This window comes from Numenius arquata, chromosome 11 (assembly GCF_964106895.1).
Source record: "Numenius arquata chromosome 11, bNumArq3.hap1.1, whole genome shotgun sequence".
Taxonomy (NCBI): Eukaryota; Metazoa; Chordata; class Aves; order Charadriiformes; family Scolopacidae; genus Numenius; species Numenius arquata.
Genome location: NC_133586.1, coordinates 43,671,990 through 43,742,975, shown reverse-complemented (window position 1 = coordinate 43,742,975; position 70,986 = coordinate 43,671,990). Strand labels below are relative to the sequence as shown.

The 70,986-nt window shown below is 45.7% G+C and overlaps 1 protein-coding gene across 2 annotated transcripts; it reads left to right on the top strand.

Moving 5' to 3' along the window:
- The first annotated feature begins 11,485 nt into the window (after nucleotides 1-11,485).
- P4HA2 (prolyl 4-hydroxylase subunit alpha 2) lies at nucleotides 11,486-39,636 on the top strand. Of its 2 annotated transcripts, none has more exons than XM_074155658.1 (16): nucleotides 11,486-11,561; nucleotides 12,908-13,010; nucleotides 20,201-20,300; nucleotides 21,893-21,989; nucleotides 22,586-22,737; nucleotides 24,261-24,398; nucleotides 25,635-25,874; nucleotides 27,472-27,683; nucleotides 28,461-28,637; nucleotides 32,456-32,526; nucleotides 32,742-32,841; nucleotides 33,409-33,462; nucleotides 35,804-35,869; nucleotides 37,994-38,062; nucleotides 38,282-38,378; nucleotides 39,103-39,636. In XM_074155658.1, exons 3-16 carry the CDS (start codon nucleotides 20,219-20,221, stop codon nucleotides 39,171-39,173), a joined length of 1,626 nt encoding a protein of 541 aa, XP_074011759.1. In that variant the 5' UTR covers nucleotides 11,486-11,561; nucleotides 12,908-13,010; nucleotides 20,201-20,218; the 3' UTR covers nucleotides 39,174-39,636. The 2 variants fall into 2 exon arrangements, with proteins under 2 accessions (XP_074011759.1, XP_074011760.1); XM_074155659.1 differs by lacking the exon at nucleotides 35,804-35,869 and adding an exon at nucleotides 35,676-35,735 and having other exon boundaries at nucleotides 39,103-39,630.
- Nucleotides 39,637-70,986: the final 31,350 nt, after the last annotated feature.

Genomic DNA, 70,986 nt, shown 5'->3' with positions numbered 1-70,986 from the left:
ACCTGACCCAAGCTGCCACCAGGATTATTTCATACCATGAACGTCACAGTCAATGTAAATTAGGAAGTTTGCTGAGGAGTCCTGTCTCTCTCTCTCCCTTGATGGCTGCCATCCTGAGAACTCCTTGCCCTGGTGTCGGAGCCCTGAGCCCTTCCCTTCCTCCCAAAGCCGTGGTGCTCGCAGTGTCCCACACTGGCTGTCCCTGCTGGGTGAATGGGCTGGGGATAGTCCTTGGGTATTTTATATTGGTATTGGGATCAGTATTGGTTCTTTAGTGTTATTAATGTTAATTATCTGGTCTTATTCTACTAAAACTGTTTATATTTCAACTCTTGGGTTTCCTTGTTTTTTCCAAGGTGTCATCGGGTGATAGAATAATTGCCCAAATGGCAATAAACTGTGGTGGGTTCTTCAAACTGTAATACACAGCCACCCCAAAAACAAGGCCAGGAGGGCTCGGGGTGCTGCCACGGTGGCTCCGAGCCCTCAGCCAGTGATGGCTCCATCCGGCCCCGGGGGTAGACACAGCCCACAGTGCCCGGCTCTGCGGAGCTGGGACCAGCCTGGCCACAGGGAGAGGAGCTGGTGCTCATCTCATGGTCAGAAGAGCGGCAGGGATGTGGGGTAAAGTCCAGGCAGAAATATGATGAACTTTGGTGTCAATGCACTTCGCCTTCCTTGAGAAAGCGTCTCTAAGACCATGCACAGAAACAGTCCTGCTGTGTCTCAGTGGCTTTTTCACCCAGCAAAGCCTGTGATGCAACTCCTGATGCAGGGTCAGGCGCAGAGCAGCTAACACAGGCTTCCCCATCACCTGATTTCCCACCCAGCAAGCCACTGTTCCAATTTAAGTAAATTCCTTTAGAAACAGGCTTTTTCAGGCCACAGAGTTTCTGTAGATCTCTCGGGTGCGGTGCCAAAGGGGAGCTCATTCTTTCCTGGCTCATTCTTTCCCGGTGACAAAAGCTGCATTTAGCAGGAGCCATGGCAGCGGCTGGTGCCACCCGGACACTGCTCTGCCCGTGCCAGGGATTCACAGAGGCCGTCACAAACCACCTGCCCTTCGTGGCCAGCTCGGGCTCCTGCACTGGCAGCCCGTCCGGAGATTTCCCTTTCAGCTGAATCAGATTAATCCGAAATAATTCTGTGAAGATCAGGAGCGTAACCGTGGCATTACCCACCCCGGGTGACTGAGAGCCTATTGATCCCACTAATTCTGTGTTTCGCCACCGAGCTGCTGAGCCAATCACTGCTCTGTATTTGGGAACGTTTCATGTTTTTAAGGACAAGGTCAGGATCCTCGGGTTTTGCAGGACATACTTCCATTCCTGTACTTCAAAAGAAGCACGGCACACATCCTAAATACAGAAATACACATCATTTTCCAGTTGGGTTATAACAGAACCATTAAATCTACTTTATGAATTTTGTGCCAGGGTTACTTTGTTAGTACCCAAACTATGTACGGTAGGAGCTGGTATCGTGTTAAATATTATTTGTGTGATGATAGGGAAATATATTGTGCATCCACATGTTGGCAAAAAAGTAAATTTATATTTAAGTGTGATGGGAGGCAATGAGTCCTTGCATATTAGCCAGTTCTGCTTCCTCAGGTAGCCAAGACTCTCCCCTTTGAGGATAATGACTGTTCTACCATGGCTGTGCAGAGCCAGTAAAACTACCAGGGGGGAACAGATTTGTTCTGAGCGCCTACAGCAAGAGAAATGTTCATTATTTCAATGTTTGGTTTCAGCTGTGGGAGTTTTTAGGCTGGAAATGGATGCGAGGGAACGTAGGGCTAGAGAAGGTATCCAGTCCCTCACCCTGCTCCGGGGGGTGGAAGATCGGGCTGATAAGGGATCAGGATGATCAGGGATGGGGTTGATCCCGCTCTTCCCTGAAGACATCAGCCCGAACTGCTCCAAAAGCCGGCTGGCGAATTACTCGTCCCGGCTGCGGAGCTGCTCGCAGGAGCTGCACCCCCTGCAGCTCGAGAGTAAAATAATAATTTCAAGCTTCATTCTTTTCTGCCGCAAATTAAACCTGGTGCCGTTTATCCCCACCCTGCCTTGCTGGGGGAGCCCCCCCAGCCCCTTCGCTCCCCTCCTTCGCCCGGCTGTGTCGCAGCCCCCACAAGGCCACCCGAGTCCGTGTCCCCCCCCGCCGCGTCCCGGACCCGCCGCCGCCCCGCGTCCCGGGCTCGGCGTGCTCCCTCCCGGCCGCTGCGGGAATGGCAGCCCGGCCACAAAGGCCACCAGCATCCTGACCTGTATCAGCCATAGCGTGGCCAGCAGGACCGGGGCAGTGATGGTCCCACAGTACTTGGCACCGGGGAGGCCCCACCTCGAGGGCTGTGTCCAGTTTTGGGCCCCTCACACCAGGAAAGACATTGAGATGCTGGAGCGTGTCCAGGGAAGGGCAACGGAGCTGGTGAGGGGTCTGGAGAACAAGTCTTGTGAGGAGCGGCTGAGGGAGCTGGGGGTGTTCAGCCTGGAGGGGTTGAGGGGAGACCTCGCTCTCTGCAACTCCCTGAAAGGAGGGTGTAGCCGGGGGGGGTCAGTCTCTTCTCCCAAGGAACAGGCGATGGGACAAGAGGAAACGGCCTCAAGTTGCACCAGTGGAGGTTTAGGATGGATATTAGGAAAAGTTTCTTCATCAAAAGAGTTGTGAAGCCTTGGAAGAGACTGCCCAGGGCAGTGGTGGAGTCACCATCCCTGGAGGTATTTAAAAGCCAGGCAGATGTCATGCTGAGGGACATGGGTCAGTGGTGGGTTTGTCAGTGTTGGGTTGATGGTTGGACACCGTGATCTGAAAGGTCACTTCCAACCTGGACAATTCTATGATTCTATGACCTTGTGATTCTATCATTTCCCTGCTCCCGGGACCGACGGGCATCGCAGCTCCCCAAGGGCGGCTGCTCAGAGACGCGCTGTGGCTCATCTGAGGTCATTAATTGTAACAGAGAACAAACCTTACTTGGGATCTAATGAATCAGTCAGAGGACGTGGCCCGCCGGAGGGGAAAGGGAGGGCAACTGGGACCAGTGGGAGGTAGGGTGGTTCTCCAGCGCGTGTAGTGTCCTGTACCAGCGTGGGTATATTTTTCGGTAACCATGGTTATGGTGAGAGCTAATGGGTCCCCAGAAGAATGTGGAGCTGAGCTGGTTGTGGCCCTGGGGGTGAAGATTAGTGCCAGTTTTTGCTGAGATGCAGTTCAGTGAGGTACAACTAACGAGGATCTAATAGAGTATTAGGAACCATGTTTAATTCTGCACCATGAAACAAGAGGTGTTTTGCCCCCCCTGGGAGAGGGCTGGTTGGCTGCCTTGGCCAGAAGCCAGGGCCTGGGGGGAAGCATGGCTCTAACACCTTCCTTTACAGGAGGAAATCCAGCCAGAGCCCTCGCAAGCAGTCACATTTCAAAGCCATTTCCCCAGGGTCCTGTGGAGACCTGAGTGGCAGCAGGGGCCAACGCTACACTGGTCTTAGAAACCACAACATCACCTTGAGATGGCTCCGTGAAATACACGGAGGTCACACTGGTCCTCCATGGACCACACATGGAGGAAATACACAGGTCACACTGCCACGGTGAGGCACGAGAAGTCTCTTTGCCCACCCAAATGGCTCTACGGGAACTTCCCAATAGCCCAAGAGTGTCCTTAAATTTCCTGCTGCAAAACAAAGCCAAAACGTGGTGTGGGAGCCAGGAGCTGGGCTCCTGTGGCCAAATGGCTCTACGGTGGTCCCTGGGCTGCCCTTCACTGTCGGCACCAGGGTGTAAAACCACAGTGGCAAAGCCACATCCCTAAAGACAACCGAGCACAAATACTAGCTTCACCCAGGTTGATTCATTTAATTTTTGGCTCCTCAAAATCATTCCAGGGCCAGCACTTTAGGCCACAATACCAGGGTCTGATCCGCAGCGAATTCAAAATAGCTCCGTCTCTTGGGGCTTGAAACTTTGCTGATTAAAGAAGAATCATTTTCCTGAAATCGTTGGGGGTTTACAGTTTGTACTCGCTGAAGATTTGACTGTAGAACTAAAATTATTTTTCTTGTGATAATTTTCCTCTGTCACACCCATACGTGCAATGTAAGCCAGATTCAGCAGACTGGAAAAGTGAATGAAGATCTATTTTGTGGTATTTTAATGTGTTTCTTGAACTAGAAATGAGAAAACAAAATTTAATTTTCTTTTGAATTTCCACCCAGCTCTAGAGAAAGTAAAAAAACCAAGGGACATTTTGTATGTTTGCAGCAGATATTGTTCCTTAGCCTCTTGACTGTATGAATACATGTTTTCCAGACATATTATTTTTCTGCATTAATCACGGAGCTTTAAATCTTCATTAACTATAATGCCTCAGCTCAGTAATTGCTAAATAGGGCTGAAGTAAAGACATACATAATGAAGAGCAGAGGAGGAAATAAAACCACACAGTTATATCATCGCAATTATATCAGGAGTTATGAAAATGCCTATATAGAACCCTTGAATCTGGGGCTGAAATTGTTAAATGTGTATATTCTTTACAGATGTGGAATTACATTTCTTGCAGTTTAAATCCTTTGCCTGTCTAATTTTTTCTTCCTTTTTTCGTTCAAGATTTTACACTACGAGGGGAGAACACAGCCCATCCTGGTTTAAGCTCTCTGGTTTATTCCAATGTGCTTAGACAACGAGGAGCTGAGCGGTGTCCCCAGCGTCCACCAGTCGTTACGGGAGAGGTCCCCGACTCCTGGATTACACCAAGGATGAGCCACCTCGTGTGTCCCACCACGGGCAGAGTAGGGAGAAGTGTCTGCGCTGAAATAACCCCAGTGAGTGCATGGTGTGGATTCCCATATGGAATGGGAGCATGGACATATGGGGCAGACGGGCTTTTCCCATCCAGCAGCTGAAGTGAAAGGAATTCTCTGCCTTGTTTAACATCTTTACAGGAACGTCCACGCTCAGGCATTCACTGTTTACTTACGCTGAGTATACAGCGCTCACACTGTGCTCCTTCTTCTGCCTGGGAAGGAATAAAGACCTACTGTTCAACTCAGGCAAATATTTTTAAAATCGAGTGATGTGCCAGAAAGGATTTCTGGAACTCCAGAAGTTAACAATTCCATTTTGCTGGGCAGAGGAAGGATCAGGACTCGGGCTGCCAGGGTTGTCCTGCTTCAACATGGAAATGGGAATGCAGAAGAAATCCGTTGCAGGAGCAGCTCCCGGTCAGACAGAAGGGGAGAGACCTTCTGGAGAGGTGACTGACTCTGGCACCTTCTGGCCTGGGAGGCTGCGAATGAGCCACAAATGATAGGGAACGCACATGAAGGGATGTCACGCGTGAGAATGATGAGAGGCTGAAGGACTAAGTGCTCTGCAGATGGAGGAAAGACACGTTCCCTTTGCTGGCTCATCGCTGGCAGCCCCAGATGTCGGGGGTGAACATCACTCTGCCAGAGTGGAACTTACACCCGTGATCAATCAAATTAAGGAAGGATGCTGTCATCCTCCCTAGGATTTTAATTCTGAGAGCTGAGATTGCAGAACCTCAGCACAAAGCTAACGAGTCATCTGTGTGAGCACTTTTCCTCAGCTGGGTTTCCCTTCTAAGGTGTCCGTAAAATATGTTGTGAGTGAAGAAGGGATGTGACAAGCCCAGAGAGGCTGATGCAGAATGAGCGAGGATACGGAGCTGATAGCACTGGAGCAGTGAAACCACTGAGCCCACCAGCAGCATGTGCCTGGGCTGCTCTCCTTAGTGCGAAAAAAGAGACGCTGTGACCTCATTTATGGAATCTCTTCCGAAGACAGATATCTTAGTTCCATGTAGCACCCCACACACACGCGGGATGAGCTTTGCCCTGAAGATGGTAACTGCCTAAAGCACACTCACTGCAAATTATCCTCCCTCTGGAGAGAAAGGTTTCATATGGATCTGACTTCAGCCTGGTTCAATATGTGTTTTTTTTTAAGGTCTGGCTTTTCATCCACTAATTAGTAGCCTAAATAAAATACAGGTTGAGATTTTGAGTTTGGTTTGTTGGGTTTTTTTCCATGGACTTGTAATGTCTTTTACCCACATTTCTTAACTACATCTTTCCTTGAACCTAAAAGGAATAATGTGACCGGCTGGCCTTTCCTATTTCTGGATTTGATTTATGACGGAGTCTGCGAGAGGATGACTCATGGAGCCTGCCTCGCGTCGGCCGCTCAGTCTCGTACCAAATCTGTGTTAAAATCCAGGGCGTGCAGGGAGGAAGGTCTCCACGGCGCGGGATGACCCAAGTCCTCTCCCACCCTCCCTCTTGGACTTTATTCTGAGTCAAAACGTGCTTTTCCCCCACAAACCTCTCTCTGTCAAACGCGTTGCAAAAATAAATCCCTTGCAGTTTGCTTCCCGAGCTTCAGCTGGGGTGGTCTGGCTGCCTTATTTCAAAGCCTTTGTTTCTTCAATGGTGAAAATTACTGCTGTGGGGTGAACACAGGGGTCAGACAGGCAAGGCTCGGCAGCCACCCAGGTACACTCCCCAACGCTTACGCCCCAGGCTGTGGTGACACGGGAAGATGGGAACGTGCCCTTCTGCCGCAGCCGGGGCTGCTGCTGAACTTTGCGGCAGCTATCGGCACCTTCCCCAGGGCTCCGGCGACTTGCGATATTTTCTCCTTAGCTCAAAGAGGGAGCAGAGGGTGATTCATCGTTGCTGTAGCCAAGTTTACAAAAGAGCTTAGTCATCTGCTGAGGAGGGGGCCGAACTTTGATTAAAAAGCATAAAACGTGGATAAGATTTTAAAAATGTTTCAGATTGGACAGTGCCTCCTATGCACGTAAATGATTGGGGCTGCAGTTGCTCAGCGCTTTCGCAGAGCTGCCCGCCTTAAGACAGAGGGGAGATTTATAGATATTAGGAAGAACTTCTTTGCTGTGAGGGTGGTGAGAGCCTGGCCCAGGTTGCCCAGAGAAGCTGTGGCTGCCCCATCCCTGGAGGGGTTCAAGGCCAGGTTGGAGGGGGCTTGGAGCAACCTGGTCTGGTGGGAGGTGTCCCTGCCCAGGGCAGGGGGTGCCACTGGCGGGGCTTTAAGATCCCTTCTAACCCAAACCATTCCATCATTCCATGATTAAATGCCCACAGACAGAATTGGGAGCAGAATATCAGAGCATCACTTATAAAAGCTGCCTCACTCCCTCCAAGCCCCTCCAACGCTTAGCAAGGGCTACAATTTGCATCCCTACATCCCCTGGTTCTTTTGGGCAACCCTGGACAATCTGGAAATTCTAATTAAAATATGGGCAGTGTCATTTTAAATAAGAAGGAGAGAACATGTGTCTTTCTCCCTCCCTGCAGTTAGACACCTCTAATTCTATATGGGTGCACTCAGGCAGTTTAAAATAAGCCAGTCAGGCAATTACTAGCTATTCCTATGTTTGCAGAAGTTTAAATGACCTTGTGAACGTGCAGCTGGGCACGGCTCAGAGCGCTGCCAGCGAGGCTCGGCTCTACCATAATTACATTAAACAGGAACACGAGCTGTCGGATTCCTCCCCGGGGCTCGTCTTCCCGACGGATCCAGCTTTAGTTTCCCCAAACCTGGCGCAGAGACAGCTGGAGCTACCGTTCTGCGTGACAGACCTCTTCCATCTGCACGCTGGTGGTTTATCTCACATTAGCTCTCCTCTAACTTATCTGCAGCAGAGTTTAACACATAAATCCCATCCTTTCCTTTCTCTCGGTTGCACTTTGGTGTCCTCAAGGGGTGCAATCTTGAATAACACCGTCTGCAGCGGGATGTTTGGGCTGTTTGTGGATGTGCAGGAACCTGGCGTAGCTTTCCATTGCTGCTGTACACAGTGTATCATTCAAAGAGGAAATTGTACCCCAGTTTGTTCCCAGTGAGGTGGGTCTGTCCGACCACATAGCCTTTTTCCCGCATTTGGCCAACCTTGCATCTTACTGACACCTCTTCCTGGTGATGGACCATTTTTCTCTAATGCTCAGGGGGGTTGATTCGGGATGGTTTCCTGACGAATCCTCAGGAATATTTCTAGCAGCAGTTGCTCCATGATTTTACTGTCAGCTGGGTACCAGAGAGTGACTGAGAAACACCAGTGCTGAGCCCACAGCGCAGGAGACTCCTCCGAGAACTGCGCCCACCCTCTCCCTCATGCCAGAACCATAGAATTGTCTGGGTTGGAAGGGACCTTTAAGATCATCTAGTCCAACCATCAACATAACTCTGATAAAAAACCATCACTAACCCATGTCTCTAAGCACTATGTCAACCCGGCTTTTAAATCCCTCCAGGGATGGTGCCTCAACCACTTCCCTGGGCAGCCCATTCCAGTGTTTAATAATCCTTTCAGTGTCAAAATTTTTCCTGATATCCAATCTGAACCTCCCCTGGTGACACTTGAGGCTGTTTCCTCTTGTCCCATTGCCTGTTCCTTGGGAGAAGAGACCGACCCCCCCCGGCTACACCCTCCTTTCAGGGAGTTGGAGAGAGTGAGAAGGTCTCCCCTCAGCCTCCTTTTCTCCAGGTTGAACACCCCCAGCTCCCTCAGCCACTCCTCACAAGACTTGTGCTCTAGACCCCTCACCAGCTCCGTTGCCCTTCTCTGGACACGCTCCAGCACCTCAATGTCTTTTTTGTGGCAAGGGGTCCAAAACTGGACAAGTTCCCTTGCTTCTGCCCATCACCAACAATGGAGTTTGTATTTCCTTTGGTGTGCCAAATCCTCAGCTTGTAAGACCCATCTGCACACATGCTAAAGGAAGGCTAATAATTACATGATACTTCAGCAGACACCACTTCCATAGCGTAGCATGATCTTCTAGCTATGGTAGATGTAAAGACAATGGTCAGACTCTTGGCTGCATCTTTGAATGGCACAGATCGGATGTTGGCATGCCTTGGTGTTTGGCTTCCATTCCTGCTCTTCGGCTCCCATTCCTGCTCTTCTATGATCTGGTGTGATTATTTTTTCATTCATAAAAAAAAAAAAAAAACCAAAGGAAGAGCAACAGACACACAGCTAAATTTAGAATTTTTTCATGTACGAGGTGATTTTACATGTGTACTTTTTAGCTACATTTTAAGGGGGAAACCTGAGCTACACTGAGGTCAGATAGAGTTCTTTTATCCAGACATATCCCTGCCTCCTCTGTCCTGACTCAATGCATTGTTTTATGGGAAATATTATACTGCACTATGTAAGTGCTCTTAGATAGTTTTAACATTTCCTCTGCTGAGGTCTCCGACAAAAGCCCTGTAATATGAGAGACAAGGGGGCATCCAAAAATACTTGTGTGTGTATTTGGCAGCCAAGATCTCTGCAGAAGCATTTTGACTCCGCTTTTAAGGAACGTAAGGGCTTGAAGCACTCACAGAATGCCTGAAACTCCTGGTTTTAAACCAGATCTCCATGTGGTAGCTCTTTAGGTGCCAGCTGGGATTGTGCTGAAGGAACATGAACCTGGATCGGCAGAATCAGATGTTAAAAAGCCATCTCCAGCCATTTCCTCCTCCTCTTCCTGGCCCGTGGCTTAGTGAGCATGGCCTCCTCCTCCTTCCTCTCCTTCTACCAGAAATCTCTCACCTTCCTTCCAGGGGCAGAAGCAAAGGAGCTGATTTTAACCTGAGACATGCCCCTGGTGCCAGGCAAGGCCACTCTGCAAGCCCATCAGCTTCATCTAAAAGAAGAATTTCAATGTCAATACAGCTAAATGCAGCAAAACTGCTACTTTATAAGGATAACACTTAATATAGTATTTAGAAACATTGAATAGTCAAGGCTCTTTGTGCCAACACTCCATCACATGGTCTGTATATACAAAAGGACTGCACAGCTGGTTATTCGCATAAGCAAAGACAGATTCTTGTGTTCTTTTGTTCCCTCTACAAACACACTTCTAGTCCTTTCGACTAATAGAGAAATAGAGAAAAAAAAAATATCTATTTCTCCATAACACAAGAGCAGAAAGTCTATCATAAATATAGGTTAAAAAAGAAGCTCAGAACTGAGAAAGAAATCTGGCTCAGAATCACATCATTGTCTCTGAAGACTAATGCTGTTTTTACAGGTCTCTAAAATGTACTAATATCTCTAGTGCCGTCACAGGTTTACAGATTGCTTCTTTCATTGACAGTAATGCAATCTTTTCTAAATACATGACGGAAATTAACTTCACCCAAATAAATGTTAATGTACAAAGTGTATGTACGTGCAACATATGGAGCTCTGCTAGGATCTTCTGGTGACTAGACAGCCAGACTCTTATATTATGGTTTATGATATCAGCAGTTGCTAAAAGCTGCAGTGAAATTGCACCCTTATGTTAGATATTTATTTCCCCATTTTCCACTTTCTTTATGGATTCTGAGACGGTGAGTCATTCCCCCAAACCTTGCTTTTTCAGTCACATTTTGCTTGAGAACTGTTCAGCGAAAGGACTCGTGATGGTGGAGTGAATCTGGAAAGCAAGAGGTAGCTTGATCTTGGTGTCTTGCATGGTCTGATTTGGTTTCTGATTCTAATCATGGAATGGTTTGGGTTGGAAGGGACTTTGAAGATCATCGAGTTCCAAACCGCTGCCCTGGGCAGGGACACCTCCCACCAGACCAGGTTGCTCCAAGCCCCATCCAACCTGGCCTTGAACCCCTCCAGGGATGGGGCAGCCACAGCTTCTCTGGGCAACCTAGTATCGAAAAGATGCTATTTTTGCCTAAGGCAATCATTACGATGATTGGTAATGATGACGGTTGCTCTGAATTGGTGCAAATACTGGTTTGGGGTGAGGGGGAAGAAAGTAAATTAGATGTTCCCGGTGAGCTGGGGAAATGATCTTCTTTGGCTTCGCCTCAGCTCTGCCCATGCCTGTCGCTGGGTCCGTCCTCGCCCATGGTGTGCTGTGACCCATGAACCGTGCTCAGAGCTTGGGCCGCTCCTTGGCCGAGCCCAGGCCGAGCCCAGGCCGAGCCCAGGCCGTCCACATCAAAATGGAGACCGGCCATTCCTCCCTCAGCCTGTCACACCCTGACCGCATGTCCCAGCCACGTTCCACCACAGAGATCATCTTCTCATTCCCTTTTAAAACATAATTTTCCTCCTCCTTATGAGACCTGCGGCTGCCTAAGGCTGGCGAGGAGGTGCCGGGCGATGGGGACGCCCCACCTCAGGCTGGCTGGGCGGAAACGCAGTGCCGGAGCCGCAGGAACAGCCAGCCCGCAGGGAAACCCCTCAGAGACAGGCGGGAAGTTTTTAGAATGCAATCAGGATTTACAGGTGGTGTTTAATTTCCCTGTGGAATCCCCTTTTAACCGGGGAACACCCCGCTTCCAGGCCTGGCCTGGCTCGACGGGGGCCTGAGGTGACCCGGGGCAGGGCGGGGGTGGTGTGCGCCGCTACTCGCGGCGTTACGGCCGGAGGGGCGGGGCCGTGGGCGGGGCTCAGCGGGAGCGGGGCCGGGGGCGGGCCGGCCGGCGGGGCCGGGCCGGGCGAGCGGGCGGCGGCGCGGCTGGAAGGGCCGGGGCGGTTCTAGAAGCGCGGCGAGAGGGGCTGCTGCTGCCGGGTGAGCCGGGTGGGGGATCGGGCAGGGCGGGGGCGGCAGCGGCGCCGCAGGTGAAGCCGCTTTCCCAGCGCTGAGGGGTCGCGGGGCAGCAGCTCACCCCGCGCGGGCCGCGGTTCACCTCTCAGGGCCGGCGGGGGGTGTTCCCCTTCGGGGCCGGCGGTCTCCCTCCCTCAGGGCTGGCAGTGTCCCTTCCTCAGGGCCGGCAGGGGTCTCCCCCCTCAGGGCTGGCCGTGTCCCTTCCTCAGGGCCGGCGGAGGTCTCCCCCTCTCGGGTCCGGCGGTGTTTTTCCCTCAGGGCTGGCGGTTCCCCCTCAGGAGACCCCGCCTGTGAGGAACGCGTCGGTCCCCAGCCCGGCGGTGGGGCCGGGGCTGGGCTGGGGGGGGTCAGGCCGGGTGCGCCTTTGGGCAGCCGGGTCGGAGGTGGCTGGAAAGCCGGGGGGGTCCGGCCCTGAGATGCGGCGGTGAAATGCTCGACCCTCCCGGAGGGAGCAGCAGCCGCCGTTGGGGTCAGCGAGGGGCGGCCGCCGTCCTGCTGCTTGCCTCTGCCGTGCAGCGGCGGCTCAGCTGGGGGGGAAAACTGCCGAAAATGACAAAATGACACTTCAGAAGAATCACTGGGCTTTTGTAAACATGTTAGAAGTATCATCATTGCAAAAAAAAAAAAAAAAAAAAAGAGAAAGTGGAAGGGCTGATTTCCCTTTTCCTTTCCCTCTGAATTAAGATATGACTGATATTACAGCAGAACTTAGAAGTATTGCAGGGTGTCAGCTGCACTGACTGCCTGTGTGACTGCTTCCAGCCTGCCATAGCCCCGAGATAGAGGAAGCGATGTCTTGAGCTTCGTTAAAGGTGTTTCAAACTCGCTTGTTCTGCTCCTATCTCATTTTGGTTTATCCTGAGATTTGTTTTCTGAAAAACGCTGGTCCTTATTTCTGTCAAAGCCCGCAGATGTGCAGCCGAGCTGTGGATAAGCCAGGAGAGCGCAGAGAGCCGTGCGGTAATCGAAGCCTTGGTGGAAAAGGGTTGTGCAAAAGCAGTGGAGGGCAGGCTGGCGTGAAAGCTGAAGGCACTACCTGGGGCACGGTAGCTTGCTTTGTCATAGTAATGCGAAACATGCTTTTGAGCAGACAGAATAATTTTATTTCAAGCAGCAAAGAATGTCCTTGTAACCTGGAAGCAAGGAGGAAAGAGGATGTGTAAATATAGGCTGTGTTTGGAGCTGTCTGGCTTTGTGATGTTTGGTATTCCCAGCCAGTAATCACCCCTGTTCCTCAGTAGTAAGTACTGAAGGTAGGCTTTCGTAGAAGACATTTTTGTTGCAAAATCTCTTGCCCCTTAATTTTCTAGGGCTTTGTGAGGGCGAAGCTGAGCTGAAAGGCCACCACAGCCATCTTCACCGGGGAAATACTTCAGCTTTCTGGCACTTAGGACCTAGGAAATAATCCCACAGGTATGTTGTAAATGTATATAGCAACTAATAACTGCCAGTTGTATTTTACAAGCAGAACACTATTCTACAGTTGTAAAATGCCATTGCTATGACACTAACAGACAAGAATTTTGCTTCTTGCTTATGCCATAATTCCTTGAGATTAATTTTTTTTAAAATGTAGCTCTTACCAGTTCAGGAAGTACGAGCCCAGAGTATGATTATGTATTTCAGATACAGTAACAGCAGAGGGAGCATGATTTACCATTTAATATAAGAAGTTTTTCATTCTAGGTCTAAGTCAGGAATCCAGCCTGTTTATAATTTCCATGCTGCGCTTATTGGCGAACTTCCAAAGAAGCAAGCTGTAAACACAGATATTTTTCCTATGACTAGTTCTGATTTTTGTGTATGGTTTTCTATATGTCTGAGAAACGAGAACGTGAAGTGTGGCAGGGGCACGTTCTAGGGTGATCTTAGAATAGAGTCAACCCACACACCTCTGAGATAATGTCTGATTTTAATTAAATTGCTGCTATTATTTGAAAGAATCAGTTCACTGATGGCAGACCATTTTTATATATTAAAAAACCCCCTTCTTTCTGAACAGGAAGATTTTTTTTAATGCTGTACAGCATATGGAAGGTTAAGTATCACGATGCACTAAAATTATGGGCTTTGCACAGTAAAATGCAGACTGAATTCTAATGCTGAGAAATAAGCTCTAATGAGAAAAGAACGTGCGATGTTGCTGTCCTGTCTTCACTGACAGTGTGGGTTTTGACTCTAGTCTGTTTCATATGGGGTGAGTTTGCAGGTGCTGCAGAGCAAGATGCAGGCAGATTTGCTGTGCCTTAGACTAGCATGAATTTTCTTGCCTGCTGGAGTGCAGAAAAAATATTCTTTGCTATGGTTTAAAAAAAAAAAAAAAGCAACCCAAAAACCACAGCTGTTGGGAGCTAATCAAGATGCTTATAGTTTCTAAGGTTATTATAACAAAGGATAACAAGTCATTCTGTATTAGCAGAGATGCATGCAGTTTTGCAGGAATGTACTGTATCCTTGTTAATGCGTGCAAACAAACAGCTTTTCCTCCTTTTCTTTTGGCTTGCCTTGAAAAATACAAGGCAATCATGTTGTATTATTTGCTAGGCAATTATAATTGTTTTCAGATGCACGTTAGACCCTTTGGCAAGAAAGGTAGTGATGCTGGCATAAGCTGTTTTGAGCAGTAAATCCAATACGTACTGGGGGAAGGAGCTGGGAAGCAGTTATTTGATGATGGAGAGAACTCACTTGCGAGGAGGCACCTAATATTGAAAGGGAGCAATGCCTTTTGTGTCTCCTTGGGCATGACTGAGGGCTAGTGTTTGTGGCAAGGTGACTGTGCTGCGCTGGCAGCCTCATGAATCCTGACGTGAGGTTCAAGATATGACAGTGCTGTCTGGGTGGGGCGCTGACGGGTGTTTAAATCCAAAGTTCTTTTGGTCAGAGGAGTGGCTGAATGTTGGAGCATCTCAGTTTATGTGGATAATGAGTTTTGGCCCTGCATTACTTGTTTCAAAGTCTTCAGCCAATGGTGAAGGCTTGCTTTCTTAGGATGAAATTAATATGTTTCCTTAGGATTTAATAATTGTAAAATAGTTTTATAGGTGCCATCACGTGCCAGGCACCGCCTGGCTAATGTGTTGGGCTAATCTGCAAGACATGAAATACTGCTACAAGTTGGATGATTTTTATGGCTGCTTTTCTTACAGAGGTATTGAGAGAAGCTCTTCCTTGGCAACATCCTGAAAATCTGTTTACAATTCAGCCCATCTTTTTGGCTCTAAAGTATATAAGCAATCTCGCAGGTTTTTTGGTAATATTTTCCACTTAAATATAATTAGCCGTATCTACAGCCATCAATACTGACAGCAAGTTGCTGCCTGTTTTTGAAGTTCCATTGTCTGAGGAGGGGAAAGGGGCTGAAGGCAGCTGCGTGGTCAGTTTGGTGCTTCTTGCCGTGTCTGCAAGCAATAAGACAGTGGGTGGAAGGCACTGGCATCTGGAGAAGCCCCAAGCAAACCTGTCTCATCCAAGAGTCCAGCCTCAAATTGCTGTTTGGGGATGGACCATTCTTCAGAGCCTGGCATGTGGACCTCAGCTGTGTATGTGCCAGGAACCCATCTGTGGCCTGAGGTGACTTTGAAGTAGTGATTTGCTTGTTGGATTTCACCATGGTATTTTAAATTTAGGTACATGTGGAAGCAGCTATTTCAGCAGTGATTTTCCAGGTGTCTTTAATAGCATAGGCAAGCACAGAAGAGGAGACAGGCTGTGTAACCCTTATTTGTGTCATCAGCTTGTAAGCTGTTGCATTGTGATGGTTCAGAAAACGTATATACCATTCAGAAAATGATATATTAATCCGATGTTGATGGTATCTGGTTATGATACTTTGTATCACAAACTTTTATTCGTCTGTAGCGAAGTGTGGGTCTGTAAGAATGGAACCAAATTAGTGAACAGTAACCTACCTTAATTGCTTGGAAAAAAACCCATTGTTGTATGCTGTGATAGAAAGAAAAAAAACAAAACAAAACCCAAATCAAAACACCGCCACCCTGGAAGAAATAAGAAATAGAAAACTAGATCAGTTAGGGGTAATTAAAGTTTGCCATGAAGGAAACATGGCTGCAGAGGATGTCTGATGACCTAAAGGTACTGACAGAGCAGTGACTTCTGCTGTGATTTGTGCTCAGAATTGGTAACATTCTGAAGCAGTGAGTTGGCAGTCTGCTGACCAGTGATGATCTGCAGGTTTTTGACTGTGATTCTGTATGGATCAATGAAGTATTGCACACTTACTGCTCTCCTTTCACTTTTGATCTGTTATACCTGTTCTAGCTGTTATCCAACTGCATCACTATCTTGGAGTGGCTGTGAGGTAATGTCACCTGAATTTTGTGGATTGGAGACTGAAATAGGGACTTAGAAAGAAATGCATTAATAGGGGCTGAAATTAACCCTGTGAAACCTTTCCCCCCCCACCTTGTCTTTGGGAAGAGAGGTGACTTTGCTGGTAGCAGTTTGGAGCAGCTAAATCACCCCCCAGTTCCATGCCTCCTCTGGAGAAGCCTGATAGCAAAGGAAGTCTATCACATCTATGTGGGAGACTGGAACAATACTGTGGGGTGTTTTTCTGGAGTTCATGTGATCAAAAAGAAAGTTCCCAGTACAGCAAGAGTCACACTCTGGCCTGATTTGCCATAATAAGCAACAATAAGGGGCATGACTTCTATTCTTTAAATTACACAGACTGGTCTTATGTCGGTTCCACTTAGTTTAATTCTTCTGCATGAGAAGTCTGGGCAAATTTGGAGCCTGGATGAAGGACTTGCTTTTGTTAGTCCCTGTTTTTAGTTAGGCTGTCAGGCAACCGGAGGGTTTCTTCTGACTTGTTTTGTTCTTCTGAGGACACCCTTATCTGGGAATGAAAAGTGACATCACGAGCAAATGATCAGCCATCAGGTAATTGAAAATGCAAGTTGCACTATCCTGTGTGCTATTACTATTACTTTTTTGGTTTTTTTAAAGAAAAAAGCTGCAGAATGCAAATCAAGTTCCCTTCTACACCATTGTGTCAGCTGAATGGTACTTGCTGAGGCTCTTTTGTGGGGTGAAGAGAGGGGTTCATGTTTTTAGGGCTTCTAGCTTCAGCATACACGGGTAGATGTCCTGCCTTCTGTCTAAAGGAAGGCTCTGTGAGGATCAGGCTCTTGTTCTGTGTGATACAAAGGAGACTGCAGCTTATCAGTTTGATCAGAAGTGGGAGCCCTAAAGGGACTGAATGAGTAATAGGTATTTGTTTCTTCTTTTGACCTGAAAAAAGTCCTTCCTTTGGCTTGTGTGGGAGCTGGCTTGAATCCCCCCATGAGTGGAAATGAAATCAGGTTGGGTGAGAAACTGATAACCTTGGTAGATGTGCAAGTAACGTTTCCTTTATAAGCCAGGTCTGTGTTTTTATATCTTCTTGATTAAGAATTTTTAGAAAGACTGAATTCTTTATTAAATAACCTAACTTGTGGAGAGAAATTCCATCCTGGTCTATTTTGTCTAGAAGAACATTTTTCCTCCTGCCAGTGCTCTCTGAAGTCTGACAGCACTCTTTCCAGTGGGAGCAATGATTCATTGAGGTCTTACACTCCTAAAGAAGTGTTTGTACAATATCCATTTGGTTGGCTGGCTTGAGCGCATTTAAGTGAAGGAAAGGAGCAAAGCATTAAGTATCTCTTGCTGTATGTGGAGAAGTTTTAGCTCTACCAGTGTTGGTGGAACAGCTTCTCTTCTGTGAGGACAGTCCCTCAAGTGTGACAGATGTTCCTCAGAGATGAGAACTTACACAAGTGCCCTCAGGATGTCTGTGCTGATATGGTTTGATGTAGCCTCATGAGCCCGGGCACTGTGCTTCTTCCCTGGGCTGTCTTAGAACCCTAGCTCAGGGCAGCGTCAACAGCCTGCTGTGACTTCTGCATGGAGGGCTTTTCTAGCCCAAGGCTGAACTGAGCCCAGTGGCTCTGCTCAAACCTCCTCAGTCTGTTGCAGAGGAATGTCATTATTCTCACTTAAATAAAAGGAAATCTTAAATTCACCTGTCCAGCATGATGTCTTCTCCATTTGAAGATGCTGTTGAAAAAAAGCCAGAACGTAGGCAGTATTTGTCCTACACAGGCTTCTTATCTGGCATTTCTATGCAACTAAGTTCTTCCATTTTCTGTTTGAATAAAACTCATTATAAACATGTGTCTCGATTTAGTTATTGAGGTAGGAGGTGCTAATGTCCCTTCTGCCTCTCTTACCCTCTTTGTTAGCAGATGGTTTAGCTGTGGTGGGGTGGGCATGTGTACGTGTGTGTATGCACACATGCTCCTGCTCTCCAAGAGTGTGGTTATAACATTATACTCGGCCTCCTGTAACTCATTATTTGTGCTGTAACAGCTGTGAAAAGAACGTGTACAAACAATTGGAGAACCCTGCAGCCAGGTGTCCTGCTTGTTCAAGCAAGAGCTGATTTCTCTGTTTACTGAGGTTTCTGTTTATTGACTCAATAAGTCTGAGTAGGATGGCAAAGCTGTTAAAGATCTGCCATGAAGACAAGCTGCTAGCTGGAGTAAGTGTTCTTCTTGGCAGATATCCCCAGCCATGAGAGAACATGGTGGGGAGGTGCAGGGCAGAGAATGTAGTTGTGTTGTTTTAACTGGAAAATTCCCTTGTAATTGTTTTGCCAGGCGTTTGTGTAGTGCGTCCAAAAAACCGCTCCATGAAACGATGACAGACTATGCAGATGGACAGCTGTGGCTTAATAGATCCAAATTAATGCACTTCCCAAGTGCTCTTGACTAGCTGTGCTTTCTGCTACATCACTTATTGTGGCTTTTAGTTTTGGCAGACCTCTGCATGGTACTATTCATTCAGCTTTACTCAGTTCTCAGATTACCCATGTACTAGTTCTGAACTAACTTAAACAAGCAGTTTGGGAATATGCGGTTTGCAGGGGGGGTGAGAAACAGAAGAAGGAAAGGAGAGGACTTATTATGATGCTGTGAGACGTTTTCCTGCTTACTCATGCTCGCGAACTGTTGTGGTAAATGTTTCTGATTCCTCATGTAGTCTTTTTAAAGCAATCAAAAGAATAATTTAAAAACAATTGTCTTGCTGTGTGATAATACATAGCAGAGAACAGAGCTATTTCTGGTGTTCTTCACTGGTGGTGTGTTTGGTGTTAAGGTCCATGGCACTGGTGAGCTGAACTGAGGGTGAAGCTTGGAAAACCCGGCAGGAAAGGGCGGTATCCACCTTCCACCTTCTGTCTCGTGTTGTGCTGGCAGATATGTGGAGCCCAAGGGAACAACAAGATAGAGTTGTTCCAGAATTACCTTATTTTAATACCTTTCTACTTTGCTGCGTTGATTGAAATTTGAGGATATTCCATGTGTTTTCCCTTCCCTTCTCCCCTCCATCCCACTTCCTCATCAGATGTGTGTGATTCCATTTTGCCCGAAATAGCTGCACGTTATTTACTGTGTTTGAAGTAAGAGCAGGTTGCAAGCGGTCATTTCCAGCTACCAGTTTATCCAGTTACAGTGGGTAGGAAAAAAAGAATAGTTGCATCTTGGATTATGGTGAAGAGTTGTCATCTTCCTCTTGACACTGTACCCGGGTGTTGTGAGAGCTCAGTGTTTGCCGAGCAGCAGTGCTCATAGGTGAGGACTGACCGTGGTGGCTGTTACTGCTCGGTGAACAGGCAGCTCTGGAGCGAGCTGTGGGCTCGTCCAAGTGCAGTTCAGACTTATAAATTCCCTGGAAGAAGCAGGTCCTGGCCATCAGACGTACCAAGAGAATTACGGCTCCCAGGAGGCTCTTCTGTATGGGCCTTGCATCCCTTATTTCACTTGCCTGCTACCTTGTCTGCCCAGAGTGGTTTCCTGTCCATGCCCTCAGCGGGCTGTGCTCTTAGAGCTGTAATAGTCTGCTTTCAATCTCCATCTCGAGGGGTTGGGTTTTGAAGCTGGCTCAGCCTTTGAAATACAGAAGTCACAAGGGCTATGCCCAGAGGCCAATATGCTGAGATGATGCATCTTGAATAAGCAGAGTTGGAAATTTCACTTTCAACTTTTCCAGCCATCGCTGCCACTTCCATGCTACTAAATTCTATATTTCTCTATTTGGCTTTCATGCTGTTTATCTTTCTAGACAGCTTTTATATAACTGAGTTCCACAGCATGCTACAAGTCTGACCGTTTAATTTAGACTTTTATTTTTTATTATTATTGGACTATAATACAACTCTGTATACTCTCCTGTTTTTCAGCCATAATTATGCGTGATGTGGAAGGCATTGAGCTGCCCTTGCAGAATATCTTGTTCTCACTCTCTCTGGACTAATATTGCTTCCATTACTTCTGTCATGTGGGCTTTCCATGGACTGCAGTGTCTTCCGTGTAAATCCCAAAGAGTATACCAGAGAGCATTTGAGACACTTAAGTAACAGCTCCAGTGGTTAAAGAAGACTTTTGTCAAGCTTTACTGATTAGAATTCAGTCTTTCAAGGATATAAATCGCTTTCATGAGGGTGAAATGACTGAAGATGAAGATTAATGCTTTGAGGTTTTTTTCTCACAAATAAGTTAGTAATTTTTACTCCTCCTCTTCCTTTTAATTCGTTACAGATTTGAGCTATCTGGAAGATGAAGCCCTTGCTGCAGTTGATGTTCTTCACCTGTATTTTCTTGATCAGGCATGCAGAAGCAGAGTTCTTCACCTCCATAGGTATGGAGAGAACTGATGTGTGATGTTGTGATGTAGTTAATGTGATTCCCAAAACAGTTAAAAGTTTGCAGTTGAAGCATATAGCTTCTCTGGGGACCGTCAGTAAAATAAGACGGTTCCTATGTTATGTTAAGAATTGTTCACCTGTTGTTGTCTTGAACACAGCAAAACCTTATGCTAAAAAGCTTAGTCCTGAATTTATGATTTGTGAAAAGAATTTAAGTGATAAATATGTGAAATATTTTCTTTCACAGAACCTGAAATCTCCTGTCTTCTCAAAAAGCTGGAGTTAGGTGTCAGAAGGGAAAATTAATATCCCTCTTACCTTATGTGTGTTTTGTAAGACCTGAGTAAATCCTGAAGAATTCACATTGTTATAAATCCTGAAAATAAATTGATTTTTATGACAATTTAATTCTTGTGATCTAATAGCTGTGATACCTCCATGTATGATTGTGGTAGAACCTAAAAATAAGCACAAACTGAGTTTTCTCCTATGACTTGGTCTACTGTTTTCCTGTGGAATAGTGTGGGGAATTTACCCCCATAATAGAGACTGATTAACTACAGCTGGCTGTTCTCCAGGGTGTGCTTTGAGTACAGCTATTTCTGAATGGCAGAACTCAAAACTCCCTGTGGTTTGTTTTGCACCACTATGTGGAACCACTCAGGCAGAGCAAGGCAGGGTGGTGTTTCACTGCCAATCCCCAGCACGTGCTCTGAAACTGGCTAAACAGCATTTCACTACATCCACGTCATTTGGTTCTCTCTTTTCCTAAGTTAAGTAGCTTTTTGTACAAAGTTACTGTAAAGGATCACCTTTTCTTTACACTTACCTATTCCTGAACCTTTCCTACCTCTGAAAATAGCCCAGCCTGCTGACTTCCATCTGCTTAATCATGCCTCATTAATAGCTACTTTGGAATGCTGAAACTAAAGCTGTGGCTGCATTTATAAATCTCATCCGGTCTTTCAGTGTTGGGCCTTTGAAGAGCAGGGTTTGTCATAGCAATTAGGATTGATGTGCTGGCAATTTCCACTAATGCTAATCAGGAGAGTGTGTTTGTGTGTGTGTCTATAAACATTAGTCTGAAATTCCTCTTACTTAACGTTAGGTTGTGTTTCCACAGTTACCCGTATTGAAAAGCTGTAATTTTAAGTGATGCCAGTAGTTAGGCTAATAATCTATTAGTGTGACCTAATCTGAATCCATATGTAGAACAGATGCTTTGGCAACTACTTGGATCTTTTGTTGCTTTGACTCAATAGCTGTATTAATGTCAAACTTTTCTTTTCATTGTCTTGCATACAATTGTAAAAATTGAATGTAATTCAGAGGCAGTGGAAGGGTCACAGCAAAGCTACGCGAGCCATTGAAGTTGGCATTTTAAAAGCCCCTTGAAGCATTTGAATGCCAGACCTGCGTGTATAACAGCTTTTGTGGTTTACAGGCATTAAAGTGCATACCCTTAATTTGTCTGTTCTTTGTGGTGGTTTTAATTGCCCTGGAGCATCTAAGGTCTGTCTCCTGTGCTGTTGGAAATGGTTACTCCTTTAGGTCTGATTAACATTTGCTCATACTCTGTTTTTAGGTCAAATGACAGACCTGATTTATGCGGAGAAAGACTTGGTACAGTCTTTAAAGGAATATATCCGAGCCGAAGAGAACAAGCTCTCTCAGATTAAAAGGTAGGGGGAGAGGTCTGCGTGATGAAGGGTGACAAAATGGCTCATCTGTGTTGAGTGACACAACACCTCTTTGTCACCACTCTGCTGCTAGATCTTGTTCGTATTTCCTCAGCTGACCAACAGTGCAATCCAGGTGACTGCCAGTGCTGCCTCTGAAGTGTCAGAGGGTTTCCACTCTGAAAATCAAAGCTTATGGTCTAGTTTCCATAAAGCTAAAAAGCTCTTGGGGTTTTATTTATGCTTGTGTTTTTTGCTAAGATAGATCAGTGTCACTCCCAGTGGTTGTGTGCTCTATCTCATTTTCTGAAGGGCAGCATGCTGAAAATTGATGGCCGAGACTCATTGCAAGTGAGATGCTTGCCCACTGTAGTAAGGTTTAAAATAATAAGCAGGGAAACAAATTTCTTTTAAAAGAAAAAGACTATTCTGATTAAAAAAATCAGTTGTACTTCACTTTATCCATGTGAAGTTGAAAGCTGGTTATGATGGCAAAAGCAGCAATAAATTGATTCTAGCTGTGTAATTAGGATGACTTAAGAAGGAAGACATGCGTTCATAAATTGGTCTGCAACTGAGGAGTACACTTCTTGTTCCAGCTGGGCTGAAAAAATGGATGTACTGACGAGCAAATCAACCTCTGATCCAGAAGGGTATCTGGCACATCCTGTGAATGCATATAAGCTGGTGAAGCGTTTAAATACTGACTGGCTGGAATTGGAAAACCTGGTTCTTCAGGATACAACAAATGGTAAGGAGTTCCAGGGAAGAAGGTATTGGTAGGAGGTAGCCTCACAACACAGTTGTTTATCCTCCTTGTGTTCCAGAAAGCTGCAAACTCAGCTGTGGTTTAAATATCACTGCCAAGTTTGTTTGAAACTTAAACTAACGACTGGCCTCTTCTTTACTGGTTACCCAAGTGGGTGAAACGTGCTACTGAAACACATCTGTCAAGACTCAAAGAAACTATTACCTGCATTTTGTTCAGCTCGTGCTGCTTGGGGCAAAGAGTGGGATATACTGGAGCAGTCAACTCTGGTAGCAGCTGTTGGTTTACACCTGGTCTTGAGCTTTATATTCCGCTAATATAAAATCTGCTTTTCCAGTCTGCCGCTTCTCTTGGCAATCATTGTTTTTTGACCGTGTTGGTCAGTAGATAAGATTTAAAAATTTAAAATATGAGAACCCATCCTGAATTGGTGAAGGAATTCATATCAGCCCCAGCATTTAACAGTTGGCAGAATGTTGGACTCAGTCTGTTGATAACAGGATAATATACAATCCTGCTATATCAAATGTTTCCAGTGCTAATCTTTGCTTTTGCATCCTGTTGTCAAAGCCTCTGCCTGAATTTGCTTCCATAGATTGCTTTTTTTAAAATGCAGGTTTATTTTTACTGGACTCCTTGAAAGTCAGGGAGAAGAGGCTATGTTTTTCAGGCAGAACATTGCATGTTTTCCGTTTCTACTCTGCATATGCTAAAGTTGAGGTACTTGGAAGTTTTTTCCAGCCAAGATTTCTACTGCCTTTTGGAATAGTCATCCTAGATGGAAATAAAATACTTGATTCTACTGAGTACTTCTGTCAATAATTCTTTTTCTAAAGGCTTCCTTTTCCAGTTCTGCTTGTTGCACGATTGGAAATGGCTGGGTAGTTTTCCTTCAGTTAATTGCCCCCCCATCTGCCCAAACAACCCTCCCATACCGCCTTGATACATTTATGCAGTGCATTTAATTTTATTTCTAAATGTTGCCTGGTTTCACCTGTCGGGTATAAAAGCCTCTTAAGGTCCTCCCCCTACTTAGGGGATCCTAGATGGGTGTCTCTGTCCCTTGAGCTGAGATTTGAAAATCTCTCATGGCTTTACAGGTTGGAATTTACAGACTTTACAGAGTCTGAAATTGCTGTCTGTGACTATGATCTGCCATTGTCTCTGGATATTGCAAGAGAACTGACGAAAGCTATTCTGTTTTCATGTTAGAAGGAGACATTACAAGAAAATTAAGATCATTAAATTCACATTGTACTTCAGTGATTGTGTGGCACGAGAAAACAGGGGGGTTTAGTTATTTATCCTTTATTTCTTGCTCATGAACTGTATTAAAACGAGACAGAAAATATTTTTTGTAACTTTAGAGCCTAATAGGAGGCTTTAAACCTGTATTATTTGAATCTCAATTCCCGAAAGAAAGCAGATGTTTCCTCTTCTTTGTTAATCTGGTGCTGATATTTATGCAAACTCTGGAAGTAACATCTTTTCCTTTTACTCCAAAGGCTTTATTGCAAATCTCACAATTCAGCGTCAGTTTTTTCCAACTGAAGAAGATGAGACAGGAGCTGCGAAGGCTCTGATGCGCCTGCAGGACACGTACAAACTGGATCCTGAAACTCTCTCTCGAGGAAACTTACCAGGTAAGTGCACAAAGGCCTTCTCTACTTAAAAAGAAGGAAGCGGTAACATCCTTAAGCTCTCAAGGTCCTTTTTCAGTAGCGAGGAAGAACCACGGTGCTGAAAGCCCACGCGGTTCAGATGCTTGAGAACATATCTACTTCAGCACATTGAGAGCAGCCTGGAGGTTATTCCCACCCAAGGCAAGGTGCCATGGTCTGCAGTGAGCAGCTCGAGTAGCAGTTTTTTTAAATTAGAATAATTACTTTAAAAGAAAATGTTGATTTTTATAATAGCACTTTCTCGTGATGCTTACTGTGTAAGCAAATACTGTGAGTGCTTCCTGTCCCCAATACCTTGTGAACCGAGGGAAGGAGCTGCTCCGTAATTTCATTTCTCTGATGGCTCTTACAAAGCTTGGCTCTGTTCTTGTTTGCTTATGGCTCTCCAGTGAGGCTCTGGTTGAATCACTTTGCTCCTGTTCTCTCTGTGAAATGGGGACTAACAGTTTTTGCCACAGAGAGATATTTTGGAAAGTACATAGATATATTGGGATGCTTCAGTGTTTTGGAAGCTGAGTCCTGATAAATCTTTGTTGCTGCTGCATACGAGAGACTTACTGAAAGAGGTTATGGTTGGAGTAACACACTATTTATGAACTTAATGGGCATCATTAGAGTGTGGGTAGATGAGTTGACAAAACAGGTTTAGTTATTATATGTAGGTTATTAACAGTGAATTTAAAATTAAGTCTTATCTGTGCATCTGCTGAGCAGGAGCAACTGGAAATCCGTGCACGGTGACAGTCAAATGGATATCCAGTTTGTCTAAATAACAATCAGCTTGCTTATGCACAAATATACATCTCCAGTAAAGAGCAAACAACCTAATTCTGCATATAGTCAGGCTTCCCTGATCGTCTAACAGTTTTAACTTGTAGGTTCAGTAAAATCCGTTAAGCTGTTAGTCTGCTCTGCCTTTGTCTACGACAGGAAGCACAACAGCTTAACACTGGAATTGCTATGTTAAGCTTCTCTTGGTTTCCAAAGGAAAATGCCACAGAATGTAATCTTTAGAATGTAATCTTTAGTTCTGAGGTGATCAGTTGAATACAGAACCTGAAAAATTGTCGAAGCATTGTCATTTAAAAGCCTTTTTGGATGATAAAAGCATGTGTTTTCAGATATTCCTCAATTCTGTGTATTTGAAGGCAAAGTTGCTTCTGTGTGGATTGCTTAAAGCTATCTTTTTGTTTTTAGGAACAAAATACAGATCCTCTTTGACAGTAGGCGACTGCTTTGGTATGGGGAAGACCGCTTACAATGATGGAGACTACTATCACACAGTACTCTGGATGGAACAAGCCCTAAAACAACATGATGAGGGGGAGGATACAACAGTCAGCAAAGTGGAGATCCTAGACTATCTCAGCTATGCTGTTTTCCAGTTTGGGGACTTACACAGAGCCATGGAGCTTACCAGGCGTCTGATATCCCTTGGTAAGAACAAAAAACCTGCTATTTGAGTGCTGGGGAGTGTTGCCAGCAACAGAGCCAAGAGCAGTCATGGCCCATCTATATTGGTGAGCTGAGTGGAAGGATAATCCTGCCAGATGACTTGCAATAAACATAGGTCCTGGAAAAAAAACCCTACCAGTCTACTTATACATGAAGTATCTTTAACAAGCTGTCTTATAGTCCATGCTCTTATTACTCCAAGACCAAACGTGTGTCTCTGCGCCCGTGTGATTTGCTTCAGTGTACTGAGATGATGTATTTGGTACTGGTTAAAGCCTGGGTTGACTTAGGCAGCGCTGGATCTTCTGTAAAGTCTGACTGACTACACATATTCCCCTTTACTCCTCAGTATAGATACTCTTTGCCAGAATAACACTTTGCCTGAGATCTCAAAGTATTTATTTCTGAATATTCAGAACAGATTGAGTTTCTTCAAACCTCCTTTTATCTCTGGTCTGTTTCTAGCTTTCTCTTGAGTAAGCAAATAAGCATCGCTTCCTATTCAGCTTTGCCTAGTTCCTGCATTAGAAAGGTTTATCCTCTCCAATTAACATCTACTGTGTTATGTATTTGTATGTTTTTTCAATCAGCTGTTCTTAATTTAGATGTTAGCTGCATCCTGGGAGTGGGTGAAGCCTTTCTGTTGAAAAATATGTATCAGTCTAATTTTCTGCAGGCACAGGAATTCATAGATTAAAATTGACAAGGATATGAATATGTGTTGGATCTAGCTCCCTCTGCAGTAATAAGGTTTAGCACTGATAGCAGAATGCAAATCTTTATCAGCACCAAACAGTGGAACAGACTTGGCAGTCCCTTCTGGGAGCAGCAGCTTCCTCTGCCCTGGGCTCAACTTCCTTATCTGGCCATTATTAGCCCATGCTCTAATGAGTGGTTACTTCTGTGGCCTTCTGGGTTAGTTAAATAAGATAAACACAATAACCTTGGCAGGGTCATAAGGGAAAGAAGCTGTTCTAGGTGTCCAGAAACACTTCGCAGTGGACAAGGAGTTATTCCTTAGTTAAGGAGGACCTTTACCACCTGCTTAGTGGTGGTAAAGATCTATTGATGGTGTTCCTAGATCTTACACCCATTTTTAAAACGGGTAGTTCCCAGAGTCCTCCTTTCTACCAACTTGTCAGCCTCACCTCTGTGCTATGCTAAGGCATGTAGAGGACAGGGAGGCGATTCGAGACAGCCAGCATGGCTTTACCGAGGGCAAGTCCTGCCTGACCAACCTGGTGGCCTTCCATGATGGAGTGGACAAGGGAAGAGCTACAGACGTTGAGAGAAAAGGAGGGATGTGAAGACAAAAAAACTCCTACTCCTTTTTTTTCCTGAAATACAAGTTTTGTCATAGGTCCTCCCAGAAATGATTCTTTCACAGATTATGCCTATCTTCCCTCTGCAAAGACAGAAACTTCCCAGTGCTGGTTTTCAGTGCCAATGCCTTTGGTTACCTGATAATGCTTTAGAAAGGGGAGAATTATTGCTGTGTCTTGATACAAAGACTAGTTTGTATTAACAGTTCCTGAGACTGCATAAATCACTGGTTCTGTCTGTTTTTCTCTCAATGAAGACAGTACTCATGAGAGAGCAGGCAGTAATCTGCGGTACTTTGAGAAATTGCTGGAGAAAGAGAGAGAGGAGAAGGAGAAAGAGAGCTCAGTGAACAAAACCATGATGACGACAGAACCAGTGGTGCAAAGTGGTGCCTACGAGAGGCCTCTCGACTACTTGCCGGAGCGTGACATCTATGAAGCCCTTTGCAGAGGTGAAGGGGTAAAAATGGTAAGAGAAAGGCAAGGCTTTCCCAACTCTGCTGCCTTTGTGTAAGGGTGATGAAGCTTGCTGGGAGGCATTAAGTTTTGTATTCTGTGAAACTGGTGGTTTTTTGTTTGTTTTTTTTTTTTTAAAAAAAATTAAGTCTAGTTCTGCCCAGGCTGAGATTTCTACCTTATGTCTTGGCCTCTCTATCTTTGGCTGTTAATCCTAGACAGAAAAAAGCTCTGAACTGTACTTCTTAAAGGTTGTTGAAAACTGATTCTCCTCAACCATTTCAATTGCTGGCTGTCCCGATATACTGGGAGGCTTTTTCCACTGAGAGCTGGTTGTGCATTTCCTCTTCTTTTGCATCTTAAAGGCTTGTCCTTCTGGGGTGACTTGTGTTGACCAACCAGTCTCCAGTACCTCTCAACAAATGTGGCTTTAACTCTCAGTGCAGGGAAAGGAGTCCATTTATTCCATCTGCATAGACTTAATTATAAGAACCAGAATTTTTACAGCTAGCTGTTTGTGTAGTTATTTGCTTAATCTGTAAGCTATTATAGTTTAACTCTGCTAAAGGTCAGTGTTTCAGTAGTTGCTCAGTGGTATCTTGAGTGGCATATGTTGGGTTTTTTTATTTGCAGTAAATTGCAGAATCGCTTATGCTTACCTCTTAAATCTGCCAGTTGGCTGATGACTTTTCCAGCGTGCGTGGAATGAAGCCCACTTTGGTTTTTGTCTTGCCTGTTTTAAGCTCATGGAAAGTGAGCAAACAATGTTTTGTTTGGCGTTTTGTTTCAGACACCTCGAAGACAGAAAAGGCTGTTTTGTAGGTACCATGATGGAAACAGAAACCCTCACCTGCTCATAGCACCCTTTAAGGAAGAAGATGAATGGGACAGCCCTCATATTGTACGATACTATGATGTCATGTCTGATGAAGAAATTGAGAAGATTAAACAACTGGCTAAGCCAAGGGTAGGTTTCCCCTCTTCATTTCACTAATGACTGCTAATTCCATGCTTTAATCTGTTAGCAAAGACTAGGCAAAGACTTTGAAAGATCTGGTTTCATGCTACAGATGATACACTCCAGCTGTGAGCCGAAGGGGAACAATTTTGAAATTCCCTGGTGATGTAGGACCATAGAGCCCAGGCTGCTGTGAAGGTATTTATGCATTGTTCCATTTAATTAGGCAAAGTTCTCAGTAAATGGCAGAGAAACCTTTTAGGAAACCAGGAACTAGACCTGAAAAGGTAGGTAGGTGACTGGCTTACAGTGGTGGGAGTAGGTGTCCAAACTTCAAAACAAAATTAAAGCCCCAATCCCAACAGAAGTGGGAAGAAACAATGGGGTTTTAAGTTGTGCTAGAAGAATATCTAGATGTTTGGATTTTTTGCCACAGGAAACCTGGAATCCACAGCTTCTGTTTTAAACCATAGTAGAGACCTGCACAGAAGCAGGCGCTTCAGATGCAGTGGTGCATCCAGGAGTGCAACTGCGGTGTCCTCCTGAAGCCACACACAGCTCATCGGGAATAACGTGATACAGCTAACACAGACTGGAGAAATCATTTGTGCTCTTAAGTAATTCCTCATCTGGGACTTGGGAAGGATGGAGTACTTGTAAGGTAGAATGCACGTTGCAGTTGTTCTCCCAGAGCACTTTAGATGTGACGTTTCCGCCTCGATAGCTGGCTGTTGGGCAGCAGAGATGCAAATGTGACAGCCTTGGTGTACCAAGTGTAGATCCAACTCAAAGGCAGCAGCTTTGAGTGGGGACCCTTGTTTTGAGCAATACCTCCACACAAAAAAGCAGTTACCTAGTGTAACTAGTAATGACCTCTTCTGATTTTTCTAGAGGTGGAAGTTCCAGTCTGTTTCCTTTCTGGCAAAAAAACCCACAAAAACCCACAAAACCTATGGCAGTGTGAGGTCAGTAGTAGATGCTACACCTTCCTTTTCTGTCAGGTCTGATAAGCATCTAAAACTAAACTCTTCTATTTTTATAGATGAATGGTTCATTTTAGCACTCTTCTAGCTACTAAAATTCCAGTCAAGAATTACTCTTCTGTATGTATTTCTAAATGTAAACTTAAATAGTTAGAAACAGATTGAGAAACTGATGCTTCCTAAGAACATTAATAATTTGGGATGTTTGTGGAGCTGGACTTCTGTGACTACCAGCCAACTATGGGAGTGTTGGCAGAACACTCCTGTCTCAGTGAGGACTCTCACCTCCATACATGGAGACTTTTTCCTATTACATCATACTATAAAACTTCAAGAGCTTCAGATAAAATGGAAACATTCAAATAGAGCATATCACTTAATGTATTTTATCAAATTAAGCACACTCTAAATAAGACACCTATTAATTTTTTTTATTAATTTTCCCTTTTTGTTCAAAGTTTTATGGAAAGTCTTAAGTCTCGCTCACTGAATTTTGTTTATATTACTAATGTCAGAGGAATTCTTCATATAAGCTATATACTGTAGAAGTGGGATCAGTCCCTGTAAGAGTAGACAAATACTGTAGTCTTAAGATTCAGAGGAAAGTTTTCAATTAAAACAAAATGAACCAAACAACCATTTTCTTATAGCTTATTTTTTTTAAATCAGTCTATAGCTCAGCTGCAGGACCGGCTCTAAATTCTGCAGTACTACTGAAAGAATGGAAAATGCAAGTCCTGTGATGAGATAGTCCTTAATAAATATAGCTTAATTTCAGCCAGGAAATTTCAGTTCGTAATCATGGGAGCTTTCAGACAGAACCCTGAAGTAGTGTGTTAGTTTTGGGCTCAGAAAGATGAGCACTTTCTTTGTTCTAAAATGCATTTGTAAGAAATTTCTACTTTTGGGTCCAAGCCCTTTAACGTTATCTGCCGTTTACGCTTGCCAATATTTTTGGGTTTTTTGTAGAGAAACAACATCTGTACGTGTTTGAGAGAAGCTGTATTCAAGTTGGGTTTTCGTGCTTGTTTTGCAAAATGCAATTGCTTTTACTCTGGTTCCAAAAAGTAGTTCCAACTTTTCAGGCAATACATCAGAGCTGACTGGGAAGGGTCAAGAAAATTCTTAACTTTACTGGTGTGGAGAGAACTGGGACAGGTCTCCATGAAAACACAAGAACTTTATTCCCAAAATTCTGGGTGTTACCTGCAGTGCAGCCATGCCTGAAGAGGTGAAAATAGGGCATGGAGGGGGGCACTTGAATATCTTTGAAATTCCAGAGGGAAAGCCAAGGGAGTGCATGCTAAACTAAACACAGATTCTAAGAGGGAGACTGGATGAAGCTTCTGACTGATCCAGTGTGTTATGATTCTTCAAAGCCCAGAAAATGCATTTTATAAGGCTGCTTGAGGCCTCACGTTTATCAGTGGGTTGTACCAAGGGAGTTATAGATTGTATGTCTTGAATAAAGAAGCCTGCCTATCAGAAAGAGGAGATGTGGAATAACATGAATGCAGTCAGGCTTATTTTAGTTCTGATTTATTTAGATCAAATGCTAGGGGCAGAAATCAAGTGAGTGTATATAAGCTTGAAAATGGCAGCAGAATGAAACGTTTGGGAAGCTAAATTATATACCCAAAGCTATGCTTCGTTGTACAAGTGAAGAACAACATTCAGTCAGCCTGGCTCTTCTTTTATGATTTATGCAGGAGAAATCTGGAATAAAATAACAGTGAGTCAGAATTGCAGGAAGAGCTATGCCAAGAACTCTTGTGTAGGGACAAGACAGCTGACATGGATTGTGAAGCTGGCTGCAGACTTACTTGAGGAAAAATGAGGGAAATAATGACTGCATGCTCTGAAGAAAATGCAAGTAAAAAGGCTTTCTCTGACCTATAATTAAGTGGAAGGAAGGAGGCATGATTTAATGTGTCTGTGGTTTGCAGGAGTTAAATTTAAATGCGGTCTGAGTTTACAGTCAAAGAAAGGAGTGTCTCAGTTCTTGTTCTCAGCTGCAAGTCTAAAACCAAAGGGATCTGTTGTGTGTTGTTAACAGTACTCTATCGCTTTGGAACCACAGCAAATCTGACTGGTTTTGCCAAATTCCACATTTTTCCTACAAATATGGTGATGCAGCCTAACGGTGATGAAGCATTATTCACTGTAAAATGTATAGGTGAACTGTGCTTTTGCGGAGTTACCTTCATAATGGAGTAACATTATCTCAAACTGTCCCTGTGAATTAGAAGTTCTGAGGCATCTTCCAACTGGAAAATCTGAGCAGTGTGATGTTGAGAGTTGCCCTCAGGAGTTTTCTCCCATTGTGGATTTGCCTGCCCCGTAACTTCCTAATTTGTAACTCATTCTGTAGACGTTTTCACTTGTTTTTCATCTAAGAGTGAGGTTGGGTTTTTTCAGTCCATGTAAGGAGCAGGCTGATTAAATTTATGGAGTATCCAGTGATTCTCTCTTTGCCAAGAACTTGGGCTTCATATGTTGTTAACTTTTGTTGTTGTTCCCTCTTGCTAATATTGACTCCAGCTGTTTAAAAAAATACCTTCAAAACCTGTTCAGTACTTGTGCATTTAATGAATATCATGACTTGTGCAGTCAGTCAAATTCTTTTTCCAGGATCAAATGTGGGTGATGGATTGCACTTGTGTTTCTGCATGTACTGGTTTAGCATGAAATCGGAACAAACTCTAGGTTGGAGCTATAACTTTCATCCAGTGATATATTGAAGTTGGAAAAATCAGGTGTTGATTTTGGTTAAGATGAGAGAAATTTTTTTCTAACCTGTAGCTGATGTGTTTCTTCCCCCTTGGGATTTTTTTTTTGACACAGCTGGCACGAGCCACAGTACGAGATCCCAAAACCGGTGTCCTTACAGTGGCCAGCTACAGGGTATCAAAAAGGTAAGCACAGAGAAGAGTTTAGCTTTAAGGTTTTTGTGCTTAACAGCTGGAAACTTGAACCGCTTTGTGTGTAGCAAAAGCTTGCACAACAAATGCATGGTAAATGGCTCTTTAAGCCATCTGACTGAGGGCAGGAGAATCCTTCTGCCTTGGAAAATGGGTCATTGTGGTTGGTATTCCGAAATATCCGTGTTTCAATCCTTCCCTTATTCCAGCTCATGGTTGGAGGAAGATGATGATCCCATTGTGGCCAAGGTGAATCAACGAATGCAGCAGATCACGGGGTTAACAGTGAAAACAGCTGAACTGTTGCAGGTTGGTACATTTGTCTCATCTGGTTGCATCCTGGGAAAATTAGCTGTTGGTTGGGATGGTCTGGTGCTTATGCAGCTGTAAAGTAAGAGAAGTGGTGCTTTTCAGCTACTTTCAGCCTTCTGTGTTCCTGGATAGACATATGTATGTAACAAATCATACATGTGTGACACAATCCAATTCTAGGCTGTGGATCTCCTAGTTTGGCCACATGTACTAGAGAAATACACGTACGTGGCTTCCTTCTCTTCAGAGGAGGTAAAACTTGCTGCTAATTCATGTTAAACAGGCTCTTGTAGTGATAAGTGCTGCCATTGAGAAGTGTCTGGTACTGAGAAATACTCTCAGTGAAACCCTTAAACTAGGAAAGGGAAAGAACACTCAAGTTGTTTCTCATCCATATATCTCATTTCTGGCAATCTAAAGAGAGATTTAGTGTGCTGTAGATAATAATCTTGCCGCAAAGCGCTGTTTCTCAAAGCATGTTTTAGGTCTCTGAGGGCAAATGTTATCTTCTGCAGAAGTCACCTGCAGTTCAGTGGATGTTTGTTCCCTTCTTCCATGCTGTAGGTTGCCAACTATGGGATGGGAGGACAGTATGAGCCACACTTTGATTTTTCTAGGGTAAGTTCACACTTTTGATTATTTCTTGGTGGGGAGAGGGGAACAGGTTGTTTTGAGAGAAAACTGTTGAAACTGTTTTCTGTTAAAACACTTAACGTATAGCCCTGTTGCATGGATGGATTGTGACTTTTGAAAAGCCTTTGCACTGCCCTCTCTGAAGCTGGAAGTTCAAGAGAACAATGAACAGATCTGACTGCCTGCTTATCTTTGTCACCTTGGTTCCTTGCACAGTATAGAGACACTAAAAGATACTCATGCAGCACTCGAATATGCTCTTTCCATTACTTTATTAGCAAACTGAAGTCTGCAAGCCCTGGGTTGTGACTCCCTGTTGTTCCATTTGGCTTCTGAATTCAGCACTTTGCAGGAGCTGGCTGAGCAGATGTCCCTTTGCTTCCTTCCAAAAAAGTAGCCATTATGGAAATTTTTATGGGTCATACAGTCCTTCTGGCAAAGCCCTTGGTGCGGGGGCAGCTATAGGGTCTGAGGAGTGTTTGTTGGATCCGTGTTTAGGACGGCAGCGCTACAGTGAGCAGCATGTGTGGCTGGTGGCTGCTGGGTCCCCACTAGGCACTAGAGGGCTCTACCTGGCAGATAACAGCTCTGGTTTGCTGCAAATGGGAAGAAAAGAGGAACAGGTTCTTAATTGTTACCATAAAACAGTTTATGAACATGCTAATCATGCTAAAGAGCTATGGTGATTGGTAATTTCAACTATAAAATCCATCTGATGCCTTGGTTTCCAGTAGAACTGTGGTATTTCAATGGAATCTCACTAAATTCAGGTTGTTGCAGTGGTTTTACCTGGTAGAAGGGGTTGCTGTAGCCGGAGCGCAACCCAATTATTGAGTGCGGAATTGAAGCCACTCTACTTAGCACTGTTTAAAAAAATAAAAATAAAAAAATCCTGTACTTCAGCACTGTGGAACCTCATATTCATTAGCTTTGGGCTGGTGAAAGAATTTTCCTGTTAACTTTAAGACTGCTTCGTTTCCTGAGTCAAGCAGATGCTCTTAAATTCTCTTCAAAACCTTTGAACTCCAGGACCTCAGCCATCAAATTGGCCGGTATGGACTTTGCTTTTGGATTAGGCAGCTGGGGCAGAGATCCACTTGGAACATAGCCTTGGCTGCGGTCCTCAGCTGAGACAAGGCAATGGCAGAATTTGCCGTGGTTCTTGGACTGGTCCTCCAGGCTCTCTGTGCATCACAGATCTCAGTATTGAAATACTATTGGAGTTCAGAAATGCACGGCTGGACCTGGGTTTGGCAGCAGTGGCAGAAACCAGGGAATCCCCTCTATCTCAGTGCTCTTATGTTGGCTCTTTTGGATTCAATTTGCATTGGGTTTTTTTCATGAACCCACTTCAGGAAAGACCTTTATTTCTTGAAATATACTTCAAGTAGATTGTACCATAACATCTTAGAGATGGTTTTTCTTGCTGTTTTTCTTCTCTAATACTGATTTATGCCTTAAAGATTATTGTTTTTGTGTACAAAAGTGCACCTTAATGTCGCCTGGCTGAAATTACTTCCTGCCTATCAGCAATGTAAATAAACTTCTAATTGCGTTTTTTTTGAAGGGAGGAGAGCCACATTGTGGTATCCTAGATGTTCTTTCTGCTTCTAAACTGGCACCAATGTGGTCTCATACTTCACCGAATGAAACTCAAAATGTTTCCTACCGATTAAAGACAACTTGATGTTTTTGATGTGGTCCTTAGTTCTAAAAAGGCAACCGCCTGAAAATTCATTATTGCTATTTGCCTGCTGGCAAAAAAAACATTTTCCTGTCTAATGACAATTTCTTTGAGTCACTACTACATTTTCGAGAATCTAGTGTGTTATCTAAAGCCCACTGAAGATGAGGGTTTTTCATATTCATCTCAGTTGTTGATTTTGGATCAGTGTTGAGTACAGTAATGGCCTGGTGTTAACTTTGCTTGGATAAATCTGTGCCACAGGCCCTGAAAACATCGCTTCTACTCTGCCCTAAGAATTGCTTTGGTGCTATTTCTCCTTAGAGCATCTGAGTGCTACGTGCATGCAGTTATGGCTACAATTTGTAATGGCTTCAATGTTGCCCCGTGTCAATTATCCCCTTTCTATCCCAACTCTTTAAACTGGGCTTGAGGATCTCTCTGCAGAGCTACACGTGTGTCACTCTAGTGTGACCCCGTTTGGAATTTGGGTTAAAGTTGTTGTCTGTTACAGCGACCCTTTGACAGCACACTCAAATCGGAAGGAAATAGGCTAGCGACGTTTCTTAACTATGTAAGTACCTCTGTTTGTCTGCTGTCTGTGAGCTTGAAGTTTGCAGTTACTCTCATTTAATTTTATAGAAAGATGAGCCAGATGCTTTCAAGCGGTTAGGGACTGGAAATCGTGTGGCCACTTTTTTAAACTATGTAAGTATGATGATCCTTGCATTGAGTGTAACTTTAGCAGCATCTTGTTTACAGCTTGTGCAGTTGGTTATTTGTTAGAGATTCCCTGGCATCTGGAAGTAGGGATTTCATTATTCGTGCAGCATCAGGTGCTGTCCCATCTGAGTTGATAGAATTCTGGTGGTATTTAACCTCAGAGCAGAAGATTTGAATATTGGGCCCAGCTTCCCCTTTTGGCCACTCTGCTATGAAATATTCAACTTGATTGGATTTCTGTTGGTAGGAGAGGAGAACTTGGTTTATTTCTCAAAGATGAGTTCCCAGGGACTCCTCATGTGCTGCGCTGTTCGAGAACCTGACTGAGCTCTTTATTGTGAGACAGTCACGTTCTTCCACCATGGTTTGACAGCACTTGATGCTGTGGTCTGTCAGCCTCCATTTTTAGCTGTTTGTCAAGGCTAGAGTTACTCTGGTGTCGCTGTCGCTTCAGCGAATGGAGGAGACATAGCTAATAAACTCAGTGCAACTGGGTTACAAATGCAGAATTAAAAAGATTCATTAATTGCATGTATTCATTGTACAGCCTACAGACCATGTACACTGGAATCATAAACAGAATTGCCACTGATACTAGCAGCCGAACGTTTTCACAGTGGTCTTCTGCCAACGTTTTATCTATCAAACTATACTTACTGTATCAGTAATTAGATTGCCTAATCTATTATGTCTAACTTCTAAGTGATACAACTTCAGATTTAAAATTCTCTGATAAAATGTTTATGGCTGAGCTGGTATTTTGAGTGTGAAATGCAGCTCAAAACAGAACCAGAAATGCTTTCAACCTGATATGGCGGGGGAGGAAATAATCCCCAAAACTAGAATTGGAATAAGATAAGTAGCTGTGAAATCGTCTGCTGCTGAGAGGCTTTAATTTTAAATTATCTGTCTGGATTTTGTTTGCTTCTCAGACTTTTGGGCAAGTCTTGGTTTAGAGTGAATGATAGTCTCTGCCGGTTGTACATGGTCAAAGGTGATTTACCCTTGTGTGTCCCATGTAGAACGTATCATACACGTACCAATGCCCTTACTAAAAAGAGTGGTTGTGTTGCTAAGACGTAGGTATTAACTTGCAAAGTCGCATGCACGTGCTTTCTAGTTGGAAGGGGCAAAAACCTGTGCACCTGTGGCATCTTATGCCCTTTTATTGTAGGTACCAAGCAGGAGGACACCAGAGGGGTAATAACATCTGCTTTAAACAGAAATCCAAGTTACAATAGAGAATGTGGGGACTTGGGGAGTGGATTTATAGTAGTTCTGCTGTTTAAATTTGGTGGGAGCTGGATCTGACCCATTTGTTTCTTCTAATTAGCATCTGATCAAAAAGTCTCTGAAATCAGTGGAAAGACTTTCTAATTTTTTAATGGGAGTATTTCCAGGATCTTCATTGGGTTTCAGATTGAGTCTAAAATTTATAGTGAATCCATCATTACTGATGAATTCAATAGGGTTAAATTCAGTCCAGTGTAGAAGGGCAAAGCATAAAGATACATGCTTTTCTGTAGAGTCACGTAGCTGTTTGTATTGAAGCTTGAGATGCGTAAAGCCCTTGAAGTGGCGTAACATCACTGGTGAACAGCACAGAAACAGGGCAGAGAGTGAGGTTTTCTCTTCTTGTAGAGTTTTTGAAGTGGTTGACCAAGATGCATAAACTAAATTATGTTCCAAAGACATGGTTTCAATTTATGAGGAAACATGTGGTTTAACAGACACTTGTTTTCCTAATTGGATCATAAAGTGGAATGAAATTCTTGAAGCCGCCTTGCTCTGAAGTCCTCTCCCTTGTTCTAGAGTACGAGCTTATTAACGCTGCAGGTCCACAGCTCCTTCTGGCTGATTGTTTGTGCAATAGATGATCTATATCTAGACGAAGTGCTGAACAAAAGCCCTCAGCTGAAATAAAAGCCTTCGATAGCAGGTACTGTGACCTGTGCAGTTCGTGCTGGTTGAGGTGCCTCCCTTCCTCATCAGGGCCTCTTGTAGAGGTGCAAGTAGAAATCTGTTTCTGGTAGGGGCTTGGGGCACTTTATGGGACTGAATGTACAAAAAACATTGTAAACGGACAGTTTGTGGACTTTGTTTTCTCAGATGAGTGATGTAGAAGCTGGAGGAGCTACAGTTTTCCCCGATTTTGGGGCAGCAATATGGCCCAAGAAGGTAAAGTCCGTTTACTCATCTCTACTCTGGACATGGCTGAATTAATAAAGTGGGACTAAAGGAGTTTTTTTTACGTGCTATGAGTGGTGGGCTATGTTAAAATGTTTCATAAAAGCCTGTAGCTGAATTCATAGGCACTTCCTCCCACCCCCCTTCCTGTAATGTGAATAATTATATTGACTAATTACTGACTAATCCAGATCTGATTTCACTTTTCAGGGAACAGCAGTGTTTTGGTACAACCTTTTCAGAAGTGGCGAAGGTGATTATAGAACGAGGCATGCAGCTTGCCCGGTACTAGTAGGGTGTAAATGGGGTAAGTAATGCTGCTTTAGGAACAAAACCTGAGGGAAAGGTTGTGTGTATGCAAAGCTGACAATATACTGAACCCTTAAAACAGCATTTAATAACCTGGATGTTGCCCTTTTAATTATTGGAGTCATTTGGCGATAATGAAAACTTCCACCATCGGTATCATGTAGTATTAAGCAGCTATTTTGTTCAGCTGTAACTTTTTTTAGTGACAATGACATCACAAAGTGTGTAAGAATGTCACTGGGCTCGTGCGGTGTGTCAGGATCGGGATGACTCTAATTCTCATTTGACTAGAATCAGGTCTGTTCCTACAAAGCCTTGGTGTAGTAACTGTAAAAGGAGGCGAGCTCCCTGTAAAGTAAATGTGTCTGGAGATTGGGAGTTTCTTCCAGCTGCTGAAAGCTTCTCAAGCTTCACGTCATCCATTCCCCATCCCACCTCCTCCAGCCTCCAAGGTATTCCCCTGCAGTGCCAGAGCTATAAATGATACCAGACCCAGAATATGCTGCTCTGTTACTGTTGGTCCCAGAATTGTGCAATTGGAAAGATCCTTTCTTCCCCAGCCCTTTGAATCTTCCTGTGTCTTTCCCATTGGATGAGTAGAGGAGGATAAGTGGGGATCCTCAGACTGAGAGATGAGATTTTACGTGAAGTACCAGTCTGTGTTGTGGTGATACATGCACTGGGTATATGGTAATAACTAATCTCACGTCCTTGTTCCACAGTTTCAAACAAATGGTTTCACGAAAGAGGAAACGAGTTCTTAAGACCTTGTGGGAGAACAGAGGTTGACTGAAACCTAACCTGCTGCAAGCCTTTGCTTCTCTGTCTCCTTTTCTACTGGTGGTTCTTCCAGTTCATTTCTAAGAAATGATCCATCTTTTTCTCCAAGAGTCCTGGCACTTTACCCAAAAAAGGATGACAAAATATGTAACACCTGTGAAAGAAAGTAAATGGCATTATACACATACTTGTGTTTCGGTTGCTGTTATTTCCATGTCCCCCCAGCCCCCCATCATCATTTCATCTGCCTCCCACCCTCCCAGCTTTCTCTGTACTGGTGGTGCAAACAGTGCTGTGGGCGATTCGGTGTGTTTGGGTGCCTGGTCTTGTGCCTTTTGTACCTCAGAAGATTTAGATGTTAAATATTTCTTTGAACCAAAGGAATTTTTTTTTAAGTTTTGTGTACATGTTGATTTTATTGTATTTCTATGGATCACAAGTTTTGAAACAAAAATAAATGTTCTTTCCGTAAAGTGATTCTCTATTTTGTGTCCTTAATAGGTCTATCAGTGCTTGGGTTTTGGGAGCAGTGGGCCTTTACTTTTCCCTTTATTGAGGGCCTGTTGCTTTGTTGCCCTTTTTCTGTAAAAAACACGTCATGGTTTTGGACGGGGTTTTATTTAAGGGTCCAGCTCGTGACACAGAACTGTTGCACCTTCCACTGAAGCTGGGAAGTTTAATTTGTGTATTGAAACTGTAATGTATTACACTTATGAAAAGCCTTTCCCTGGGGTACTATCTATTTTTGATGCAATTACAGAAATCTAAAGCCTTTTGAGACTTTCAACAGTCTTGACAATTGTTGATTCTGAAAGTATCTAAAAGTGTTTCCGGTGAAACACTGCATTTTTACCGCAGGAACACTTGGTCTGGCAGCGCTCAGCACCTTCTGAAGTCAGCAGGATGGCTTGCAAGCAAATCTTAATCTGCTTTTGTAGACTGGAGCAGGGTTTTGTCTTGCCCTTCAGACAAGCTGCGTATAGTCGTGCCCTTTGAACACTGGGATTCAGATTCTCCTTTGCCTTTTTGCTTCATCAGTGTGTGTGTGTAGTGGCCACAAGCCATTGCACGTAGGACAGTGTTGTCTGTGAGTGAAAGGAAATCCCATTCCTGAGTGACAATTCCAAAGAAATGACAATAATAATAATAAAAAATAGGCCAAGTTATGGAGAAATAGGCAAATGTAGAACCATGCTGTTAGTACCAGAGTGTTGTGTCGATATGACACTGTGCAGGGTGGATTAGCTTCAGGCCATTTCTGGTGTGAGCATGACTTTGTGGGAATATTGGGTGGCTGCAAGTGAACTTAAAGCAAAAAACGGTAATGGTTTTATGACCATAAGTTGTTGCTTAAAGACTAGGTTGGGCAATTGTTAATATACCAACATACGAAACTGACTTGAGAAAGTGAGAGAAACTTCAGTTACACCAAAACATCCAGTTGCAGTCATGATTGTCATATGACAAACTCTGGTTTCCTTCGCACTTCTCCGTTGCCCTGTGTTGTGTAAAGGCTGGTGAGCTTGAATGAGGTAACGCTTAAAACAGCTGTCAGGCAGGAGGAGAAGTGATGTATCTGCTGTCCTTCTAGGAAAGGTTTACGGAAGAGAAGGGCTTTACGTGTTGGCTCTAACAGATGTCATCCATTTATTGTATCAGTAATAAAGCAATGGGACTTAGCAATATATGTCCACGTGCTCCTGAATTTTACACGTGAGGAATTTACGAACTTAATGGCTGTTGTTTTGTGTAGTTATTTAGGTGCAGCATGCAATTATGTGTGTTCACTTAAGTTTAAGTTTCCTGTTAAACCACTGGTTGAAGAGAGAGGTCTTGGTTTGTCCTGGCAGAGACTTGTTGAGCTCCAGTTGGGAGCTGAAATGAGAGGAGAATCTAGCCTTGTAAATAAGCTTTGTGGGAACGGTTATACCAGGTAGCTGTAGGAATTGCAATATTTTTTCCTCAAAGTTTTAATGGCCCAGCACAGCAGAGCTCGATAGCTGCTCTCCAGTCTCTCACAGCGCTCCTTCGCTTGCCATGAATGTTGTGGTTGTTGGCTGGCCCTTCAGAATATTTCATTGTTGACCTCCTAGTTTTCTTAGTAAAATCTCTCAGCGCAACATAAACTTGGGAAATACGGAGTTTTGCTTTAAAACAAAGCATTCGACAGATGACAGCCTCACAGATGTTAAGAAGAACTGATGATGAGCCAAAGCCCCAATCTTGGGTTGGAACACTTTGGATTTTGGGGAGGAGGAGGAGGAATCTACTTAGACTTTCTGTCAACGTGGTATGTTGACAGATAAAGTTCACATCAGGACTCTGGCCAAAAATCTGCACATCCCACTTCTGAAACAGCGTAGTTGGCTGGGAAATAGCGTTGTTAACTGTGTTATACTGAACTTTTAAAGCTCATTTTACTTGCTTATTTTCTACGGGAAAATCTCTTATCCTATTCTTTGAGTTATCTTCCACTGTGCTCTGGTCTGGCCCCGAAGTAGGACGTGATGAGTGTGGATGCAGGATGGCTGGAATGCTGAGCTTCCTTTTGTGCTGTGGGCAGGATTTGCTCACTGCTAAGCTGTTCTGAAGAATAATAGCTATTTTGGAGAAAAATTTGTGGGCGTTCGGTAACCTCCCAGGCATGTTTTTGTAGTCTGGCAGATTATATTCCCTGGTCTGTCTCCTATCATTCTAGAAGATGAACAGAATATGGCAATTAGCCTAAAATTAAGCCTAAGAGATAGTTTCTTGACCTAAAAGAGAGGGGATTCATATGCAGGAACAAGTAAGCCTTCCTCCGTCTAGGCACAGGGAGGTTCTGCCAGTGTGGCACTGGTATGGTAAGTACTTAAGTCTTGTTTAGACTGAAATGGTTTTTCTCCTGCTATATTGCTGACTCTTCTTTATTTCACAGGGTTTAAGTACTTAGTGCAGATATTTATATGCGCTACAAAGGCTTACTGTGGACAAGACACTTTGAAGAGCTTTGGAACCTTTCGTAGAGATACTCAAGTCACGTTTATTAGCGTTTTCCTGCTGATGAGGTCTTTGAGGCGCTGCTCTGCTTAACAGGTACTGATCAGAGCAGACACTGGGTGAACTCTCATGGAAAGATGGTCTCTTATCGTGGCTTATGCAGTCATAAGAAGAGCCACCACCCCCAGCCCATGCCGGTAATTCACATCCAGTTCAAGCCTGTGGTTTCCTAACCCCTGGCTTGAATGCTACCATGTGGCCACCTGCTGTGTCACTGAGCAGTTATGCAGCCCTCCAGCTGGGTTAGGAAACCACCTAAAGCAGTAATGTTCAGCTGTGTAGGCTCAGCCAAGAACTTATCTTCTTTTCCGTCTTAGAAGCTACTTCTTTCCCGTTACAATGGAAAAACATTGGAAAATCATCTATCTAATCACCTTGGAGGGCAAAACTGGCATCCAGGCTAAAATGTGTAGTGTGAGTGGAGAAAGGGTTTGGCTGTGATGGACAAGGGAGGCCATGCAAGCTGTGGCAGAGAGAAATCAGTGTTCTGCTGGGAGGAGACTGCATTTATAGTATACAATAGAGCTGTGTACCTCAGCTGAGCTGTAAAACCCCTAATGTGGGAAGAAGGGTCTCTTTTTTCAATGATGCCAATTTGAGATTAAGATAATGTGTGCACATGTGTATAAAAGGCAGCCTGGGATATAGCTGTCCCCCAAGCCTCTTCCTTCTCTTCTTCCTGAAGGCAGTGATGATCCAGGGGTACGGCTCAGCACAGTATGTTGGTGATGATGATGTAAAATTATACAGGACCAATGGCCCCTTGTGTGCTTGCTGATCTTTTAGAGCCTTGGGGCACTTTTTCATTCCTTATAGCTGCAGAGGACGTTGCTGTCGGTGGCTGCATCTGCAAAGGTAATGGAAGATTGGACATATCATGTTGCACATCCAGAGCACCAGAAAACAGACCTGACGGGACCTTGTGAACTCTCTGAATCTTCTCTGATTGTCTGGGCTGGGGTGGAGTGACTCACCCCACTGTGATCTCTTGAGATTCTGCAATCCTCTACCCATCTCCAGTCCTACACCAGGACAGAATCTCCAAGTGACTCAACACCTGGAAGAGGAGCTGGAGCAGTGGCTGATCCTGGCACTTACCCCATCTACTGGAGAAGATGAGTTGGACTGGTGGGACTGCTTGTTCCTTTGGCCATGGAGCACTTAGAGGGGATTTTGGTTGAGCGTGGCATCACACTTAGCTGGTGAGCATCACCAACCTGCAGCCCAGGTGCCTAACAGCCCCCATGGCATCCGTGAGCAGTCTGCAGAGCCTGTGGCCATGGCTCGTGCACCTCAGGTGCCCCAGCAGTGAGATCTCTCCCAGGTCCTCCCGCAATACAGCGTTTTCACTTGGTTCTGCATTGATTTCCTCCACTTTAGTCGTCTTCAATTGAGGGCAAACAAGTGAAACGTTTCTGACTCGGTGAGGTATATGAATTTGTAAGCCCTAATACCACATGTGGCCTTAGGCTGTCACTTTGGAAGAAGTGTTAATTTATTCACACCCTCTGGTCTTGCTTTGCCTCCACACATGTGTTTTGGTGGGAGAAATACTGCAGAATGTGTGATGTCTTCATCTGTGGGAGAGAGGGGGTGATGGCTGCGGTTATCCCTTGCCTTTGCTGACTCTTGGAGGTGTCCCTTCTTCATGCAAAGATTTCATCTGCCTCCAGCCCAGCTTCCCCCAGTTCCTCTAGCAGCTGGGGACACATGTGCTTTCTCTGGCTGAGCTGGTCACAGTTGGGTCCCACCTTCTCTCCCCAGCTCAGCCTCTCATATGGGCTGCTCTGGCTCTGGGTTGGGAGGGAGGGAGCTGTTTCCAATTAGCAGGAAAAGCAGCTGAGGTCATCGAGCTCTTATTCTTGTAGATTTCCCCTTGCCAAAAAAATTGATGGAAGTCTCTTAGTGAGCCCATCAGCCCAGCCGAGGCTCTGCTCGCTGACCAACCTCCCTCATGAACTCTGCTTGTTCTGCACCATCTCCTACGCGGCTGGATCCTGCTAATATCCTTGTGGTGAGGAGCACCCTGGCTTGTGCCCATGGCAGGGGGACAGGCAGGGGCAGCCTGTTCCAGAGTTTTGGCACCCTTAAAGAAGTTTCTCCTCATGTTGAGGGAATTTCCCATGTTCCAGTTTGTGCCTGTTGCCCCTTGTCCTGTCCCTGGGCACCACTGAGAAGAGTCTGGCCCCATCTTCTTGTCACCTGTCCTTGATGAGATCCCCTCTCATCTCCTCTAGGCTGAACAGCCCCAGGTCACTCAGCCTTTCCTCAGCAGAGAGATGCTCCAGTCCCTTATCTTTGTAGCTTCCACTGGACTCTCTCCAGCTGACATCTCCTAATGTCCATGGTTTGGTCAAAGGTGCAAGTTGTGGGATCGCTGTTCTGGCAGGGGGACTGGGGGAGGCAGCTGGGTGAGCAACATTCCAGACACCAAATAAGCAATAGAGGGCATCAATGGGATATGGGCACCTGTTGGGTTTATTTGAAAAAAAAAAAAAAAAGATTGGGAACATTAATGAGAATTGCTCCTGTGAATAAGGAGAGGCTGGAAAACATTGGCACAAGTGCTCGAAACCCTTTTTTATTTGGCCAGGTCTTTTAACAAGAGCGACAAGGAGTTTCTGTTTAACTGAGTCTGCTCAATTTGTAATGAAATGTCTGTCTCTGTGGAAAACATTTTATGTCTTGCTACTTACCTGCTAAATGTAATTTTAGTTTAATTTGCATCCAGTAGAGTTTTACTTGCTATCCCTGGGGACCGGGAGGATACGGGGGAGCTCAGGGACACCACGTACACTGAGAAGAGCCATCCAAGTCCGGCAGCGTGGTCTGATAGGCTTCTGGGCACTGCCACTGGGTGGAAACGTCCTTCTATGTCACATTGAACCCAGAAAGGGTTTGTACATCACATAAATCATTAAACAATTTCTGTATTAGCATGTTGCATCCAAATTCAGATTGCTCAATGGCTCAGAATTGTGCCGGCGTAAGACTCTAGCATCTGAATTGTTACCTGCTCCCGTCTTTGAATATTCCTTCCCAGAAGAGCTCGGTTGTGACCGCAGTGTCTGTGGCACAAAAAAGAGCCGACCCCCGGCACTCTCCGTCAGCAGCTTTGCACAGGCTGCATCGCTGTGGTTTTTTCTATCGGAGTGTTTCGCTCTGCATAAATGAGAACTTTGGATTTTCTAGATAGCGAGCACGGTTTTTACTCACAGGAAAGAGGAAACGGCAAGCTGCCGCTGGGCTTGAAGTGGCACACAAGAAACATTCGTAGAGCTTTGGGCGCGTTTACAGGTGGAGGACGGGGGCCGAATGCCGCAGACTGTGCTCGCTCCTCCTGCCTCCTCGGCACGCGTGGTCCCCGAGCTGCTGGGGACTGACCCGGCACCCCAGGTCCCAGGGATGGCGCTGGGGCCAGTGGGTGCTTTTACGTGAATTCAGAATACGGTCCCCATCCTTGTTAGTTGAGATTTGACACCAAAGGTCACAGGCAGCAAAAGCAAAGGCTGGGGCAGGGTGACCCCCAGCTGGGTCTAAGGAGTGATGGGGTGATGGCAGGAGTGGTACCAGCTGTGCACTGGTGTGATTAATCATTAACTGCTGCTCGCTGGGAGACTTGAGGAATGTCAGAACAGCATTAACTGACAACCTTGGGATGCTCTGTTTCCATGAGGTAGATTTCTGCTTCATGCCATTATCTTACTGTTAAATCTTCTTTTTTTTTTTTTTTTTTTCTCTTTCACTAGTAAGATGAGTAAAGATGTTTGTAGCTGAATAACTGTTATACCTGCCAAAAGCAAGTGAAAGCCTTGGGGAGAGCCACCCCGGGGAGTACCAGATCTTTGTTTCTGCATAATTCACTTTGGAGAATAACTTGGCGCATCCTCACCCGACTCCCCCGTTGTTTCTGCCGGTGCTGCTCGGGCTTGTCTCCTCCCGGGCTCTGAGCTTCTACGGCCCATTTTGTTTCTAGCAGTTCATCAGCCTCGTGCAAAAGCAGGGGGAGAGAAAGTCTTTAAATTATGACACTGAGTCTGCGAATAAGACCGAGACTGTGAGAAATCCAGAGCCCAACAGCGGCGTTTCCCTTCCTGGTTGGAATGTGGAGACACAGCCCTGGCAAGCAGAGGGGGTGTTCAGGGTGTTTGCACGCCCAGCTGATATACGCAGCCAGACCATTCACCTGGGACGATGCCGGCCTTTGGGGTGCACCCAAAGGTGCAGCAGGAATCAAACTCGACCAGACGCCCTCTGATCCACCAAGGGTCATCGCCCTGGGGCACAAGCCCACACCAGTGCCGTCAGTGGTGGGTTTTCTGTTGTTGGGAATCTCATGTCATTTTTCTCCTCTTTAGTCCTTCCCCTGTAAACCATCCTGAACCTACCGAAGTGATGCGCAGAGCCAAGGTTTGCACGGGTGTCTTTATGATGCAGTTCTGCCTTTGTTCTGAAATGTTGGTCAATAAAAGAACTGGAGAGCAGCTAAGAGGAAATGACTGCATTATTAAAAGCCCTTTTTAGCTCCTACCTGGGAAACCACAAGCTTGAAGCTTCACACAGATCTGAGGCTGCTTACTAACCATCTCGCAATCAGTGCCTCTTTTTTTAGTTTTTTACGCTTGGCATTTGGCTCCTGCCAAGCCTCTGCTCTGTCTGTGGTTGCACTTTCATTTCTTTCAGAAGCAGCAGCTCCAACTTTAGAAAGTCAGAAGCGTGTCCTGTGCCCAGCTGGGAGGTTGGATTTTACAAACCCGAGCCTGGAGCAGGGCTGGAGCTCCCAGGAGAGCTCCTCTCCCCCCAGCTCTCCTGGTGGGTTTAGCACAAGGAACGGATTCCTTTTCCAGCACTGCCTGGCTCCTGCCAGCCTGGTGGGGTGCTGCTGGGGGGAGACTCGTCTCACCCAGTGCCTGATGCCTCCTTACAGCCAGAGGGGGAAAGCTGAAAAATTTCTTCACCAAAAGGGTTGTGAAGCCTCGGAAGAGGCTGCCCCAGGAAGTGGTGGAGCTGCCATCCCTGGAGGTATTTAGAAGCTGGGCAGACGTGATGCTGAGGGACATGGGCTAGTGATGATTTTTGTCAGTCTTGGGCTGATGGTTGGACTTGATGATCTGAAAGGTCGCTTCCAACCAAGACCATTCTATGATTCCAGCAGAAGAGAGAGCTCCCAGCTCTCCCTGGAGTCAGCACCACAGGGTGGGCTGAACCCGACCCTTCCTTGTAATACAGAAACTGTAGGGAAGAGCAAATAACATGTAAAATGCCCTTCCCTCTCTTTAGGTCAGAAATGACACTGTCAGGCTGGAGTGAGCAAGTGCATGATGATCCTACCTACCCTGTGACTACATCCTTCCCTCCGTTTCCACGGCTATTCAGTGATGGCTCTCTGGCTCTTACTGAACTAAGCACAAAATTATCGCAAGAGTGAAGACAGATAAAATGGGTGAGGAAGCTTTTTGCTCTAAGAAATGTTGCCTAAAGGCAGCTCAACGTGAGATGTTGTTGTTCAAAGCAACCACCAATAGGCACTAAATGTTCTTTAAGAAACACCCCTGCACGACTCTTGGGTTAGATAGACAGATAAAGGCAACCACATCTCCCACCTGTATCAGTTAAAGGTGGGAAAACTCAGTGTTTCTCGCTATCAGGATCTGTGTGTGTGGACCGAGTGTGCACACGGAGTGATTCGGGCGTTAGATAATTCCTGTGACCAGGCCCAGGGGAGTTGAGCAGCTTCACCGCAGCTTGGGAAGGAGTTTGGGGCCAGCCCTGTGAATGCACCCAGTTACCCCAGCAGTGCTGTGCTGATTCCACTTTTCTTCTAAAGCTTTGCTAGATCAAATCCCTCATGTGCCTCAGGCCAAATAGACGGCCAAGAAATCTCTTTGCTCAAAATAATACCCAACCACATCATAAGAAAAACTTTCTGAGCTGCTAATATGTAAGCAACAGCCCCTGTAAGTGGAACTCTTGACCCATAGCAGCCTTCCAGTCCCTAAAGGGGCTCCAGGAAAGCTGGGGAGGGACTCTGGATCAGGGAGGGGAGCCATAGGAGGAGGGGGAAGGGTTTGACACTGAAAGAGGGGAGATTGAGATGAGATGTGGGGAAGAACTTCTTTGCTGTGAGGGTGGTGAGAGCCTGGCCCAGGTTGCCCGGAGAAGCTGTGGCTGCCCCATCCCTGGAGGGGTTCAAGGCCAGGTTGGAGGGGGCTTGGAGCAACCTGGTGTGGTGGGAGGTGTCCCTGCCCAGGGCAGGGGGGGTGAAACTGGGTGGTCTTTAAGGTCCCTTCCAACCCAACCCAAACCATTCTGTGTTTCTGTGACCTATTTTGTGTATATGAAGTCACGACGAGTTTGCAGTTTGGGTTTAATTCTTTGGGAAATTTTTATTTGTTTGACAGTACTGTCAAACATTTCTCCTCACCCAGCCTTGACCGCAGCCGGCTTTGAAGAGACCCTTCCCTGTGGCATGTCCCCTGTGGAGCCCTCTGTAAGCACAAGTGCCACCGACCCGTCCTCGGGGTGCCACGTAAACACCAAGCCTTGCGGGGAGTGGCGAGGCTGATCGCATCCAGCTGGGCGAGCTGTCGGCCAGAGCATGGGCTGCGGATTGCGGCTCGGATTGTGTGAAAGAGTGTGTCTAGCGTTCAGGAGGGAGGAATTAACACAACGGTTCAGTTGGAAGGGACTTGCAACGATCATCTAGTCCAACTGCCTGGCCACTCCAGGGCTGAATTGGTTCCTAGAAACCAGCTTTCCTTCAGTGAAAGTACTTTTATTTAAAAAATAAATCTTTAGAATGTGAAACTATTAAAAATAAATTCCTTGTTAATGAAGTCCTGACTTCTCACCTCTGACTTCTCTTTTAGCTGCCTTTGAGGAGCTGGTGGAGCAGCGGGTCAACGTGCCGGGGTGGCCCCGAGCCATGGCTGGGGTGAAAGGACACAGTCACTGTTGTGACTTGCACAACAGAAAGAATATTTTCCATAGAACAAGCCAAAGCATCCAATAATTGTACTCTGTCTGCACAGTAAGTTGATGCCAGGGCAGAGGGGTTGGAACAAGACGATCTTTAAGGTCCTTTGCAACTCCAACCATTCTGTGATTCTATACTACATCCTTTTAGAGAGGGGCAGGGCAATAGAAGCGACCTTGTCTCCTTGGTGTGTTACCTGTATATAAGATTTTATGCACATTTAGCAGCTTTTATAACGGATGGTAGGGTTGCCCTGAGCTGAAAAGGCTGTGGGGTGTGATCTGAGTCATCCCACGGTGGAAGCACATCTGAAACCTACCTCTGAACGAGCTCATCAAAGCACGAGAGACCAGGCTGTGACTTTTAACACCTGTTTCCCCTGAGAGCATTGCTCACTTGCCTTGTTTTGGCATTCCTGGAGTACAGGGGGCAACGAGAACTTGCAGTTGCGTTGGCTTTTTACCAAAAAAAATTGCTGTTTAATGCTTCTGACAAAAGGAAATCGTTAAGAGGTAAAGGGAGGGTGGACCTAGGAGGTTTCTGTGGGGCTGGCTGAGGCCGGGGTAGAGGAAATTTCTCCTCTTCTCCAAGGGCTTTAGTCCTGTCCCGTCCTGTCCTGTCCCAGCAGCTGTGATCCTGCTCTTTCCTGCAGGCCTGATGCTGAATTTCTCAGCCTGTAGAAACTGGTGTTAAAATTCCATTAAAACGAGGTGGAAATTAAAATGGCATTTCGCTATGGAGAGCGTTTGTTTTGTTAGGATAAGAGAGATCGGTGCCAGCTGTGAAGCAGGGCTTGTAGAAACTATTTGGGACCAGCCATGATGGTTGTTAAAACTGTTGTGTCTTATAGTGGTGATGTTTTATGGCAGAGCAGTGCTTCTGCATCTGTCCCTCATGAGCAAAGTTTTTCACGTGGTGCGGGTCGCTTCTACATGTGTAATTAGCCAATATGCTGCATTATTGAATTGATCAACCTAAACAGCTTTGCAAATAAATAATACTGGCTGTGTTGCAAATATTAGCACCTGACATTGCATTTTAATGCATTTTAACTCAAATAAAGGAGTGCTGTTGTAACTGGGAAGCTGCAGAAGCGGAAGAGCTGCCAAGCAAGGACGTGTTCTGCAGAACCGAGAAGCTCAGTGAGTAACAACTGGATAAAGGATGTTTCAGATGATTGATTTGAATCCTGGCGAGGTCGCAGAACTGAAAAGTCATTTGAACTTCTGGAAATGGCATTATACGCTCTGCTGGATTGCCAGTCTGCTGCTACAGGACCGACCCCTCCTCAGCGTTAGGAGGAAGACAGGTTGGGGGGATGTTTCAAGACCCTCTGATCACTGCAACATGGTTTAGGAAGGCAGGACCCCTCCCTGGGATGCAGAATCCAGAGTTATCCGTCCCCAGCCTTTCAGAAGCACCCGATTTATCTCTGAAAATGAAGTAAGTTCATTTTAGTTTCATTTTATGTCACTTTTCCGGGAGTGCGGAGTGGCCGGCGCAGGAAGCTGAGGCAGAGCAGTGACCACCGCCTGCGCTCTCAGCTCCTGCTCTGCAACCACAGCCTTATCTCCCGCCTCTGTCTGAGGGAGGTCTCTCTTGCTGTATCACACCTCAGTCTTTTTTTATTTTCCAGCTAATAAGCCTTCCTTTATAACTTCTCCAAAGCTAAGATACTTTTTAAACCTCTCCCATCACAGGCTGTGTTTTTCGGTAAATGATCACAAAGTGACTCCGTTCTGCGGAGTGTCTTGTCAACAAAAATGGAGCAAAAAAGGTAAGCTTCTTTCCATGATGTAATTTGGAGGTTGCCAGATACATCCAGATACACGCCAGCCTTCTGGCCACTAGGAAAGTGATTTGTGCTGGTGATTTAGCCATTGAATTTCTTCACAATTTATTTTTGCAACCGTTATTTTGATATATTGGAAATTGCGAGCAGGTTTGGGGGGGGAGGGAGGGGGAGGCGGGCAGGGGGACTGTGGCTTTCCAAGGATAATAAAGTGTCTGGATTTATGGAGAGCGGAGGCACCCGAAGGTGTGGGTTAGCGCTGACTTGGCGGGGAGTTTGGTGGGACAGGCCTCGCGCCTGCCTGGGAGGGGGATTGCTGGCAGCCCAGGTCGGAGAGAGATAAGGCAGGGGATGCTCTTAGAGATAGCTGAGGGGGAGGGAGGCAGGGACGGGACTTTCCCGTTATTTTTGCGGTATTTGTTTGCTGGTGGTGGCTGGTTAAAGCTGCGCTCGGTGGAGGAGGTCCCTGCTGAGTTCTGTCCTGCACCCAAAGTTTAGACCCTGCCATGAGGAACGTTTAATTGCAAGCAATAAAAATTTAAAACCCTTGCATGTGAAGTGTATCACAGATAAAATATGCTTCAAGACGTGAGAGCCCAGTACTTATGGAAGTTGTTAGACTGAAGATTGTGCTGCTGCCAAGAATATTAGATCCAGATTTCTTTTTTTTTCCCTTCCATTGCCTTTGAGAATGCTCAGAGCATTGTATTTTAAAAGCTTCAAAGTCTGGATGAAGATTCAAATATCTTAGGAAATTGGATATGGGGAATTGGAGTTGGTTCAGGATTGTTTCGGAGCAGAATTAGATTGGGTTTCTGTAGGTCTCATGTCTTTGGGAAATAAATTCTTTTATACCGTTTACATAAAGTCACTGTCAATGGTGACCGTACTTCTAGTCTATGGGTTGCTGACGGGCTGTGTGCTCAAACGAGTGATTTAATGCTTGCCATTTCTTCCATTGACTTTTTTTCAGTATGGTATTTTAAAATGCTTTTTCCATTCTGTCCTTTAGTTAGTGCTATAATTATAAGAGAAGGGTGTAGTTTATTTTAATAAGAATGTATAGTTTGCCCACTACAGCTCACGGTGTTTGTGACTCAAGGATGTGGCTAACAGCTCGGTGCATCTTTAAAAGAAAGAAAAAAAAAAAATCTTGAAATATTTCAGCTGTGATAAACAGGTACGGTAACCTCAGTGCCTCTTGTAGTTCCCCGCTCTGATAAAGTCACGGGAAGAGCCGATGTACTTGCTGCCATTATCTGACCGTGTTTCCTTTGGGCCAAATCCTGCAGGCTAGACTTGTGCGAGTCCTCTCTGATACAACGGAGAGCGGGAGGGCTTCCACAAGCAATGTCAGATTGCGGGGTGGTATCGGTAGTCATCCGAAGCTATGCCTCTTCCTTTTTCCGTAGAAGCATTGACATTAAATATAACATGCATCAGAGTCTTCCTTTTTACAAACTTTGCCCAGATTTGGTTGTTTTATCATGGTACATACTCTGATACCTTAAAAGATGCTGGGGCACTGGGGCCGTATTAATTTTTTGCTTGTTTGCTAAGTTTTGGTTGGTTGTTTCACCACATGGAAGGATGAGGAGTAACCAAGTACAGCGTTGATCTTGAGGAGCCTGAGGATGACCTGTGGCGCATGGCCACCTCGGCCTCACCACCGGGAGTGGGGAACCTAGTGCAGACCTTTCCCTCACCCCACACGTCAGCTATGCAGCTGTTTAACTGGGGCAAACCATGGGCAGGCTCCGTGAAAGTCTTACTTGGTTATTTTTTACCTGATTTTCTGAGGTGATGTGAGAAAGCTGAAAGTAAAGGAAGGCCCATTTGTCCTACTAATTGCTCCGTGTTGGGATGTTGATCCAGCAAGTGCTGGAAGTGCAGGAACTGAAGACTGAGTTATAATTTGCATCCAAATTCTGATTCATCGATCAGAACAGAAACTTGTGATGTTGCTTGTTTCCAGTTAAAACCTCCTCCAATGTTTTCTATGATATTCCACCCTCGTTTGAGCTGCTGCTGTGAGGGTTGGTACCACCAGGAGGTGGCTGCTTGTGACCGTGGAGGGACGGGCTGGGTTAATGTCCCGCTGTGACGTTCCCCATGTGACATTGTGTCCCGCTCCCCCAGGACCGCAAACCTGTGCATCCACAGCATGCCAAACAGGGGGCAAGATGGGGTGTCAGGGGGGCTTCCACTTGGATAGTGGGAACTTCTCATGTGTGATGGGGAGGAATAACCAGAATAACCCCCTGCACCAGTACAGGTTGGGGGCTGACCTGCTGGAGAGCAGCTCTGAGGAAAAAGACCTGGGAGTCCTGGTAGACAACAGGATGACCATGAACCAGCAATGTGCCCTTGTGGCCAAGAAGGCCAATGGCATCCTGGGGTGCATCAGGAAGAGTGTGACCAGCAGGTGGAGGGAGGTCATCCTCCCCCTCTGCTCTGCCCTGGGGAGGCCCCATCTGGAGTACTGGGTCTAGTTCTGGGCTGCCCAGTTCAAGAAGGACAGGGAACTGCTGGAGAGGGTACAGCAGAGGGCTACAAAGATGATGAGGGGCCTGGAGCATCTCCCTTATGAGGAAAGGCTGAGGGACTTGGGTCTTTTTAGCGTGGAGAAGAGAAGACTGAGGGGGGATCTGATCAACGCCTATAAATACTTAAAGGGTGGGTGTCAGGAGGATGGGCCCGGTCTTTTCTCAGTGGTGCCCAGTGACAGGACAAGAGGGAACAGGCACAGACTTGAACATTAGAAGTTCCACCTAAACATGAGGAGGAACTTCTTTACTTTGAGGGTGGCAGAGTCCTGGAACAGGCTGCCCAGGGAGGTGGTGGAGTCTCCTTCTCTGGAGACATTCAAAATCCGCCTGGACATGTTCCTGTGCAACCTGCTCTGGGCAATCCTGCTTTGGCAGGGGGGTTGGACTAGATGATCTTCAGAGGTCCCTTCCAACCATGTCATTCTGTGATTCTGTGATCTGGAAACTTCTGGGAAGAGGGTGGTGATGAAACAGAATGTGAAACTCTTTCAAATAAGCATTGAAATGACATTTCTCCTTTGCAATTCTGACACGTATCTTGTTTGCAAGCTGAGGTTGAAGTATGGAGTGTTTTATCCACAAGCCTTGTGTAATGAGCTGGGACATCACCATTTTCCCTGTCCAGAGGGGTTAAGCTTTCCTGTGCATTGACACCATGGTGGTCTAAGAGCAAAACCAAGGCCCCGTTTTCAGACAGAAATAGTATTTTTCATTACACAAATAATTTGAGATCATAGGGGGAAGAAGACTGGGCAAACAAACCTTGACTGTCATGATCTGGAGTTCTCTTAGGTCCTGCCTGGCCTGACTTGGTGCTGTGGAAGGGAAACGTGTGTGTACAGGAAACACGCATGGGAAATGCTGTAAATTCAGCATAAATGCATTCACAAAGCTGATGAGGAAAATGCTGCTACTTTCCTAATTTGAATGGTCAAGATTTAATTCTGAGCTGGTTTCCTTTTCTGTACTTACTCGATGCAAGGGCTGCAAGTAGGTGTATCGAAAGGTAAACGTGTGGCAATGACCTGGAGTTAAGTGTGGGTATAGTGGGAGTGAGAGTAGGTGGTTGGGTTTTTTTTTTTTTCCTTCTGTATGAACTCAAAACACTAAATATGAATCATGTTGGGAGTGCTACAGGACTTTCTGACCAACTCAATGGGATACTGCAGTTTCTGAGGGTAAGCCCAAGTGTCATGATCAGAATTTTAAAAGTTGAATTGAATGATATTAAATTTAATAGCTTGGAGGAGCTACTGATGCAGGCTGGGTGCTCAGCAGAAAAACCCAAATGTATCTCAGTGAACCTGGCCACAGGAAGTAATATAAAGACATTTTCCACTAAGAACTCTGTAAAATCATGGACTTTTGCAGAATAAATGCTTTTCTGAGGATAACGTTGCTCTTCTGTCGACAACCCCAGTTCATACCCTGCCTGGTGGAGTTGTCTCTGGTTTTGTGAGATTCTGCACATACGGATCAGCCCTTTAGGTGTGTGTTTGAACAGGCCGGATCCAGAAAATTTTGTAGTTTGATCTGGTTTTCCTCATGACTAAGGTAAAGGTTTTCCTGTGACTAAGGTAAAATTAGAGATAAATAACATTAAACAGTGGCTTTGAGAATGAAAAACATTGGAAGATATCCAGTTTTAAAGTGGTTTGTTTTAAGCCTGGTGTGTTTTAAAGTCTTCTGGAAGATGAGGTGGGGCTGAGTATGTGAGCAGATTCAGGTATTACTCAGCAGCTGCTCCGGGTGGAAGGTTAGTAGTTGGTTGCATTTACAGTATGTGCTGTGGGATTATTCAAGTACGGTAATTCAGCAGGTTTGTTTCTTTGTGTGGGTCCCATCCTTTCGTGCGCAACCAGAAAAAAATCATCCTTTATGGGGTTGTTGGAATATGGCATTTCACAACCCCGCTGCAATTCAGATCAGGTTGGCACTTCCCATGTTTCCATAGGCTTTGAGCTTTGTCAATTTATCATTTCATTTCAGCTTTCAAAGGTCACTGTGATGTGGGTGTTTCCAGTCTTTCTTGGGATGCAGAATGATGCAGACGGCTAAACCGAGACCCGTACTACCCCATCTCCACCGCTGTTGTAACCTGGAGATGCCTGATGGTTCGGGGCCTTCTCAGCATCCTAGAAAACTATGCATGTTTGCATTGAAGCATGAAAAGAAGACTTTTTTTTTTTTTCTCTCCACATATCTTATAAATACTGTGTTTCTTTCTCCCTCTTACCACCTTTTAGGCAGCTGCAAAAATCAGTTCTGACATCCCACTCTTGGTTGGTGATTATGGCATTATGGGAAATGGTGCAAACCTTCTGGTTTTTGTGTGCAGAGGAATTATATCTGGTTTTACATGTGTCATAAATCCTACTTTCATGACAAGTCATTTCTGTGATTGTTAGTGACTTCAACACAAGTCCTTGTCCAAAACCGGTGGACGTTCAGTAGCGAGTATGAGAGTGGTGAAGCGTGTTCAGCGGCAGCAAAGGTCTCAGCACCAAGATAAGATTTATCTTGCAAACACGTACATGCGGCATTTCTGAGTTAGAAGACTCAGTTGATGACTCCGTCGTGTTTTATCACAGCAGTTTCAAATTCCTTTCTCAACCTTTCAATGGGCTGAGAATCACAGAATCACAGAATGATATGGGGTTGGAAGGGACCTCTGGAGATCATCTAGTCCAACCCCCTGCCAAAGCAGGGCCACCCAGAGCAGGTTGCACAGGAACGTGTCCAGGCAGGTTTTGAATGTCTCCAGAGATGGAGACTCCACCACCTCCCTGGGCAGCCTGTTCCAGGACTCTGCCACCCTCACAGGAAAGAAGTTCTTCCTCATGTTTAGGTGGAACTTCTTATGTTCCAATTTGTGCCTGTTCCCTCTTGTCCTGTCACTGGGCACCACTGAAAAAAAGACTGGCCCCCTCTTCTTGAGCTAGATTCATTATGGTACATGCCAGTTGTCTTCTGGCTCTATTTTATGGCAAACTGTATTTCTGTCTGTATTAAGAGAAGTCAGCAGTCTGCGTTCCCCCATCTTCTTTAGGTTTTGAGGACAAAACCCTTGTCGTATGGTACCTGTGAATCCCACTGCTTCACTGCTGCCTGTACGCAGGCAAGAACCCTTTGGGTGACCCATCATCCGGGACCTCTTATATCTGATAACTTGGTATTGTTACTGCAGCCTGGGAGTACTGGTATTGCTGTGACCAGAATTGCTCTAAACCACTAGTTTGTGATAGTTTGCATTTTTTAAAAGCCATCAGCACCTGCCTGCGAGAGCCTTTTCCTGGCCCTGAAGCGTTTGGGTGGTCTCAGGGTCTGTGGGTCAGGGTTGAGGTTTCTGTCCCTTTGTGCAAAAACCCCACAAACTTCGGGCCTTTTGACGTATCTCTGGTGACATAACGACATTTCAGGTCCGATAACTCTGCACAAGGTAAATCATGACACTTGGCTGGGCTTGTTACACAAAGTTTTAATTGATGTGTACAGGTTTAATTGCTGTTTACAGGTTTGATTGCTGTTTTCACCTACTTGCATTAACACTTAGCCAAGATTCTGATTTACAACAGCCACTTTTCCCCCTTTCCCCCCGCAGCCTCCTGGCTGCCCGGGCGGCTCTTCCCTAGAGCAACCATTTCTGGTATTTCCAAGGTTTGGGGCAGCTGCAGTTGCCGTCCTGGTACAAACCCAAGTCGTTTCTCACGATGTTGCTGCAGTCCTGCTCCTCATTGACCCATCTCAAGAATTCTGCCAGACTCTTTATAAAGTACAAGAATTTTTTTTTCACCCCCTCTGAGCATCTGTGGTTGTGGCATGAAGGTTTCTGAGGGAAAACAGTAGATGCACGGGTTATGGAGGAATTCCACCCAAATGCTGCATGTTCTCCGTGGCTTCCTCAGCTCACTGGGATGGAGGATGATGCCGACCAGCTGCCCTTCACCAGTCCCAAACCATTTCACCCAATTCCTACAGATAATTAGTCAAATAAGACCTCGCTATTTGTCTTAGACTTTTACGATACTGCAGTTTTTTTCTGTTTTTTTTGGGGGGAGTGGGAGAGTTATCTGCCAAACTGGGGGAAGGGAAGGCAGGTCAAAACATTCCTCTCATAATATCCCAATCCTGAGGACGGGGGGGAGCATGGGATGCAGGGTGGGATCCCAGCACAGAGTCCAGCTGCAGCAGCGTGGAGCTCAGTGTGCGTTTGGGTAGGGGATAGATTTAGACACGGCTTCTGCCACCTGCGGTAATTAGCAAATTGATGACTACCTGGTTTTCTTCCTGAAGCCCAACTGTCTGCTTCAGGGAAATACCCAAGCACAGTCCTTGCTGCAAGTGCAGCCTCTGGCAGGACACGCGCAAACCCCGATCTCCATCCCCTTATTTTCTCTTGTATTGAAAAGGCAGATTCCTTTCTCTCTAGTATTCCTGGTCTGCATCTTTTCTGCTGTTAATTGCCCTTTTCCTCCTAAAGGACAAGCTGTACAGGTCATTATTAATTGCACCTAATACATAATCTTCATTACTTGGATCTAAATGGACTGTATTAATATAGTCCATGTAAGAATGAATTTGTGCACGATAGGCGAACCACGATATCCTGCAGCTGGGCCAAAACTAAAAAGGAGGAACAATTTCTTTGCTGACAAATCTCAAAACTTTGAATTGGAATTTACTGAAAAGCAAGCAAGAAGTTAAGTGGCAGGTGACGTCTTACTGACCAGCTTCCACCGATGTTTCTTCAATTCCTACCTTAGGGGGGAATTAACTTTCAGGGTTCTTTTAAATCGTAAGGACAGCTCCTGGTGTTTTCTTAGCAGATCTATAGATTTATTTAAAGATTGATGCCTTATCCTCTGTCCTATGCCAAACCCAAGGTGAGGGCATTGGAGCAGTCCAGTAGCTCCTGCAGTGTTGCCCAACTGGGTTTCTTGGCTTGTGCCCGAGCAAGCGTTTGAACAAAATCAGCCGGGGTAAAAAATCTGGATAAATATAAATAGCTACAAGGAAATATTTGAAACTCAAATCAAATAAATAGTAAAAGCTTACCTGCAAGATGGGACATCTAGTTCGTAGCTTTTTCATACCTTCTTCAACTGTCTTCATACACTTATGTTTGTGCATGTGTTGTAGTTCTTCAATAAAGTTTTCGGTGTTATCATGTGCACAACTTTGGTCCTAGGAGCAAAAGGGAAAATAAAACTATTCTAGTTTGCAACCAGAAAGCTTTTCTTTCTTAAAATAGCTGTTAATAAATCATATTGAATATGCCAACTGTTCTTTTTCTCTGGAAATCTTAACTTCTTTTATCTGATTTCCTTTTTATAGCTTCTTTTAAGAGGTCATGTTATAAGGACAGCCTTCAAAACTATTATAACTGGAAACTTTGCAATAAAAATGGTCTCGTTTCTGTCAATGGTGAATGTGACAACATTAGCAGTTTGATTCAATTCCATCTAAGTCAGAGAGTGACTTTCTTTTTCTTTGCCTTGGAAGTAGGACACTTGCAGAGAGCTGCTTTAACCATTTTTCTGTATATTTGGAATATATTCAGCCATTGGGAGACCAAGCTTTACCATCACCATCAGAAATCTCTCCAGAAAAGCATTAAAAAGAATAGGTAAAAACCAGAGGTAGGTCATACTATTTAGCTTTGTTAGCAATTAGAATGGGTTAGTAGCCCCATTCCCATAGTCTTTCAAAAATACGGTATTGTACTGGTATTTCGGGGCAGCAAGAGGAGCTCAGTTGCCCCTAAGTGGGCAGGAATGAAGTCAAGCCCTCCCCAGCCAGCAGTCCCATCTCAGCTGGCATTTACATCCTGCCTCTAAATGTCCTCAGAGCCGCTGCCCCAGCGGGTACACGCTCAGCTCCCTTTGGAGACTGACTGATAATAACAATAATAGAATAAATAGAAAATAATAGAATAAATAACAGCTTCTTACCCTTATGTGACTCGGTATGAAGAACTTCTCCTGAAAACGATAGAAATCCGTTAGTCACGAAGTGGAAATCACCTCAAAAAACAAACCCGGGGTGGGGGAAGTGGAAGATTATTTACCTCTGAGGTCTCATTTTCAGCTTCAAGTAAGCAAAGTATTTCGTCAATTATGGCAGATTTAGCCTTTTTCTGCAGATGCAGCGTTTCCTTCAGAGGCAGAAAGTAACTGGACACCCCAGAGCTGAATAGTAGTAAGAAGAAGAGAAGATACATTTTAAAGGTGGTGTATTTGGGAGCTTGACCCTTTTTATCTGAAACAGGGTGTGAGTGCAAGCTCCTCTCCCTGAGCTGATGCTGAGCTCGCTTATATAGAGAAGCTTGAGTAAGTGCAGGATGTGATTACTATCTTATCTCGTTCATAAATCGTTAAAATAAGAAAGAGATGACAACTTCAGCAGTCGAATTAGCAGCGTATCTGATTTGAGAAGCATTTATAATTCATGTTCTGGTAAACTTCCTAAAGCTTCTCACTCCGGAGCAGCGCTCCGATGCGAGAGCGATGTGCGAGGGCACTAGTGATGCACGAGATACTGTAAAAAGAAAAACAACACATCCGAATATCTGAGGAAATTATTCTACTTGTCGTTAGGCGGCCGTGAAGCTGATGATTGTTTCCCATCAGATGAGATGACATCCTCTAATGCTGCAAAATGTTGCAGTTTAAAGATTTTAGTGCCCCTGCGGTTAATCTCAGCCGAAGATGGAGCCCGTGGGACCGAATCGATCCTCTCCATCCCTGCAGCGGGACTCGGGCAGGGATGCGGGGGCACAGGGAGGCACAGACACTCGCAGCAGCCTTGCAAAGCCGACAGCTTTGCTGCAGCAAGTATCTTACCTTTGTCCTGAAAAGAAAACAAAAGGTTGGTTGTTCATCGTAATTAGTTAAGTGTGAGGGCTGGATCGTACCCCTACCTAATTAATTTTTGTGGCAGCGCTGTGCAAATCTTCAGTCTCAGCTGTCAGCTGCGGCACCTTGTTCTTGGGGGGGGGGGGAATATTCATCTCCCCGTTAATGATACTTGGGCCCTTCTGTAGCACTTCACAGGGGTAATTAGGTGCTTGGTGTTCTGTGGAGGTGGGAACGTGCGAGTGAGTGGGGAGAAGGGCTGAAGGGACAGTGGAGCATTGTGGAGCAGAGCGGTCCGGGGGGGTGGGCTGCGGGCTGGGACCCTGGGGTGCCCACAGGAGGGGACCCAGCTTGTCCCTGGCTGTCAGGGGACCGCAGCTCTCCCAATACAGCCGGCTCAAAGCTGAGTAAGCACACCAGGGAGTTCCCTTCCAGATAACTCTGCGTTTGAAGAGTGAAATTGCCAGAGCGATTGCAGAGCCAGGGCTTAGATAACTCTAAGATAGTGCAGCTTTAAAGAAAAAAAAAAAAAAAGCCTGCTTTGTTCCAGGGTGGGTGGCAATTAATGTTACAGTTAATAATAGAAGCGTCATCAAAGGAGCTCTCAGTGAGGAACTATTTCTGGCCGCCAAGAAAAGGGAAATCACGAATTGGCAGCATTAGTGCCAGCCGCGGCTGGCAGCGTGGAGGGAGGGAGGGTTTGTGTCCTGCCCCGGGAGGGTTTGTGACCTGCCCTGGGGACACCCGTGCTCCTCACCCCACAGGGTAACAGCTCTGGCTCCAGCAGGGAGCTGCGAGGAGGTCCTTTTATAGCGCCAGCAGAAATAACGCTTGGCAAGTGCTGTTTGGAAAGGGTGAGCGAGGAGCCAGACTCTCAGCTGGAGCACATCAGCACAGAGCTTTGCAAATATCCCTGTCAACCTCTGCCAGCTGAGGGTCTGGCCTGAATATTTCCCACATGGCCCAGCTTCTCCTCTGAAGCTATATTTATTTTTTAGGTAGGGCATTTCATACGAAATGACAGAGTGCAGAAGTGGCAGATGGGGTTTACCTGGTTTGATTAGGGAAATCTTTGCCGTTGAGTCAGGGATTCATTTCACTTTGGATAGTCTTTTAAATGGAACATGAAAATTTGAGACTGGGTGACGTTTTAAGTTCTTTGACTAGATACGTTTTGGGTTGTCCCTACCAGATAATGCAAGTCTGGGTGTTAATCATGGCCATGTTATTCATTGTTGATTTGACTCCTCCAATTTGCTCTTTCCAGTGCTGTGAGAGGCTCTTGTAGCACCAGCCACACGGGAGATGATTGTCAGGGCTGCACTTTCCAGCCCTGCCTCCATTCACCTCTCTGATGAAAGGCCTGAATCATTTTCTTCAAGGGGAAAATTTTAGTATCAAACTGCTCTTGGTTGTCGGGTGTCCGGGCCCCCTCATTTCCCAGCCAAGCTGTTAGGAGACCAAGCGGCATTTGACGTCTGCAACCTCTTTTCAACCAACAACCTGGGGTAGAGTTGATTAAAATGACTCACTAAAGTGAGTGTTTAAATGTGCTGAACTGGCACACTGAAAGATGTAAAAAACCAGCAAAGATGGCTCTGTACTTTCTCCTGTGCAAACTTCAATATCTCTTGGTAACCCAAGGGGGTCCGTTCTGCTCCTCAGCTCTGGAGGTGGGAGAGAAGAGGACAGGACAACACATCTCCTTTACCTTCCCCCGCTTCTCTCTGGATCCTTTGCCCAGGGGAAACTGCTGACAGCAAGTTCAACCACCATCCTGCTCCGTACGAGGATTTAATAACCAGATCCACCAGATGCAAACCACTACGTAGGCTGTACATTCATCTAAGCCGTTCGGGAGGTAGTGATACCTACTAAACCCATTTGCTGAATGGTTTTCAGGCCAGATACCACTTGGAACAATGTTGCTCCTTTTAATACTCACCCACTTGGAAAACATACCGTGGCTTAATGTCAAATAGCCTTAAAGCTGCTGGAGAGAAGCAGCAAGATGTTATCAGTTGGCTGAAGTGTAGAGAAAGCAGCTCCCTGTGCATGGGCTGCATCTTTCAGCGATGCTGCAGGGGTCAGGGCCGGGTACCAATTCTTCCCCTGCTCCCAACCAGCATCTGCTTAGGGGCTTTTACAAGTGCAGCCATGCTGCTTGGCTTTTAACTTTTTCTGGAATGAGAGGCAAGAATCTGCTGTACTTTATTAAACCCCTTTCATCTGTAGCCTTTTGGTAAAGAAAAAAGATGTTTTACAACAAAGTTGTTATAAAAGGGCTGCTCATGTCTGTAACCGGCTGAAGAACATCCGAGGGTGATGGCAGAGGGAGCTTTGAGAAGCTGGGATAAGCAAGTGAGCACACAAAATTCTCCCAAAATAGTGAAAAATAAGGACCTGGGAGTTTGTATGAAGAGGTGACACCTTTATCAGTGTGTTCAGCTGCTGGTGAACCTGGGGCAAACAAGCCCTTTTTCAGGCTCGTTCAGAAAACAGTGGGTCTGAACCCGCTGTAACCAATATAGGTTAGGGATGGACCTGCTGGAAAGCACTTCTGAGGAGAAGGATCTGGGGGTCCTGGTGGATAGTAAACTTTCCATGAGCCAGCAATGTGCCCTTGTTGCCAAGAAGGCCAATGGGATCCTGGGCTGCGTAGGGAAGAGTGTGGCCAGTAGGTTGAGGGAGGTCATTCTCCCCCTCTACTCTGCACTGGTGAGGCCACAACTGGAATACTGCGTCCAGTTCTGGGCTCCCCAGTTCAAGAGAGACAGGGAACTGCTGCAGAGAGTCCAACGTAGGGCAACTAAGATGATGGAGGGATTGGAGCATCTCCCTGATGAGGAAAGGCTGAGAGAGCTGGGGCTCTTTAGCCTGGAGAAGAGAAGAGAAGGCTGAGGGGAGACCTTATTAATGCTTATAAATATCTAAAGGGCGGTTTGAGGGAGGATGGAGCTGGACTCTTTTCAGTGGTTCCCAGTGACAGGACAAGGGGCACAAGCTGGAACATGGGAAGTGCCACTCAAATATGAGGAAGAACTTCTTCAGGGTGAGGGTGACAGAGCCCTGGAATAGGCTTCCCAGGGACGTGGTGGAGTCCCCTTCTCTGGAGATTTTCAAGACCCGCCTGGATGCAGCCCTGAGTGATGTGCTCTGGGCAATCCTGCTTTGGCAGGGGAGTTGGACTAGATGATCTGTAGAAGGTCCCTTCCAACTCTGACAATTCCTGGGTTCCGTGATTCCGTGAAATTTTCCTTCACCTTCCTGTGACATTTCTGAACTCTTTGTGGAGTAATAGTGAGAAAAGTTGATTAAAAGCCTAAATGAGGACCAGACTGGCAGCTCCCTCCCCTGGCTCAGCCGTGGGTCTGGTGGCCGTGGAGGGACATGCAGCAGGCAAGGGCTGCCACCTAGAGAGCGGCCGCTGCTAGTTGCAGACAGATCTTGATTTTTCTCGGGTTTTTGGAAGAGAAACACTTGCCAACCCTCAGCAGACCCTGAGTGCGTGTAGTACCTGGAGCAGGGTGAGCTGCCGGTGATTTACCCTAGCCCAAGACCCTGGAGAGTTGCCCAGGTGACATGTTCTAATTTATAGTGATAGAAATTGAATTTGTATTTACATTTTAACAGGTAGTGTCTAGGGGTAAGTGTATCTGCCCTTCCCCAAGCACCCAGCAGCAATGACGCAGGCTGAACCCAGCCCACCTCTAAGGCAACCATTTTCTAACCTTCCTTCCCCACCATGACCAGTGGTCCACAGCATCTCCTGGTAGTCCTGGCCAACTGCTCTGTCTCTCTGTCAGATTTGTGCTAACAAATGTAAAACTTTCTTTGGAAGCAAACTGAGCCCTTTGCTATGCTTTTCCCTGGCGTCCCACAGCTCATGGCCCCTTCCCTCCTTGGAAGGTTGTCACTGTTCCTCTCTTTTCCACCCAGTTCTGGCCATGAGAGCAGCTCTGGATGCAGTATGTTGGATTGTGATCCAGCTCTCCAAAGAGCTTTCAAGCCTTCGAGCTGGAGGTCAGAAATCACCCTTGAAGACCAGCTTTTTGGCAGGCTGTATTCCAGTCTAGAACGTCCCCTCGGGTCCCTCACGAGGGTGTCCCCACAGGCAGCGTGGGCACCATCCCAGAGCACAGATGCACCCAGTGTCACCCTGCTGCCCTCTCACAGGATGAGCTGCTTTGACCTAAAGCCACTAAAAATACCGAACCTCCTTTTCTATGCACTCTGTATTTTCGTAGGTATCGGTTAGTGCTTTATTCTTGGCTATTTTGGGAGGTGGAAGAGTGATGATGACTGAATCTACCATTGTTAGGGGTTTTTCCCCCCTGTCCATACGATGACTACTGTGTCTGACTTACCCCGCCCTGCAGAAACTCCTCTTCAGATGTTCTTAAAAATATTAGCTAATTCTTCAAACATGTTAGTTGCCTCAAGTAATCCCTGCAGATTCTGGCATGCGTTTCCCTGTCTCTTCAGCCTGCCCTTTCCCGTGGGCAGCGTGGTGTTGGGGGGATCCCACAAGCACACCACGGCTTGCACAAGTGCCATTTGCTGCTTAATTCTCTGTGAATCATGCTATTTAGGGAAATTTTTCTCAGGTGCTCAGTGATGCTTCCAAAAGTAGATCAAGACAATGAGCTGGGCTAGGATTGAAGGTGAAATTCCAGTGGGAGATTCCCCTCGGAGGAGGTGTGTGCCCAAAAGCCCCGATGGTCCATGGGGATGTGGGCGCAGCTGCATAAAATAAGATTTTATGGCTGATTGCTAAATGTTTGCTTTCTTCTGACAAGAAGAAAAAAAATCCTAACTCACCATTTAAGTAATACTTTCACCCAAATTTGAAAACACGGGTGATCTTGGGTGGTATCTGGACCTCATGGTGATCTTCTACACAAGGAGATCAATCATCTGTAGAGTATATAACCAACTTCTATATTTCTGAATAGAAAGCCCCCCAAAACTCCCAAAACCTCACCACTAGAAGACTCTGATTCAATCGATATAACTTTTTTTAGATGGAATATTCCTTAAATCACCATAAAACATGACAAAAAAATAATAATTATAAGAGTTACACCTTTGTGCAAGAGATTTATTTTGCATAGATTGTGTTAGAGTTTGGTTACATTTCATAGAGTTCTACATACAAGTTTCCCAAATGTTGAATTGTAAAAAACGCTCTATGCAGTGTGTCGGCAGCACTCAGCTGTAAGAACAGTCAGCTTTCCACAATTTGCACTTCACATTTTTTATGTTTTTAAGATAATCAACATTGCATTCATAGCACAGTAATATTATTCCCTTAGGATGAGTAATTAAGCATAATTTAAAAAGTAAACGTTGTGTCCTTTTACAAGAATCTCCTCTGAAAACGCCCCCAACCTCCTAAAGAAATGTGAAACTGCGTCTGAAAGCATCTGGAAACTTCAGCTGCAGGAACAAAGTGCTGAAATTGCCAGATGTGACAGCGTTAAAGCGTATTGTATGGAGACTGCATTCGGTTGACAATAGAAATATGGTCCCAGGCTCTTAGTCATCGGGTTGTATTTAGGCAATTTATCTCTATGGGGCACTCGCAAGACTCAGTGAAAGTCACTTTTACATTCGCAGGCTCTAATGAGCTGTGCCTTGAGTTTTCAAGCCGTCTTTTCACGGGTTTGCGAAGGTTGATGTCTTTGAGAGCCACCATTGGTCGTGTCTGGTGGTGGCTCAGGGGAGCCAAGGCCAGCAGCCAGCCAGCCGTGCCACCCCAGGCCATCCCTGGTCCTGGGGTCCAAGAGGGAGGTGAAGATGCTGGGCAGCATCTCCAACCTGGCACGGATGGTCCCCATCCCCATCTCACAGGGTGGCTTGGCCCCAGGTTTGAGAGCTGAGCCCTGGGGCTGTGGCTTGGGTTGGTTTGTGCGAGAGAAATAGTGTGACAGCAACCCCCAAACTGCATCCACAGAGCTCTTCCTCCCACACCGCTAAACAGCAGTTTTCTAAAGTGAATAATTACTGCAGTTCTTCATTGTAAAAATAAATAACTTGACGTTTCTACAAATAAATAGAATAAATAAATATTAATAGATATATGAATAAATAATAGCTCCCAATAGCCTTGGTCACTGGAGTAAGGATACACAAATGAGGATATGCAAAGCTCAGGTCTCCTGGACCAGGAGTGCTTTAGACTTCTTCGAAGACTCCACTGTTTCCTCCTAAAGGGCATAGTGATTCAGGAACCTTAATAAATATTTCAAATTACTGAAAAAATCCTCCTCTTCCACTGGCTCCCAGTCCTGTTCCTTGGGGGCAGACAGAAAAGAAAAGAGTTAGAAGAACAGAATCTGAAGACGTAAGTTGCATTCTGTTAACTACTGACTGTAGATTTTTACTTAATAATTAATTTTAAGACCACAAAGGCTCTGATGAAGATAGTGGGGCAGGACAGCAATTTTCATCTCATGCGGCCGTCCCTCGGCCTCTGCCCCTGGGGCTGGGCCAGCAGCTCCGGTCCCCATCTGCAATGGGGAACTGCCCCAAATGATGGACTTTCTCCAAGGAGACGTCGGGAAGAGCAGAGCAGTAGAGACACTGGGGCCATGGCCAAGTGACAACTGCTGGCTCCGTCAGCCACCCAACGGCGAGGCAGCTGCCTTCTTTAGTCAGGCGCTTGTTCTCAGTGCAATCAGGACAAACCCTACTGTGGAGTTCATGGTCTTCTAAACAACAAAATAGCGAGCAGAAAATCCAACCCAAACGTACCATCCATTTGAGGCATGACTTTCCGGCATCCTGGATTTTCTGCAGCTTATGGGCTATTAGTCTCTCCTTTGAGTGCTCTTTGCTGTTTTTCAAGGCTTTAATAAATCCTTCCAGATAGGTGGTTACGTCCCCTCCCTCCTCCATCGTGTAGTTCTGGAATAACAAAGTTAAGTCATTTGTGTCTTTTCTGTATGCTATTGCTGGCACAGTTTATATCATGTTAATGTAATTAAAATGCCTACTACAAGAAATAATATTGCGCAATAGTTTGAGGCCAACATTGTATAGTAACTTTGGACACCTTAGAGTAGGGAACCACCTCTGCAGCTTGGTGCGTTCCTCCTGATGAAGGCTGATGTTACCTTCAAAAGCTGCAGCGCAGGACTGTGGAGGTGGAAAGGGGCAGGATCAGGCACCTTTTGGTTTTTAAAGGCAGCAATGCTGAGGAGCGGCTCCAACCTCCAACCTCGGTGCCTGCTCTCTGCCTCTCCTGAGCTTCCCCCACGAAGTGCGATGCTGATGCTGTCACTGGCGTTGGTCTCTCACAATGCGGGCATTTATTTCCAGAAAAGACAGGGGGCTGAGCCTGTCTCCCCACTTTCCAGTGGCAGGAAGGTGCCTGCCTCCACCTGACTTCAGAAGATGGTCAGTTCTGACTGTCTACCCCATGAGAAGGACAACCTGCGCTGGGTGGAAGCAGGCTTTTATGCACCGCTGTACCGAAGGCGGTCGCCCAAAGCACTGGTTTTTCAGGGAGATAACTACATTGATAACTGTACACGGAGGAAGAATCATCTGCACATCACCTCTCAGCACACACGAGCGCAGCTCCCTCCAGCCCAGCACTCCCCCAAAGCCCAGGTTGCCATCTAAGACCTATGTTAAGAGCATAAGGGCTCGCAGACGTCCTGAACAGGCTTTGAGAGTAGCTGCTTTCCCCTTCCATCTCCCAAAGCACACCAGCCACACCACGAGCACACAACATTGCAACGTGAGCCACAAAGTGATCTTACCGGAGGCGCGATTTTGCTGCTGCCCTGAAAGAGATCGACAAAAATCATGTTAGAGGTTCTCTATTAGCGCCAAAGAAAGTCAGAGGTGGGGCACAAAGAAAATGGAACAACCTTGGAGAGCAGTTCTTCAATATTGCTGAGGGTTTCCAGGATGAGGGAGCTGACGGCGCAGCCTGTTCCTGCAGTGGGTGGCACGGGAGATGCCAGGCACAGAGCGCCACAGGACAGCAAAACCCCGACGAGGAGTAGCATCGTGGTGAGGGCTCCGCGCTCCCCTCCTTGCACTGGGGACGGCCAGCTCCCAGCTTCCTCTTATACGCGCTCTGTTGTGAGGAAATGATTAATACCTCACCACAAATATGCCTAAAGTGAAGGCGAGTAGTCACCTGTAGAGTGGAAGCTGTTATTTTCTTATCTGATAGAGGAAACTACGTGTTTCTAAAATAAGGGTTCCCCAATAAGTGCAGTAGGAGCTACGTAATTCAGATGTTTGAGCCCATTCTGATTTTAGATGCTGAAGCATTTTTATGAGCTGATATTACACTAAAGATTGGTGTAAGATAAACCAGGGCCACCTAAATGTCTCTCAGATCTTTACATCCGTATCTACCCTACTTAATATTACAATTACACTAAATACTACTCTCATCTTTACCAATTAATTCTCCTGCTTTGGTCTGTGTGGTTTTTGTAAGGAACCTCATGGTTAACTCAATGGTCCCATGCTCACATGTAAAGGACAAATTTGAGAGCCCTCCTGAGACCTTGCGGTGCCTGTGTGTGTCCAGAAACGTGCCGAGGAGAGGGACCAGCCAAGGGCTGCTGGGGCAGCTCAGCATCTTGGCCAGGGCAGAAAAGCTTCTACTTCACTGCTGTTTAAGGAACATTTGCCCAGTTTCTGTCCTCTCCTGAGGAGGCCAAAACCGTTTGCCGGTATCTCCATATACTTCATCCACAGGAAGTTTGGGTGACGGAAGAGCATCCCTCAAGCAGATCGACATCCCGCCCAACTTGGTGTTGTCTGAAAACTTACTGAGGGTACACTCGATCCCCTCATCCAGGTCATTGATAAAGATATTAAAGATATTATCTTTATCTCAATACTCTGCCCCAGTACTAAGCCCTGGGGAACACTACCTGTGACTGGCTGCCAACTGGAGTCCTGGGTGCTCAGAGCCCTCTCCTGCCCCCTGGCCCTGCTGGGAAGGAGAGCGGGGCTGCCCTTGGTGTGCTCCTACCAAGAGGAATGAAAACTGTGCCAGGATTATGCCCACAGGACATTGCTTCTTCACCATCCAAAAATTCAGAGTTCTTTGTTTGATGTTTTTGCTGTAATTTAAATTTTGCTATTTCAACATTACAGAAATTTTACGATTTAATTAACATTCTTTAATGTACATTAGGTTTTCCTACCCTTAAAAAAAGTCATAGAATCACAGAATGGTTTGGGTTGGAAGGGACCTTAAAGATCACCCAGTTTCACCCCCCCTGCCCTGGGCAGGGACACCTCCCACCAGACCAGGTTGCTCCAAGCCCCCTCCAACCTGGCCTTGAACCCCTCCAGGGATGGGGCAGCCACAGCTTCTCTGGGCAACCTGGGCCAGGCTCTCACCACCCTCACACCAAAGAAGTTCTTCCCCACATCTCATCTCCATCTCCCCTCTTTCAGTGTCAAACCCTTCCCCCTCCTCCTATGGCTCCCCTCCCTGATCCAGAGTCCCTCCCCAGCTTTTCTGGAGCCCCTTTAGGGACTGGAAGGGGTTTTAAAGTCTCCCTGGAGCCTTCTCTTCTCCAGGCTGAAGCCCCTCAACTCTCTCAGCCTGTCCGTGGCCTCCTCTGGCCCCGTTCCATGAAGTGGTACATAGCTACAGTGACTGTTTTGTTTGAGGTACCGCTTCTCCCCTAAGGTGAAGGCAGGTGAGACACATGCATCTGCGCCATCCAAGATGATGAAAGCCCAGATGCTGCTTTTCCTATGCTCACGTGGCATTTTCCTACTGGTCCCTGGGCTGATGTTTCACAAAACACATATTGTAACTTCAGCAGTTTCCCTGTGTGATATTAATTACATCAGGAGCCACCGTTGCGTTAGCTACAAACCGGGTCATGGAAATGCTGTTGGGCATCTCCCTCCCCTGAGGCGCCACCTTGTTCAGAAGTTTACTTTCAGTCATTAGGCTGTTTGGTGAGGAAGGCATCTTCGCTGCCATTCCCCACTGGTTGGTGTTTAGGAGCCTTTGCTGGATGAACCACCCTGGAAGCAGAAGCTGGGAGCAGACCAGACGGTGTTCCCTTGCTCTACTGGTGCAGGAGCTGGCGTAGTTCTCCTGACTTGCTGGAGTCACCCTGGTATTCCCAGTGTTTCCCTGCAATTAGCGGATCGGTTTTACTCTGGAGTTGAGGTTAAACCACTGTGTGTTACCTTGGTGGTCCATTGGAATGCCATCTTTGCCTTGTGCCATCAAGGGATCATCAATTCAGTGCATCAGTTCAGCCAGGTGGCAGGTGAGCAGTCACGAATGGTCACCAGTCACCATGTCTCTGTCACCATGGTGCACAGCTGGTCTCTTTTAAGAAAATCCTGCTCTTTTGATTTTTAATGAGTTCAAGGGGACCCTCCCAGTGGACCCTGCCAGTGACACCATGCATTACACACCCCAGGAACCAGAATTGCTCCTCAGACTCAGATGTTCTTAGAATCATAGAATGGTTTGAGTTGGAAGGGACCTTAAAGATTCACCCCGTCTCTGCTGCCTTTGTAGTTCAGGACTTTGCACATCCCTGGCACCACTGTGGCTGCCAGAGATAAAACAGAATATGGTATGATTTAAAAGGAAGCGATGGGTT

Coding starts and splice junctions, on each gene's coding strand:
- P4HA2 (XM_074155658.1), top strand. CDS start 20,219: ATGAAGCCCTTGCTGCAGTTGATGTTCTTCACCTGTATTTTCTTGATC. Junction 22,738..24,260: donor TCTTCAGGATACAACAAATG/GTAAGGAGTTCC, acceptor TTTACTCCAAAG/GCTTTATTGCAAATCTCACA. Junction 25,875..27,471: donor CAGGCGTCTGATATCCCTTG/GTAAGAACAAAA, acceptor CTCTCAATGAAG/ACAGTACTCATGAGAGAGCA.